This window comes from Peromyscus eremicus, chromosome 5 (assembly GCF_949786415.1).
Source record: "Peromyscus eremicus chromosome 5, PerEre_H2_v1, whole genome shotgun sequence".
NCBI lineage: Eukaryota > Metazoa > Chordata > Mammalia > Rodentia > Cricetidae > Peromyscus > Peromyscus eremicus.
In genome coordinates, this window is record NC_081420.1 from 123,812,888 (window position 1) to 123,884,059 (window position 71,172).

General features: G+C 45.5%; 2 protein-coding genes, 2 long non-coding RNA genes and 1 pseudogene across 5 annotated transcripts; 1 reads left to right on the forward strand and 4 right to left on the reverse strand.

Annotated features, from left to right (window-relative positions):
- Positions 1 to 1,998: 1,998 nt before the first annotated feature.
- LOC131911929 (transmembrane protein 184C-like) lies at positions 1,999 to 3,795 on the reverse strand. The gene is made up of 3 exons (XM_059264353.1): positions 3,630 to 3,795; positions 3,030 to 3,149; positions 1,999 to 2,644 (listed from the first exon to the last, which is right to left on the reverse strand). The coding sequence occupies exons 1-3, from the start codon at positions 3,778 to 3,780 to the stop codon at positions 2,334 to 2,336; spliced, it is 582 nt and encodes a 193-aa protein (XP_059120336.1). The 5' UTR covers positions 3,781 to 3,795; the 3' UTR covers positions 1,999 to 2,333.
- An 8,099-nt stretch (positions 3,796 to 11,894) lies between these two features.
- LOC131911928 (ral guanine nucleotide dissociation stimulator-like) lies at positions 11,895 to 14,570 on the reverse strand. The gene is made up of 5 exons (XM_059264352.1): positions 14,320 to 14,570; positions 14,023 to 14,171; positions 13,357 to 13,404; positions 12,629 to 12,837; positions 11,895 to 12,391 (listed from the first exon to the last, which is right to left on the reverse strand). The coding sequence occupies exons 1-5, from the start codon at positions 14,506 to 14,508 to the stop codon at positions 12,363 to 12,365; spliced, it is 624 nt and encodes a 207-aa protein (XP_059120335.1). The 5' UTR covers positions 14,509 to 14,570; the 3' UTR covers positions 11,895 to 12,362.
- Positions 13,355 to 15,514, forward strand: LOC131911937 (uncharacterized). Its single transcript, XR_009379485.1, has 2 exons — positions 13,355 to 13,968; positions 15,283 to 15,514. It is a non-coding gene; the product is annotated as an uncharacterized LOC131911937 (long non-coding RNA).
- A 12,011-nt stretch (positions 15,515 to 27,525) lies between these two features.
- On the reverse strand, positions 27,526 to 47,901 carry LOC131911931 (lysosomal alpha-mannosidase-like; annotated as a pseudogene).
- A 1,052-nt stretch (positions 47,902 to 48,953) lies between these two features.
- LOC131911935 (uncharacterized) lies at positions 48,954 to 52,909 on the reverse strand. 2 transcript variants are annotated; one of them, XR_009379483.1, is made up of 2 exons: positions 49,495 to 52,909; positions 48,954 to 49,327 (listed from the first exon to the last, which is right to left on the reverse strand). It is a non-coding gene; the product is annotated as an uncharacterized LOC131911935 (long non-coding RNA). The 2 variants fall into 2 exon arrangements; XR_009379482.1 differs by having other exon boundaries at positions 49,399 to 49,503.
- Positions 52,910 to 71,172: the final 18,263 nt, after the last annotated feature.

Sequence of the window (71,172 nt, forward strand, 5' to 3'; positions counted from 1 at the left end):
GCATGAAATTTGCAGGCAAATAGATGGAACTAGAAAATATCATCCTGAGTGAGGTAGCCCAAACCCAGAAGGACAAACATGGTATGTACTCACTCATAAGTGGATACTAGATATCAAGCAAAGAACAATCAGACTGCAACCCACAGACGCAGGGAGGCTATATAGCAGGGGGGACCCTAGGATGACTGTGGCTTATAATAAGTTTTGGCTTTACTCAATCACTGGGCAAGCCTCAGTGAAACATTTCACTATTAGTATAAGAATTTGTACTCTATCAAGCTGATAATAGAAAAAAATAAAATAAAAATGAAAAAAATCTGTATGTATTTTTAATTTAATTGTCACTCTATCCCTAAGAGGTATACATTATTTTGTTTCTTATCTTATAGATTTGAAAATCAAGGTTTGAAGACATTAAATAACTTGTTTAAGATTTCACAGGTTATTAAGTCAAGATTAGAATTTCCATGAGAAGACATGTTTGCTAATTTTCAAAAGACAGGTATATATATTTTACCCTTGGAGTAAAAGAAAGTAACTACTATGGTATGAGAGAAAACCAAAGGTTTATGTTTAGAGAAACTATTTGAGACTGAAAATAAGAAACTATCAGCAGGAAGTAATTCACAATTTGGCATATTGGAACAAAACAATAGAATTGAAAGCTAAATCACATGGTATGCCACCTTTCAATCTATTAAGGAAATAAAAATGAAATCAACCCAAGGTACTACTGTATACCTAAAACTAGCAAAGATTTTTAAAATTTAATTCTATGCTTTCACTACATGAGATCTGTCTAGACAATCAGATACTTTTATGCAATAACAGCACTGTAAGAAATGTCTGGCCAGCTGTGGAACCTGCATGGGACTGGACTCGGCCCTCTGCATACAGGAGACAGTTATGTAGCATGGTCTGTTTGAGGGGCCCCTGGCAGTGGGATCAAGATCTATCCCTGGTGCATGAGCTGGCTTTCTGGAGTCCATTCCCTATGGTGGGATGCCTTGCTCAGCCTTGATGCAGGGGGGAGGGGCCTGGTCCTGTCTTAACTGAATGTACCAGGCTTTGCTGACTCCCCTTGAGAGCCCTTACCCTTTTGGAGGAGGGAATGGGGGTGGGAGGGAAAAGCTAGGGGGCAGAGCGGGAGGAGGGAGAGAGGGCGATCTGTGGTTGGTATGTAAAATGAATAAAAAGTTTCTTAAAAAAAAAGACATGGGGTATGTGTGTGTATTGTGTTGCTCAGGATAATCTCAAACATCCTATGCTGGGATGACAGGGCCATGAACCATGACACCCAGTTTATATTTCAAATCAGGAAATGCCATGTGTCCAATTTTCCTCAGAAGTGGTCTGGCCTTTTAAAAAATATTTCTATATGAATTTTAGGACTGTTCTTTGCCTGAAATATGCCACTAGGATTCTGATGGCAGTTACATTGGATCTATATGTTCCTGTTGGTAGTGTGGACATTCTGATAAGCTTTATTCTGAGTCACAGGGTATCATTCCATTTAGCTTCATCTTCTGTTTCTTTGACCAGTGTTTTGTTTTTGTTTTTGGCCTAGACCAGACTGGCCGGGAACTCCCCAAGTCCCACCTGCCTCTGCTTCCTGAGTGCTGGGTTTATAGGTGCACACCACTAAGTCTAGCTCAAAAATTAAAAAAAAATATAGACTTCTAATCAAGCAATTTTTGTTAAAACATTAAGAATTTATGTTTAAAGAGTAAGACACAGCCAGGTTGGTGGTGGTGCATGCTTTTACTCTGATGGCACAGGCAGGCTGCTCTCTGTGAGTCAAGGCCAGCCTGGTCTACAGAGGTAATTCCAGGACAGCCAGGGGATATACAAAGAAACCCTATCTCAAAAATAAAACAAACAACAAAAAAGAGTAAAAGAGTAAGATACGTAAGAGTTTCAGAAAATGGTATGGCATTTATTGAAAGACATGTAGTTGAACTATAATCATGTAAACTTAAATGGCACATGATGATTAAATTAAATTAAATTTATCTTAATTTTGTATTTACATTTTCAGTCCAGATCATTACATTCATGCAGTGGCAAGAAGCAATGATTTTTTTTTCAAATGTCCATCCTCTTGAGAAATGCAAGAGAGTTCAGCTGAAGTTGTTATTTACTGTTTGAATATATGATAACCTAACAGTTTAAGAAAGCCAAATCCTAGGAAATTTAAATGTTATTTGTGATATACAAAACACACGAATATATATATTAACATGTGTGTATTGGCATTATATGTATGTTTATTATATATAGTAGTTATATCTGTTTTTTGCCTGTCTTTGAATTTTTCCAACATTTTGAACTGTTCAGATCTTGAGCCTACACACAAAGAGGATTATGGTAGCTTTAAGAGTCCATTGATGGGTTGGGGGTTCCTTCTGCTTTTCTGGGATATCAATAATGACATCTTCACATAGCTTGGCCTCAGAAAGCGTATCCTGTGAAGGAACTGTGTCTTCCAAGTCTTGATATTGGGCTGTATCAGAAGGTTCCTGCTCTTCTGGGACATCCATCACAATGTCTTCACATGACTTGGATGCAGCAGCTGCATTCTGTGAAGTATCGTGTGTCCAAAGCCCTGATACTGGTCCTGGGGCAAGTGAGGATGGCTTTGAACCTGCAGATACTGCATCTTGTGATGATCAGGAAAGCAAACTTGTGTGTTCAGAATGTTCCGAGTCTTCAGGAAAACTTTTTTTTTCTGGATAACATTTCATTGTTCTCCCTTTAAAATAATATATAAATTTATTAGTCAGGGGGCTCCTTCTGCTCTTCTGGGATATTAATCATTACATCTTCACATAGCTTGGCCTCAGAAAGTGCATCCTGTGAAGTATCTGTGTCTTATAAGTCTTGATGTTGGCCTTTATCAGGAGGTTCTTGTTCTTCTGGGATATCAATCACAATGTCTACACATGACTTGGATGCAGCGGCTGCATTCTGTGAAGTATTTGAGTGTGCAAAGGCCTGATATTGGCCCAGGTATGAGGATGGCTTTGAACCTGCAGAAACTGCATCTTGTGATGATGAGGGAACATCATCACTGAACAGACCTGTGTGTTCGGTATGCTCCGGGTCTTCAGGAAGACATTTTTTTTTCTGATGCCCTCTCATTGTTCTCCCTTTAAGACAATATAAATTTATTAGCCAAAAGTTATTTTTACCATTCTAAAAATAGTTCTGCTCTTTGTCCTCCCCAAATTTGAAGAGCCTGTATCATGGTACTGCTTTAGGTATGTTCTTATTTCTTAAATTACTAGAGTAAATCTTATGTCTTTGGGTTGGGGTGATACCTCAATCTGCAAAGTGCTTGCCACACAAAAATGAGGACCTGAGTTCAGTCCTCAGCAGAGGTCCAAAGCTGGGCATGCTTGCAGTCCTGTGCTAGTGAGACAGAGTTGGATCCCTGGGGCCCTCTGGACAGCGATCCTAGCTCAATCTGTGAGCCTCAGGACAGTGAGAGACCCTGTTCCAAAACCCAAACTGAACAGCTCCTGAGGGGCCACACCCGAGGTTCACCTCTGACCTTTCCTGCACATGCAGACGCTCCCCCTCCCCATATACACACTCACACTAACAGAAGTTAAACAGCTGTTACTTACCCAGGCGTCTTACTTGTTGTGAAATATCATCTCTGACATCGGATACATCCCACATGGCCAGGAAACAGCCAAAGCAAGAGCCTTCCTCTGCCTCTTGCACGTAGGGTTTGTAGGAGAATACATGGTAATGGGCAATGGCCACGAGAAGCATTTCCAGGCATATTATAAAATCCTACAACAGCCACAAAAATATTTATCATCTTTGGCTTTAAATCTAGTTTTTCAAAATGCTAACATTTTCAAAGTTATATAGGGTGTCAACTTTTAAAATATAATCCAGATTATATTCATATTTCAACATTTTTTCCACTTCAAAACATGACAAAACCAAGGTTTACATCTCTTTTGCCCTCCCTCAGTCAAGTATTTCTTAATCTGTTCCCCAAGGACTGAAAGGAAACATGCAGATATATGTAGACCAGGAATAAAACCATTACCAATCAGGACCTATGGGCCATTTCTCTAGGGCTCCCACTCCTCACCATAGAGCAAGCTAACAGTCTTGCTCACTGTTTGGATATTTGGGGCAACACTGTGTCAAACAGCTTAAACAGTAAAACCTCTTGAGTTCACTGACAGCACTACTTACTTGCAGGCCCGTGGTCACAGCTTCCGCACTCTGCCATTCCCAGGTACGCTTTTCAGAAATAACGCCAACCTTCACCAACAGTGCTATAAGGCCTGCTTGCCTGTATGTCAAGAAAAGGTAAATGTCAAATCTAGATCATGAAATGACCAACTGTTTATGGAATTAGGGGCTCGGGAGGGGGCTCGGTGTATAAAGCACTTGCTGCACAAGTGTGAGGACCTGAGTTAAAGTCACAGAAGCCAGGGAAGGCTGGCATGGTGGTGCACATCTGTAAACCCTGTGCTCCTGCAGTGAGCTGAGAGGTGGGTTAAGAGAACCCTGGGAAAACTGCAGGCTGGTGATCCTGATGTGTGCAGAGTAACAGTTAAGAGACCCCATCTCAAATGAAAGGCGAGGACCGATACCCAAAGCTGTCCTCATTTCCACATGCACACATGGCGTGGACATGTCGCTACTCACACAATAAACACATACATATCATATACACAAAGAGATTAAAATGTGCACCTAAAAACAGTGAAGTCCTCAATGTACCCCAGGGCTTCCCACTGTTCTGCCTTCAGGGCATATTTCAAAACAAGTTCTGCTTATATTAAATATACTCACCCAGCATTACAAATTTATTCTACTAGTTTCATAAGATGAATTTCATTATGTATTGTCAGAACTTCATCATTTGGCTCATATATCATTTTTGCTTTGAAACTATGTACAAACAATTAGATTCTAAGTTCTAACAGCTTGTAAGTAAAGGCTGATACTCAAGTGTATTTACATGTGTATTCATGACTAGAATTTGATTGTATTATTCATTCATTCATTTAGGTACAGGGTCTACCAATGGAACCCTCGTTGTCCTAGGACTTGTTATGCTGACCAACCTGTGCTTGAACTCAGAGATCTGGCAGCCTCTGCCTCCCAAATGCTGAGATTAAAGGTATGTGCCACCATGCCTGGATAATGACTAGGATAAAAAAATAATATTTATTGCTGGCTGTGTGTGTGTGCGCACACATGTAACATGTTGTGTGTGTGTGGAGGTCAGAGGACAACCTGCAGGAGTCATTTCTTTCCATCTACCTCGTGGGCTCTTTGATGGAACTCCAACTGTCAGGTTGGTGATGGCAAGCATCTTTTCCTGCTGATCCATTTCACTGGCCCTATTAATTTCAGTTTTGTTTTATCTTCCTTTTTAAGGCTTACTTCTTATGATTGGTGTGGCAGGGTGCCAGAGGACAGGTTTGTGGAGTTGGTTCTCTACTTCTACCTATACAGGGGTCCTGGGGAATAAACTAAGTTCATTAGGCATGCATAGCAAGTGCCTTTCCCCAGAAAGCTAGCCTGCCAGCCCACAGCATATCTTCATTATAATATCATCGAGTCCCAGAAGTCTCTATAGCATATGATGTATGCCGTCAACTGCTAATGATTGCTTCTGGCAGTGCAATTTCATGAATTCCTTCTCCTTTGCCCTACTGAATGGCTAAACTGGATCTGACTTTTTCTATAACTCTTAGTACCTATCCTGTCCTAACAACATGACTAGTTTGCTGTTTGCTTTGTGACATTGAGGACAGACAGTAGGGCAGTAGATACACCAGGCAGACACTCTGATGGATCTCCAGCCCTACCTTGTGTTTTAAAGGACACTCACTGATAAACATTTCCCTGTCATTAAATATTTTCTCCCCAGTTGATATTGTTTTATTTATGACAGATTTTAGGTAATTTATTCATTTTGAGACAGGGTCTCACTATGTAGCTGACTGGCCTCAAACTTGCTATGTAGACCCTGCTAGCCTTGAACTCATAGAGAGTCACCTGCTTCTGCCTCCCCGGGGAGTGCTGGGATTAAAGGTACACACCACCACACCCAGCATCAAGATATTTAGGCTATCTCAAATTATCTTCATCTTTTAAATGTCACAGTGGCCATCTGACTACTTCTTTGATTGTTCAGATACAAGATAACACAATGTGGCATAGGCTGCTCCACAACTTGCTTTATAGAGCAGGCTGTCCTCAAACTCACAATGTGAGATTCTCTTGCCTCGCCCTGAATACTGGGATTACAGGTATGTACCACCATACATGACTAAGATTATTTGTTTTTTTATCTTTTTAAAACTATTTAATATTTATTTTAATGTGCATGCGTTTTGCCTGCATGTATGTATATGATGCATGTGCAGTATCTGCAGATACTAGAAGAGGGCATTAGAACCACCTGGATCTGAAGTTACAGAAGGTTGTGAGCCACTAATCTTGTTAGCGTTGGGTCCTGAGCAAGAGCAGCAAAGCGCTCTTGTCTGCTGAGCCATCTCACCATCCCTGTTTTTGCAAATCTTACAAAAGCTGAAGGGATGGCTTTTTAAAAAGATGTCCTTGTGTGTGTCTGACTGCAAGTATGTGCATATGCTCACAGAGGCCAGAGGAGGACTTCAGACCCCTTGGAGCTAGAGTTACATGAGGTTGTGAGCCGCCAGACATGGGTGCTGGGGACCAAACTGCGGTCCTCTGGATATGCAGACACTCTCTTAACTGCTGAGCCTCTCTCCAGCCCCAAAGGCATCTTCCTAGTTCAGGTTGGCCTTGAATGGTAGTCCTGCCTCAGTCTTCCAAGAGCTGGGATTACAGACAGGCACCACTGAGCCTGGCATTGTATTCACATTATTTAAAAAACTTCCTTAACCAACAGTTTTATTGGCATTTATAAAATGAGAATATTTAAGAGCAAGCAGTACTTACCAAAACAAGACAAAGGCTACCAGTTTGACACAAAACCAACGGGTTTTATAGGGCTGAGCTCTTCCTTCAGTATGTTGTAAAGCAGCAGGAGGCAGCATATGGTAATCTAGAAACAAAAGCAACATTCAACATTCTGCATACATGCATTTTGCCTGCATGTATGTATATGATACATGTGCAATATCTGCAGATACTAAAAGAGGCCATTAGAACCACTTGGATCTGAAATTACAGAAGGTTGTGAGGAAGACAGTGACAGAACCTTTCCTTAAGGCCAAAATCAGAGTCTACTGATGTTTTAGTGCTTTTTTTTTTTTTTTTTTTTTGGTTTTTCGAGACAGGCTTTGTCTGTGTAGCTTTGCGCCTTTCCTGGAACTCACTTGGTAGGCCAGGCTGGCCTCGAACTCACAAAGATCCGCCTGGCTCTGCCTCCTGAGTGCTGGGATTAAAGGCGTGCACCACCACCGCCCGGCTAGTGCTTTTAATATGTTGCTGAAGATGCATATATGTGAGATTTCTCAAGAGAGGTATGTAACATTTTTCCTGAATATGTTTCTAAGTGTTCACATACTGGAACTCAAAGCAATAAACAAATGATATGAACGAAAGGTTTCCTTCAGTCAAAAAAAAGGCAACACAAATTACCACCACTTTTATAAAAACTTGATTATTATTATTAGCTAGTCTCTCGTGTAACATTTACACAACACACACAGTTTATAAGGCAACACGTTAAATAAGTACAGTTTCAGCAAAACTGTGATCATGAAATCTACATCACACAAACCAATTTCCTTGAGAGCAGTGTGTAAGTCCAGCTGGCCTTACTTCTTAAAATAAGTGCCCACATCTTTAGAGTCAGTTATAATAACCAACCAGCATTTCAACAGCAAGAAGCATTTCTGGAAGCTTACTTTCCCCAATAAAACCAGGAGATACTTTATGCTCATTTAAAATACTTCAGGATATGAGAGCAGTAAAGCAAGAACCAAGCTCAGACCCTTGCACTGGAGCAGGGCCACCCAGGGTGCATGTCACACACTCACGGGCCCTGAGTTCTAGCTGTAGTACCATTAAAAACAGACTCTTAACACTGAGCCGTTTCTCTGTACATAGGAACTGTGACCCTCATGCTGGGATCTGACCCAGGGCTGTGTGATAGGCAAACACTCCAGGCACATTCCACAGTCATAACCCAATTTTCTAACATCTGTCATGAACTAAAATGAAATTTTGTTCCTCAATATCTTTTTCAACTGAAAGTAGCTAACTTTTGTGTATGTTTCATAAGTTTTACTTTTAGTATCTGTCTAAATGCCAATGGGAAGACCAAACTATGTCCACCGGGTTTAGAGTGTTTCCAGTCCTTTCTTATAATGGGCATTACATCCCAGAAGGCAAGAACACTTCTACCATTTCTTTAGAGTACATTCCCAGAAAAAAGACTGCTGGTCATGGAGATGAGCATGAGAGAAAGCTCTGGAGATACACACCATTTATTTCTGTTATAGACTTCCTTCCTTCCTTCCTTCCTTCCTTCCTTCCTTCCTTCCTTCTTTCCTTTCTTCTTCTTCTTCTTCTTTTTTTTTTTTTTTTTTTTTGGTGTTTTGAGAAAGTGTTTCTCTGTGTAGCCCTGGCTGTCCTGAAACTCACTTTGTAGATCAGGCTGGCCTCAAACTCAGAGATCTGCCTGCCTCTGCCTCCCAAATTCTGGGATTAAAGGCATGCAATGCCATGCTCAGCTCCATCATAAACTTCTAATAATTTATGTATTAGAAGTGTTTGTTACTGTACTGTAAAAAGCACTATCCAAAGACTTTAGATGAAATACACTTCAGCTTAAGAGAGCCTTTCAGTTCCTAGAACAGCACTCATTTTTTTTCCTTTAATTTTAAATATAGATCAGAGATTTAAATTTTTGCTGTTTTGTTTGCTTATTTATTTGGTTTTTTGAGACAGGGGCTGGTTGGCTGCCAATGTGGTCTCCATCAGGTGGGTGATAGTGAAGGCCTGGAACAGGTTCTGCAGGGAATAGATGGGTCCAGGTGAGCCCCAAGAGCTGTCTCTCTCTCATCCTGTCTCCTTCTCAGCTCAACCCTCCTCACCTGCAAGTTCAAGGTTACAGGGGAGCTCAGGTTGCCTCGTGAATCTTCTTTCACAGCGAACTGGTGCTCCAAGCGTAACAGCACCATCTTTGGTCCCCAGCGGGCCAGTGTAAGCAGATGTACCTGGGGAGGTAGGTCCTGGCGAAGTCCCGAGAACTGCAGAAAGAAGGGCTAAGTCTAAGGGGATTGGTCGGAGCCTGGCTGGCATTCAGCACTGACTTGCAGGAAACGAAGCTGAATGGGAAGGGGCACTGACCTGCACATATTGACTGTGGGGGCTGGCTCAGGGGCCCAGGCTTGGTGTGTCCTAGCTCCCTGTCCCTGCAGGCAGGGGGCATCAGTGATTGTCTTCTTTTCATGGCCCTCTCAGAAACTACTTGTTCAGTCTCAGAAAGCTGAAATGGAGGCCTGATCTCTGAGAGAAGACTGAGCAGCCTGTTATGGTGTCTGCCTGGTCCTTTCAAAACCTCTACCCAGTGTGGGGTTCTCCATTTCAAGTATCAGGCCACACTAGAGGATACCTTTTCCAAACTTGGATCTGTGAGGATAGGGGAACTATGAGGCAAACCCTGATCAGATATAACAGGGACACTTTTTGGTTTGTTTGTAAGGATGATACAGCTTCACAGTGGGTAAGCACTGAACTACACCCTCACGTGCACTTTATTTATATAGGGTCTCATGCAGCCCAAGCTGGCCTTGAGCTAATTACAAGAGTTTGAAATCCTGATCCTTCTGCTTCAGTCTCCCAAGTTCTAGGATGAGAAGAGTCCACCACTGTGCCCAGCTTCAGGGTTACTTTTAAGGGTGTCCACAAACAATGAAGGTTAGGAATAACCTCCTAGCATTAAAGCAAGCCTCCATTGCTGGGAACGTGAGGTCCACTTGAAAACACTATGAACTGTTTTGGATGACACTAGATATTGTACCATCTGGAAGGTGGGCATATTTGCTTTCCCTTAGTTAGAAGCTGCTGTGGGAAGACACCAAGCAGAGCATCACCAGGACACCTTAAAAGCAAAAGTCTCACTGGGCAGTGGTAGCACATGCCTTTAATCCCAGCACTGAGGAGGCAGAGCCAGCAAGATCTCTGTGAATTTGAGCCTAGCCTGGTCTACAGAGCAAGATCCAGGACATGCACTAAAACTACACACGGAAACACTGCCCCAAAAAACCAAAAAAAAAAAAAAAAAAAGAAAGAAAAGAAAGAAAGAAAAAGTCCCCACATATCCCCTCTGCCTCCTAGTCAATCAAGAAAGGCAAATCTTCCAAGGTGTCTGGCAGGGAAGCAGGAGTGGCCACGTTGCACACATGCAAGTGACATCATACAGGAGCTTATGCATGAGCCACTGGGACTGGATCCCTTTCCCTGAGGGAGAGAAGGCAAAGCCTTGATGCCCCAACCCCTGCACTGGAGAGTGCAGCCAACTCCAGGAGAGGGGAGAGGGGAGGGCTGCTGGTCTTTTCAGCTCAGGGACCAGCCCAGCAGGAGTGGTCATTAGGCAGCATGGCTCTAGGCTCTGCATGTCCCTGACAGGATTTGCACACCCTAAGAGCTAAGCATGTGTGGCCTGTGCCTCAGCTCTCCTCAGGGACACTGGTGCCCTGCAGTTCTCTGAGGGTGTTGGAAACAACCCCAAATTAGAGAACTTTTCAATTTAGCTCTTTATAGGGCTAGAAGTAAATCTCTAAATTTCCACAAATATTTCACCATCTTCAGTTACCTGTACTATCTTGTCACAGCCAGTCCACTGCCCCTGCTCTGTTGGACTGGCGGCACACTCTGACTCCATGTTCACCAGGAAGTCTGATCTGGCCCAGGCAGGATGGGGATCTCTCAGCAGACTTTCTGCACAACCAGCCCCGCCCCCACCCACCCCCCCACATTCCATCTCACACTACATACACTTCGCTGAAGCTCAACTCCCAAGCTATGATGTGGAGTCTCTGATGTCTGGACACTTGCCTGTAGAGAACTGAGACTTGTGTGATCTTTGCCCATGAAAAATGTCATGGTGACTGATGGGTGGGTTACCTTCATCCCTCGGAAGCTCTCATGAGCAGGCCAGTGGCCACTCTAAGTCCTGCACATCCTGATTGGCTTCACTGGGGAGATGAGCACCTTAGCTGCCCCAGGTCACATATGTGGGACAACAGTTGGTGGGAGTCATCAATGGAATTGTCATGAGGAGAGCGACAGAAGCATGGTGAGTGGCACTTGGGTTGATTCCAGGCCATTCCATGAACACAGGAGGAAATGTACATAAAACCTTGACATTGTTACTCATAGACTGTCCCAACATTGAAGAAAAGCTAAGGATTACTTCAAGAAAATCAGCATGGTTTAAACATTGTCCATAGTATCAAACACCCCTGAAATCTATGGCCACTCCTCTCTTCACATTGTGTCTTTAATATGGGAAATGGTGAGTGTGTGCCTAGCCTTGTGCACATGGGAAGCAGGGACCTGGTGACATTGCAATTTGTCCTCATCAGACCCTGAAATAGTGCTGCTACCCAGCTACAGGAGCCTGAAACTAAAGCAGAAACCCTTTGAAGGACACCTGGTCAGCCAGACCTCTAAGCACATGACCTAGCTCTTAGGACCCCAGCAAATGGCAGCCAGCCACAACTATCTGTATTTCTAGCACCTCTCTCAGGCATTCACCTGGTCTCTGTCAAGGCAGTGGCTTTTGCCTCCCTTTCTCCAGGATGGTCTGTCTCTATGTAGCCTCTCACAAAACCAGTGTGGTCTGCTTAGGGAAACTGCTAGGCCCTGTACAAGCATGCTGAGGGGACATCACAACCACAACTTAGACAATGAAAAACAAATGAACAATTTATTAAAACCAATACTTAAACTAACACAATATCGAAAATAACCAGAATAATAAAAACAGTTACTCAGGGGATGGGGAGGCTGGCTGTGGGGCTGAGAATGCTGGGGGTTCAAATCCGGGAGGGATTCTGTGGGGAACAAGAGAACTGGTGCTGTCTGCAGAGCAGATACTGATGGTTCAGCAGAAGGGAAACGGGTGGCAGGGCCATTCCCTGGGGAGGGAGACCCACTGCAGCAAAGTCAGGTGTGCAAAAGCTGCAATATCTGCTGACATGAGGACACTCAGTATCCACAGCTGCTAACCCGTGTGGTGACCCACCGCTGCTGCCACATCTCACGGGTGTCACAGAAACTTCTGTTGCTTGTTGTGGTCTCCAGCTCCGGTGTAGCTGTCTTCGTTGTTGGTTAACAGACTTCAAGCTCCAGATCTGTGCATGTGCGGCTCCCCAGATCTAAGGATGTGCTGCTGATGCAGGCATCTCTAGAAGGGGAAGAGGCAGTGGAGTGAAGGAGGAGACAACATGCCCAGGACGAGACCTCCTTCTCAGCCTTTCCAAACACAGAGGAGATCATGTCTGCCTGGAATCCCAGACCGTATTCTACAAAAGGACATGTGCCCAGGCTAGAGTCCAGTAACAACTCCTTCAAAGAGGAGCCTCTCAAGGATCCCCCCAGCTCTCCAGGTACTGAATCCTCCTGACGGGTGTCAAGCACCTACCTGAGGCTTCCTCAGTGCTGGCCTCTGAGTCACTGGTCACTTCTGCCTGCAGCTGGGTCAGGAGTTCATTGACAAGAATGACAACATCTGAATGGGGAATGTTGACAATCAAGTAGTTCTTCACTTGTTTCAGAATGGACAGGTCTGATGCCTGGCAAAAATCCTCAGGGAACTTCTCAATCCGTATGTCCAGGAGGGTGGAGATGGCTCTGGGTTAGGAGACAGACAGCCCAGTCGGTGGCCTGGACTCTCCTTTGCCACCCCTCTCAAGGCTCCGTGCATGTGAGACTGCAAGGAAGAAGATCTCCAGCCCTTATGCAAATGAGCACAGTGAGCAGGGCTGTGAGGTCCATGTGAGCAGGGAGCTCCGCACACTCCTTTCTCAGGCTGTAACGGAGCGCAGCTGACCAGGCCTGGATGACATGGGCTGAGATCAGGGTAGAGTCTCACGGGGGCACCGGAGGCCACAGGCTTCCTCCGTATTCCCACTAGCAAGGACCCTGCCCATGCAATTCTTCTCACCCTCCAGGAAATACTCCGACATCAGTATGATAGAAAGCAGGAGTGTGAAATAACAAAAAAAAAAGAAAAAAGAAAAAGAAAAAAGAAAAAAAGAAAAAAAAAGGAAAGCAGGAGTGTGAGACCCAAGCATCATCCCTGACCCTTAGAACCCAAATGACCCGACTCTGGAGAGCCAAGGCCTTTCTCTTGTTGCAAAGCCCACTTACCCCATAACTTCTTCATCCTCTTCACAATCAGGGTAGAAGTATGCATACCTAGAGGAGACCAGGAAGGATGTCATCTGTAGAGTCTCAGGTCCCCATCCAAAAGATCTCTAGGGGGACACTGATACCTGGAGAGGAATCTAAGTCCAGCACCTAGAAATCCTGTCTGCTCTCAGTATTATGAATTCACCCTGATACAGTAGGTGCTTCAAATATGTTTGTGCAGTGGGTGATCACAAACATCTCTATCCAGACATCCAAGTGCACACCAGGTCCCTTGGATTACCCTCCACGGGTCTCCACTCTGGACACATCTCTATTCGGTACTCCAATAGGAATTCTAGAACCTCCTTTACAATAGGAGAAGTGCTTTGGTCAAGGCTCAGAAAAACTGGGCCAAGGATAGAGAGCTTCTTGAAGGTGCAGAGAACATCCACACTCAATAGAGTCTCAGCTCTGGACACACCAGTCCCTAAGGCCGAGCCTGGAGGAAGCACTTTCTGACTTCATGCTGTTGGGTGAATAGTCAACAACACTCTAGAAAATAAGGAGGATCAGAGGAAGGCAGAGAGCTTCCCATAACCAGGAGAGGATCTGAGGCCTCTGAGCTTGGAGGTGGGCACTCACTGCTTGAACAGCAGGCCTGGCACCTGCTGCATGGTGACAAACCTTTGATATATGTAAATGAACGTGAGAACAACAGAGGGATCCCCAGTCTGCAGGGAAATCACCAGGCGAATCACCACCTCTTCCAAAGCACTGAAGTGAGACTTTCTATAGGACTCCTTCAGGTCCTTTGAGGCAGACTCCTTCTCAACCTGAGGAGAGATCAAGGTGGATGGTTCCAACAGGCACAGGACAACAACATTCTGATTGGCTATTATTATTCCAAGTTTTCCTGAATCTTTACACTGCCAAACTCCCAAAGTGAAATTTGGGGAAACTCTGAGATTTCAGAGTGATTACCTGGTCTGTGTGATCCTGGCCCTGGCTGCCCTGGGTCGAGTTTGTTCCTCTCCGGCCAAATGGCCAGAGGCGTTGGAGCCAGGAGTGAACCCGGGATCTCCGGGTACCACCATGGCCTCCACCATGGCCTCCTCTTTTCTCTTTCTTATGGTCTGAGCCTCGAGTAATCCCAAGACAACAAGAAAACATCCTGCTCTGACTAGAGTATCAGGACAAATGAGCCTGCTAGGCTGTCTCTAAGCAGCTGGCTGCCTGGTTGCAGGGTTCTGCATTGTTGGGTCATTGTTAAGGAAGTGAGGTCACTCTTGGGGACCCCTGCCTGAGTCCCCTCCTCACACAGGGCCATCCCAAAAGTCTCCTAGGTCCCCTCCCACCTCCCAGGTGCCCTACTTGACACAGTCAAACAGGCACTTCCCACCCCACTGCTCCCAGGGATGTCTGGGTACAGGAAGCACCTCAGCTTTGCAATCTGAGTCCCTACTGTTGATCTGCATCTGCTATGCTAATCCTAAACAACCCTAATTGCCCTGGACCACCATAAACCTTAGACATGTCTCTCTTCTAGACTACTTTGTGTGTGTTCTGTGTGAAATATGAGCACCAATCATCTGGGTGTGCCAGGACTTCACAAGAAACTACAGAGTGGGGCTTTTCCCCCCCATTTTTTCATACTTGGGCTTTTTTGTTTGTTTGTTTGTTTCTTTGTTTCTTTGAGACAGGGTTGCTCTGTACAGCCCTGGCTATCCTGGATCTCACTCTCTAGATCAGGCTGGCCTTGAACTCACAGAGATTCACCTGCTTCTGCCTCCGGAGTACTGGGATTAAAGGCATGCACCACCACTGGGGCTCAGAGTGGAGCTTTTTCATAGTAATTAAAATCATGTGCTTTGTTGAAAAAAAGTGCAACTGTGTTAATTCTTCCTTTACTCCTCTTTGCTGATTTCTTGATTTTTTTTCCTACAGACTCCTTCAGCTCTATGCACCTAGGCATTGCTGATGTCACCTCCTTTATTCTGAAAGTTTGCCAGTAAGAGAAGCAATGCAGGGAAAGACACTGGAGAGTGATCCAGACCCTAGGCTGGAGCCTACAGCAGCTCCTCCCACTTCCCATCTTTCCCACTGGCTGCTGAGCCTCACCACTGCCCCCATGTGGAGGAAAAGGACACAGCAGATGAGAATCCCAGTAGAAAAGTCACCTTGGGTGCAGTGTCATCATTTACTGTAAACTTTCCTTTTAAGGCTGTCTCGGCTGTGTCTCAGAGATCTGATAGGTTCTGTTTTTATTATTATTTGTTTCTGGAAATCTTAAAATGTCCTGTCTGATTTCTTGAATGGTCCCCAACTGTTCATTCAACAACGCATCCTTCAGCCTCCAAGTATTTTTGTGGTTTGGGTCATTTCTCTCATTGTTGATTTCTAGTTTTATTTCATTGTGGTCTGATAAGATGTAAGGAATTATCTTAGTTTTGTTGTTTGTTCTCTGCTTTGTTGAGGCTTGCTTACTTTGGGAGAAGGTTATGTGTGCTGCTGAGAAATATGTGTATTTCTTATCTGTTGGGGGGAATATTCTGAATGTCTCCTAAGTTCAGCTCATTAATTTTGCTACAAAGTTTACTTTTCCTTATAGAAAGATAGTAACATATGCTTGTTTATATTTTTAATTTGCTTGGTATATTGGTCAGGGTTCTCTAAAGGAACAGACTGATAGAATGAACGTGTGTGTGTGTGTGTGTGTGTGTGTGTGTGTCCGCGTGCGTGCGTGCGTGCGTGCGTGTGTGTGTGTGTGTGTGTGTGTGTGTGTGTGTGTAAATTATTAGAGTGGCTTCCATGCTGTGGATCAAGTAGTTCCAAAACAATCAATCCACAGACTGGACGTCTCAGCAGTCCCAGTTGCGGATGGAATCCCCAGGAAGTCCTAGAGAGCTGCTAGTCTTCAGTCTATGTTGGAATTCTGAAGAAATAATACCAGCAAAGGAAAGCCTCAACAACAGGATAGATGAGCTTGCCAGCAAGAATGAGGGCAAGCAGGCAAAAAGCAAAAACTTCCAACTTCCATTTCCTATTCTATGGGCCTATTCAGAAGATATGGCCAAGATTTAGGGTAGTTCTTCTGACCTCTAAAGATCCAGATTTAGGGCAGGTGTTCCCACCTCAAATAATCTATTCAGAGAAACGCCTTGCGTGTGTGCCCAGATTCTTGGGTTTTAGTTGATTCCAGATGTAGTTAAGTTGACAACCAAGATTAGCCATCACACTTGGTAGTTTGTTATCCATCCTTTGACATTGTGGATTTGGTTTCTTTGCTGGGTAAGTGTGTTTCTTGGAGAGAATGTATAGTTGGTTCTTGCTTTTTAATCCAGTCCATCAGTCTGTATCTTTTTAGTGGTAAAATGGGGTCATTTATTGCTGTGGAATAATCCTCTACACTGTGAAAATGTATTGCTCTCATTGTTAATGAAAAGCTCCTTGGCAGATAGCTAGGCAGAAAGAGATTGGGTGAGACAGCCTGAGACAGGGAGAATGCTGGGCAGGGGGGGGAGGGGGGAGTGGGAAGAAGGGCAAAGTCAGGGAGTCACGGGCAGATACACAGAAGCAAGACAGACATGCTGGAGTGAGAAAAGGTACCAGGCCATGTGGCAAAGCATAATTAAGAAAGATGGGTTAATTTAAGTGTAAGAGTTATCTAGTTACAAGCCTGAGATATCAGCTGGTCATTTGTAATTCATATCCAATCTCTAAGTCTGTTATTTAGAAGCTGACAGGCAGGAAAGAAATGACCACGTACAATTTACATTTAAGATTATTATAGGAAGGGGCTTGCTATTTTCTCTAAATTTGTGAAGTGATGTTCTTCTGTTTTACTGAATTATTGGTATTTCTTTTTCTTCTCCTATATTGGTTTTGAGGGTTTGCTGAGTTGCTGTGTTGAAGGGGGTTGTTTCTTTCTCAAGTCTAGCTTATCTATTGTTTTCATAAAGTGTATGCTCATGCTTCACATGAAGACAGCTGTCCTCCATTCTCCCTATGAGGTATTCCAATATAAACCTTCTGCAGTGTCTGGCTTGGTTGTCGTGAATGGCCTTAATTTGTGTTTGTCTTGAAATACCTTTATTTCTCCATCAATGTTGAAATGCAGAATACAGAATTCTTGGGTCGTAGTTTGCTTTCAGAGCTTGAAGTAACTCATTGTATGTACTTCTGGCCTTTGTGAAGGCAGATGAAAAACCTGGGGCGATTCTGATCTTTCTGTCTTTGCCTGTGAGTTGTCATCTTTTTCAAGCTGCTTTTACAATTATTTTTTAACTTATATTTTTGACATCCTGACTGCTGTATGTTGTGGAGAGTTTCTTCTCTGTTTGTCTATATGGAGTTCTGTACACCAATTTCTTTCTCTAATTTGAGGCCTTTCTCTTTTTTTCTCTCTCTCTGTCTCTCTCTGTCTCTCTCTCTCTCTCTCTCTCTCTCTCTCTCTCTCTCTCTCTCTCTCTCTCTTTCTCTTTGTAATTTACTTAGTTTTTCTTTTTTTGGAATAAATCTTTTTTCATTTAACTTCTTTGTTGACTCTTTAGCAGTTTCACATCATGCACCCCAATTCTGCTCACCTCCCAGTCCTCCCATATCCACCCCTCATCCCTGCCATATCCCACCACGAAAGAAAACAAAACACAGTAATCAAGAACACTAAAAAAAAAACAAAACATAAAATTCTCTTTGCTTCTCCTTCTTTCCTCCCTCTCTATCACTCTTCACTCGTCCTGGTGGCACTGGAGGCCTTGGTGTGCCATAGAGTATGCCACTTTGTCCCATCAGCTTGACTGGCAAATGTTCATTGCAGTGAGTCACTGGTCTGGTTCAAGGCCTTTGGTTTCTGGTACACCATCCTCACTGGATCTTCACCTGAACTCCTTAATAGCACAGACCCCAGCTGATGTAGGACCATGGACCCAACATGGTTCTCAACAACAGCTGAGTCTGGATGTCACCACTGCCCTAGCAGCAGTATGGCTCTGAGACACCAACATGGCCCTCGATCTCAAGTGTCTGCATGGCCTTCGACGGTAAGAGGAGCATCGGACATCAGCACAGACCCTTGCAGCAGTAGGGCCGCAGACCCTGACATGACCCTCAGCTACATCTCTGGCCTGGATGTCACCATGATGGTGACCTTTGGACACCATCCTAAACTGAGGTGGCTAATCTGACCCTGTGCAACCTCATGGCACTCAGTGGCAACAGGAGCCACATACATCAACCCAAACCCCGGTCACTATAGGGCCACCGACCCAGACATGGTCCTCAGCAGCAGCCTGGACCCAGATAACACCATGGCCCTGGATGGCAGCACAGGCCACCCTGATCTGTGTGACCCAAGCTGTGGTGTGGCCCCCAGACTCCAACCAAGCCACAGCCTCAGGCCCAGATCTTGGGACTCTGTATGGGCCCTAGTGGCAACCTGGGCCACAGACTTCAACACAGACCCCAGTTGCTGCTGGGCCCCAGGCAGCAGCTTGGCCTGGTTGACATCCAAGCTCCAAGTGGTAGCCCCAGCCACTCAGATCAGGATGTCTCTGGCAGCAGCATAGCCCCTGGACACCAATAAGGCCACAGGTTTCAGTTCAGACCCCAGCCTTCATGTGGCCTTTGTGGAACCATGGGACATGGGCATCAACATAGACATCAGCAGCCACAGTAGGTTCATGGACCCAGACATGGTCTTTGGCAGCAGCCTAAGCCTGGTTGTCTCCATGGCCCCAGTTGGCGACAAAGCCTGCCCAGATAGGTACGGCCCCAGTGGCAGTGTGACTCATGGAGCCAAACATGGCCCCAGGAGGTGGTCCAACCCACTGGAATCAGCATGGCACTCATTGGCAACAGGAGCGGTGGACATCAACATAGACCCTGGCTACTGTAGGACCAGGGGCCCAGACATGGCCCTTGGCAGCCACCCAGCCGGGATATCAACATGGCCCCTCAGTCTACCCCTCACTGCCTTCATCATGGCTGGAGGGGAGGGGGGTGGGCACAAGCAGGCCTCCAACATCTGCCCATTCCTCACATCTTCATTTCTTCCTTACTGCATCTTTCCATAGCTCGTGATCCATTCTGCTTCTCTCTCTCCCATTTCTCCACCACATATTTCCTTATCATAGTAAGGTCCACATGCTCATGGCTCTCTTCCCACCAACTGGGGCCTTGAGGACCCTGGCTGGATAGCCCCCATTTGAGCAGAACTGCATGGGGGGGGAGTGGCTTTCTTCCCACCCTCATTAGTTTTCTGTGCCATTTAATTTTATGTCTGTTCCCTCTTCTACACCATTACTTTCAACTTTATCCTCTTGAATATCCCAGATCATTTGAAAATATCATTTAGGTGCCTTAGGGTTCCCCCCCCCCATTATATAATGTCCCTTGGTATTATCTCAACTTTGTCCTCCACTCCTGAAATTGTTTCTTTTGCATGGTCTTGTCCGTTAATGATGATGTCTGCTGTAGATTTTATTTAGTTGACAGTTTCCTTCATTTCAGGTGTTTCTGTTTGATTGCTGTCTTAGTTGGGGTATCTATTGCTATAATAAACACCATGACCAAAAGCAATTGGGAGGAAAAGCTTATTTGGCTTATACTTCCACATCACTGTTCAACATTAAAGGCAGTCACAGCAGGAACTCAAACAGGGCAGGAATCTGCAGGCTGAAGCTGATGCAGAGGACATGGAGGAGTGCTACTTACTGGCTTGCTCAGCCTGCTTCTTCTTTTTTCCAAGACAGGATTTCTTGGTGTAGTTCTGGCTGTTCCAGAACTCGCTCTATAGACCAGGATGGCCTCAAACTCAGAAGTGTGCCTGCCTGTGCTTCCCAAGAGTTGGGATTGAAGGTGTATGTCACCATACCCAGCTTCAACCTACTTTTTATAGACGCCAGGACCACCAGCCCAGGGGTGACCCACCACAATGGGCTGAGCCTCCCCACATCAATCACTAATTAAGAAAATGCCCACAGCCTGATCCTATGGAGGCATTTTCTCATTAGAGGTTCCCTTCTCTCAGGTGACTATAGCTTGTATGAAGTGGACCTGAAATTTAGTGTACACATAACAAATTCTCTACAGGTGCCTGTTCAGAGGAGATTTCTACCAGTGTCCATAACAGATGCTACAAGCAGCTAGAATACTAAACTGTGGGATATCAAATGAATCTAAGCACATGGAGCTCTTTAGTCCATTCACTTTATTCTTCTAAATCAATTCTCTCTACACAGCCTCTTTGCAGTTCTCATACCTAGCTCCTTTCTGTCTCTTCTTCTGCTGTTTTCTCATTGTTCTATCTTGATTCTTTTTCCTTTGTTCTCCCCAAGCATTCATATATATATATATATATATATATATATATATATATATATATATGAATTGAATATATTAACTACTTGTTAGTACAAACTACAATGCAAACTCTCAGGGACAAGGATTCCGTAAGAGTCACACTTGGCAAAGACTTGGTCAGCTTAATCGGTGAATGACAACACCTGTAGATTGTAAAAAAGTTCTGGCTATCTTTTTTTTTTTTTTTTAATTTTTATTTTGCAATACAATTCAGTTCTACATATCAGCCACAGATTCCCTTGTTCTCCCCCCTCCCGCCCCCCTCACCTTCCCCCCAGCCCGCCCCCCATTCCAATCTCCTCCAGGGCAAAGCCTTCCCCACAGACTGAGATCAACCTGTTGGACTCAGTCCAGGTAGGTCCAGTCCCCTCCTCCCAGGCCGAGCCAAGGGACCCTGCATAGGCCCCAGGTTTCAAACAGCCGACTCATGCAATGAGCACAGGACCCAGTGCCACTGCCTGGATGCCTCCCAAACAGATCAGGCCAATCAACTGTCTCACCCACTCAGAGGGCCTGATCCAGTTGGTGACCCCTCAGCCATTGGTTCATATTTCATGTGTTTCCGTTCGTTTGGCTATTTGTCTCTGTGCTTTATCCAACCTTGGTCTCAACAATTCTCGCTCATATAAACCCTCCTCATTCTCGCTAATTGGACTCCCAGAGATCCACCCGGGGCCTAGTCGTGGTTCTCTACATCCAGATCCCTCAGTAGTTGGATGAGGTTTCTAGCACGACAATTAGGGTGTTTGGCCATCCCATCACCAGAGTAGGTCAGTTTGGACTGTCTCTTGACCATTGCCAGCAGTCTGTTGTGGGGGTATCTTTGTGGATTTCTGTGGGCCTCTCTAGCACTTTGCTTCTTCCTATTCTCATGTGGTCTTCATTTACCATGGACTTCTATTCCTTGTTCTCCCTCTCTGTTGTTGATCCAGCTGGGATCTCCCACTCACCCAAGCTCTTTTTCCCTCGACCCTCGCCCTTCACTGGCCCCACTCATGTCCAGGCTGTTCATGTAGATCTCATTCCATTTCTCTGTCATTGGGCGATCCCTGTGTCTTTCTTGGGGTCCTGTTTTCCAGGTAGCCTCCCTGGTGATGTGAGTAGCAGTCCAGTCATCCTTGTTCCACATCTAGTATCCTGCTATGAGTGAGTACATACCATGTTTGTCTTTCTGAGTCTGGGATACCTCACTCAGGATGATTTTTTCTAGATCCATCTATTTGTCTGCAAACCTCATGATGTCATTGTTTTTCTCTGCTGAGTAGTATTCCATTGTGTATATGTACCACATTTTGTTTATCCATTCTTCAGTTGAAGGGCATCTAGGTTGTTTCCATGTTCTGGCTATTACAAACAATGCTGATATGAACATAGCTGAACAAGTGCTCTTGTGGTGTAGTTGAGCATTCCTTGGGTATATGCCCAAGAGTGGTATAGCTGGATCTTGGGGGAGATGGATTCCCAATTTTCTAAGAAAGCGCCATATTGATTTCCAAAGTGGTTGTACAAGCTTGCATTCCCACCAGCAGTGGAGGAGAGTTCCCCTAGCTCCACATCCTCTCCAGCATAAGGTGTCTTCAGTGTTTTTGATCTTAGCCATTCTGACAGGTGTAAGGTGGTATCTCAGAGTTGTTTTGATTTGCATTTCCCTGATGATTAGGGATGTTGAGCAATTCCTTAAATGTCTTTCAGCCATTTGAGTTTCCTCTGTTGAGAATTCTCTGTTTAGCTCTATAGCCCATTTCTTAATTGGACTGTTGGGCATTTTGATGTCTAATTTCTTGAGTTCCTTATATATTCTGGATATCAGTCCTCTGTCAGATGTGGGGTTGGTGAAGATCTTTTCCCATTCTGTAGGCTGTCTCTTTGTCTGGCTATCTTTTAAAGGGATAGCTACAAGGGTTACAAGGGAAGAAATTAAACCAACAAGAGATTTAAGGAAAAGGCAAAGAATATGTGTACTATTTTATGTGATTAGTAATATCTGGACATGATTAGTCAGTTAACAGCTTTTTTCTGTGAATCACCTGAATCTCAGGACCTATACATAATTAGTTCACTGAACCTAAAATCTTGCATTAAAAACTGGTGTAGAAATAAACACAAAGTGTTCATTGCTTTTTGAATCAGAGCGGGGAGGTGCCGGTGGAGGAAGCTTAGGGCAACATCGGTGCTATTGATCTCTTGAAGGACTAAGATATACCCAGGCCAGACACCTGCTCTATCACTTCTGGTTCACTACAATTCTTCTGAAGGGTTTTGATCTAACAAGGCCAGGTACCTGCAATTCCACTCTGTGAAAGTTCTAAAAGGACACTTTGTCTGACCAACTTTCTCTTGTCAATGGCTAAGGATGGAGAACAAGACCTCTAAGTGTCTACAGTCCACATGGAACAGTAGACCTAGTTATGAAGCATATTTAGTATGTTTCTAATCATAAAAATTGTACAGTTAAATAAGAAACCATCTTCTAGATTATCCACAGTTATGTGTGCCCATAAGATTGAGATGCAATCATGAGATTACATGTATACATTACATGGAGATGCACGGTAAATGGGGAGAATCAGAGCTGTTATTGCACAAGAAGTTTACAACAAGAGACAGCCAGTTCATTCAAAAGGCAGTAATTCCATAACACCTTGTGTGATGGTTTCCTCCAACAGAACCCTTGGTTGTGATGGGTTGACCTTCTGAACACTAGTTGTCACCTGCTCTATACTCCCATGGTCTTTTGCTACCAGCAGCTCTCAATAGACTCAATTGTCTTTCAATTGTGTTTTATTTCCTTGCTAAGTTTTTCCTCTGTAGTTTGCACTTTCACCCTCAATTTACAGTAATATGAATTCACTTTGGAGACTGTCTTCTCAAGATCTTGGGTACATTTCCTTAATTCTTACATTTGTTTGCCTTTTCTAAATAATCATTGGTTCTTTTCAAAAGCAAAACTCTGAGTTCTTCCTTAGACATTCAGCTAACTCTGTAGTTTTAGATTCTCTTTTATGGCAGCTGCTTATGGGTGATGGTTGTGTCATATTCTTTCTGGTCCCTTGCTGTGTTTCGTGAATCTGTTGGAGTAGGTTTGTTCTAACTTCCCTTTCCCCCAAGCCTATTGGGATATTTTGTTTTCTTTGTCTCTTTCTAGAGGAATACCTGCATGAAGCTCAACTAGGGGGACTGGTGAAACCAACCCACCCTTCCCCAGTGTGGACATTTGTATTCACTGTAGTCATCAACACTGCAGTTGTCTAACTTCTGTCCTGCTAACCAGTATGAAGCGTGATCTGCTTGTCTTTTATTTGATAATTTTCCCCACCATCACAGAAAGGAAAGGGAGATGAAAGGCTCTGGGAAAACGACCCTTAGCTGATTGGGAATCGCTTCCTTCTGCAGCCATAGGAAGGGAATCCTTTGTTCTTTTGGAGGAAAGCATTGCTAAACTTTATATTTCATATTGATGAATATATTCACCATCAAACTACTGTGGCCATCAATAAGATAATACACAAAATGGTACTTTTAACATAACTAAAGTATAGCTGGATGCAGGTTGCACTGTTTGGGTCTGCCAAAACACATTGTTTCCATGTTTTATCCAAATGCATGTTTAAATATGTGTTGTTTGGAAGTAGCTCAGAAGTACAGTGATTCTGTGAAGATCTAAGCTTCCCTGCCTTAAGTTCCCAGAAACTTTCCATACCTGTGCAACACACAGAAATGAAGGAAATAATGTAATGCACAAACAAGTCTAAATTAATGCTTCTCGAAGACACAGTGTTGTGGGGTATCCACCAGAGAAGACTGCTTGGACATAGGTTTAAGCCAATCAAAAACCTATATTGTCAGCCTGGGTGTTTGGGATCCCTTTGTAGCTCTGAGACTTTCTGGGGTGACCTTTTAAAACCACATCCTGGGTGGACACACTTCAGCTAGCAAGAACAGTTAGCCAGAAGCAGAAGTACAGGAGCCAAAAAGCAAGGTTAGTCCATTTAGAACTTTCCCAGAACTATGGACTGCAATGGATTAGATGGTGCTGGCTACATTCTGAGTTTTACAGCCTGAATGGTACTTCCATCACAGAGTCAAGTGTGCTGAGGTCTCAGAGCCTGTTACAATTCCTCAGGATGAACTTTGGTGGGATGGAACTTTGGTTTGTCATAGAAACCCTATGAAGGAGGAGTGGACATTGTTTATCCCATGTCTCCCCTAGGGATGTCAGGCCTGATCTGATGGTTAAGTACAGGGAGCCCTACTTGGGCCTCCTAGCAGATCTGGCCTATTCCTTCACGAAAGAGACTTAGAAAAATGGAGGCATGTTTTGTGTCACGGTCCACAGCAGAATCCACGGTGTTTCCTTCTACCTAACTCTAGTATTAAACTGCCCATTTCAGTGTTGGAAACATTACAAGGCCAACATGGATTTACCAACCCCTGGCCTTCCTGTCCACTCAGGTCCAGTCCTTGTCATCAGAAAGATAAGGAACAGCCCCTGTGTAGGCCTGTGTCCTGGTGGCCTTCCTAGATTTTGGAATTCTGTCCAAAAGGCACACCCAGAAACAGCACCCCACAAGCTCCTCCTCCCTAACCCATTAGATCCCTGTCAAGCCCACTTTTGGTGGGTGACTGCAAATTGCCAGGCTACAAAGGGGCTTGGATGTTCCACCCTCCACCAGCCTTTGAGGCAGTGGTTGTCAACCTGTGGGTCATGATCCCTTTGGGGGATTGAACAACCTTTTCACAGGGGTCACATAAGATATCCTGCATATCAGATATTTATATTACAATTTGTTGGAGAACCCTGCATTTAGGGTTGCAGTTTACCATGTCCGGATAGCTCTCTGAGCTCGGCGCAATATGGAGGACTCCCTTTGCAGCAGGACTCCCTCTCTACATCATTTGGATAGTGTCTCTAGGCATGGGTGCCTGACTTATTTGGAAGCTGTCCCTGAGCTTGGATGCCTGACTTAAGTGTGACCTTTGACACAGTTCCCTGCAAATGCTCTCCCCCTGCCCCCCATATGAAAACTAGGTGTTGTGCTCCAGCTGTATGATAGGACCCTGCTGCCAAACACAAATTAGGTGATGCCCCAGCTGCTGTCCCCATCCTACACATTCCCCTCACCCTGAAATAAAGTTGAGCTGAAGCTGAGTCCCGGGAGCTGACTCCGTCACACTCACAGGCCACACGAAGCCCTGCAGGACACCTCTGCTCCCTCTGTCCTCGCAGACTGGTGGCCAATGGACCATGAGAAAAATGGAGACCCCACAATGATTCATAACAGTAGCAAAATTACAGTTATGAAATAGCAATGAAAATAATTTTATGGTTGGGATCACAACATGAGGAACTGCATTAAAGGGTTGCAACATTAAAAAAGTTGAAAATCACTGCTTTTTTCCACTGATTTTGTTTTTCAAGACAAGGTTTTTCTATGTAGCCCTGGCTGACCTAGAACTTGAGATATATATATATATATATATATATATATATATATATATATATATTCATTCATATTCATTCATTCTGTAAGTTCTGTAAGTTCTGTTCCTCCAGAGAATCCTAATACACTGATCTTACTCAACCTCCCTCGTGCTAGAATTACAGGCTTGAGCCATAACACCAAGTCTTTATTTTTATTTATATGTTTGTTTGTTTGTTTGTTTGTTTGTTTGAGAGAGGGTCTCACTAACCGTGACCTAGAACTAGAACCTACTGCTTAAGTCTCCTAGGTACGGATTACACACCAGCTACAACATCTCTGTGCTAGTCCTCTGCATATATGTTACCGTGTTAGCTTGGTGTTTTGTGGGACCCCCCTAACAGTGGGAGTGGGGCTGTCTCTCACTCTTTCACCTGCCCTTGGGACCCTTTTCTTCCTACTGGGTTGCCTCACCCAGCCTTGATATGAAGGTTTGTGACTAGTCTTCTTGTAACTTGTTATGCCATGTGGATATGCCTGGGAGGCCTGCTCTTTTCTGAAGGAAAATGGAGGAATGGATCTACAGGAGAAGGGATGGGGATGGCATTAATAGCAGGAGTAGAAGGAGGGGAAACTGTGGTTGGGATATATGGAAAATTTTTAACTAAAAAAGAAAATGCCTTTAAAAACTTTTTTCCCGTTTCACGTGTGGGTGTGTGTACATGAGTAGGAGTGGAGATGAGCATGGACAGCAAAGGCCAGCAGCACTGGATCCCTCTGGCTGGTGTTACAGCTGGTGAGCCACCTGATGTGGGTGCTGGAAGCTGACCTCAAATCCTCTGGAAGAACAGTCTGTGCTTTCAATCAGGGCCATTTCTCCAGCCCCAACATCTACTTAACAGACAGCAGAACACACTAAAATCCCAGAGAGCACTAGGCTCTGCCTCAGAAGGATTAGCTAGGGGCCCCACAAGTTGAGAAGAGGAAGAATGTCACGGGGGAGGAATGATGTCTCCCCCTACCAGTGAGGAGTCTAAGACTGGCACCTGCTTCTGTCCCACCTCCTTCTCCAGAACCTCCCAGATTGCTTGCCTAGATCTGACCCAAAGGCCAGATTAGAAAGACCCAGGGTAGAGCTGGTTTTCTGATGCTGTGTCCTGCACAGGCCTATCCTAAGTGTTTGTTGAGACAGCTGTGTGGGGGCCTGTGTGGACAAAGGATCGAAGTGGGAGGAGAGGGAAAAAATGATGAGTGAGATGGGGAGAGAACATGCTGGTGTGCGATTCCATTGGAGAGGTAACCTCCAGACGGCTTGGGGTCAGGCCTGAGTGAGAGTCAGCTGATCTCCCTAGATCTGACACTCTAAGTCCCTCCTCAAAAATAATGCACAGTTACTGGGTGACCTGAGTCTTAGTAGAAGCCTTTTAATGATGTCTGTGAGTGGTTACAGCAAGAGAAGGGGAGAGATCAGCCCCTCCTCCTGGCAGGCCTGAGTTCTTGCCATTGAACCCTGGCCACGAAGGTACGTATTTCCATAGGCTGCAGTGTGACTGAGGTAGGATCCAACTTGGAAGGAGCAGGGTAGTGGATAGGACCTGGTGATCAGCAGAAGAGAACTCAGGCCTGGACACAGCCATACACACCCACCTCTCAACTCTGCCCCAGGGCCTCACATCCAGACCTTTAAACCACTTCCCTATACGTGAACACCACCTCAAGATTCCCCAAATCCTCCAACTCCATAGTGTTCATATCCCAAAGGTGACAGACACCATCCTAGAATTAGACACTGATGGAGATCAACACATCCTTGGGTTAAAATTCCATACTCCAAACTCCAGGTGCATTGCTGGTTGCTGAACTGCTCACTCTTAAGGCCCTGTCCTCAAGTTCCGCATTGGCTCCTAGCCAACAACCCTCACACTCCACCCTCAGCTGCCAGCCCCAGGCAGGAATCCTGCCAGGTCTTCACCAGTATTTGTTATCCACTTCAGCCTGGAAGCCCTGGACAGGGGCTGGTTGGCTGCCAATGTGGTCTCCATCAGGTGGGTGATAGTGAAGGCCTGGAACAGGTTCTGCAGGGAATAGATGGGTCCAGGTCAGCCCCAAAGCCCAGTTTTTGCCTGTCTCTCTCTCATCCTGTCTCCTTCTCAGCTCAACCCTCCTCACCTGCAAGTTTAAGGTTACAGGGGAGCTCAGGTTGCCTCGTGAATCTTCTTTCACAGCGAACTGGTGCTCCAAGCGTAACAGCACCATCTTTGGTCCCCAGCGGGCCAGTGTAAGCAGATGTACCTGCGGAGGTAGGTCCTGGCGAAGTCCCGAGAACTGCAGAAAGAAGGGCTAAGTCTAAGGGGATTGGTCGGAGCCTGGCTGGCAATCAGCACTGACTTGCAGGAAACGAAGCTGAATGGGAAGGGGCACTGATGAGTTTGAACTCAATACTGAAGCATATTGCTTACAACAGGGAGGAGCTCACTCCTAAGGGGTCAGACTTAAACTGAGGGTGAACTCAGTCCTCAAAAGAGGGGCTTAGAAGGCGTCAATCGGGATCTGCCTTTCTGCTCTTCTCGCTGTCCCTCACCTGCATCCTTGGTGCTGCCCTGGAGTAATAGGGACTGCCATCACCCTGAGCCAGCACCACCTGAGGGGACAGGACCTCCTTCTCCACCAGCAGGCGGTGCCTTTCAGCTGCATCAGTAACAGAACTCAAAAGCACAAGGTGGCGCCCTCTCACAATTTTCCCGGTCCCTGAGTCCATGAGGGGCTCCAGGAGTCCGAGCTCATCATCTACCAACAGCCTTCTGTGCACCTGCGAGGAGTGGCCAGGAAAGAGTGAGGAAATAGCAAGTGATCCCAGTTCAGAAACTGGGTACAGCCTTGCAGGAATTCCAACAGAAACTAAAGACCAAGATGGGAGTCTGCTGGTAGGGACCCCAGCAGAAGTGAGGCCCAACTAACAAGAGTCCAGGACAAAGAAAGTAAGTGCTTAACAAGAGGATCATCACAGGACAAGTCAAGGCCTGAGCAGGGACTGGATAAGAGGAGGGAAAGTGGAACTTAGAAATACAATTCCAAAGCCAGGCACAGTGACGCAGGCCTGTCATCCCAGCACAAGAAAGGGAGAAGTGGGAAGAGGATGGAACCAGGGCCACAGGCAGGACATGGGTACCAACAACAGCCTCCACGCTTGGCTGGGTCTGGGTGGGCCTCATGGGAGAGACCCAGATTGGATGGGGCTCCCCTCTCACCATGAGCTCCAGTGAGCCATCCTTCAGACTGCTGCCCCCCTGGGAGCAGTCGGTCACCACGGTCAGCTGCATGTGCCCATCCTAGGTGTAAGGGTGACTGAACATGTGGGTCCCTGGTGAGAGCCCACCCTGCCCCAGGTATCTGGGAGGTGCTTCCATGTCTGAGGCAGTGGCAGGACAGGTACCGAGATGTAGATTCGAGTGTTGACAGGATAGTAATTTCCAGCTACCGGTTCAGTCTGATTTAATCTCCAAGTGGGTCGATGATCACGTCTGGGAAGAGGTGTGATATGATCAGATTTGGAGTCCTGCTTCCTCTTCATCGTCCCACCCTCATATCATCACCAAATCCCCATGGCCCTGAAATCCAAAACACCACAGACTCTCCCATGATACCCTTCCCCACCTCTTCAGGATTTCCCTGCCGTTGCTGTCCGTGTAGAACTGTTCATTCGTTTTCATTGGGGTGTTAAAGCGGCTGATGACCTCCTTCCCCAAGTTATCTCTGTGCTCAATGGAAAAGGACCCTTGTGAGTCTCCTACACACCACTGTGTCTGCTCCCCACTCCAGAAAATATGCCACTTACCTCACTGGGATTGGTCCCACTGTCCACTCCAGCTCCAAGTGGCGCTGTCCTGGGTACAGGCGAACCACTTGAGAACACCAGGCTGAAAAATTCTGGTGTACCTCCTGCACCAAGGCTGTCTACAGGCACATTGGAGGGCTGGTGTGAGCCACGTTCATATCGCTAAGAATCCCAAAAAGGGATATCCCACTAACATCCACCTCACAGACTAACTCAGTATGATGTTCTCACTGCTTCTTTGGTTTTATTGTGTGGAAGATACATGTGGAGATCAAAGCATAACTTACAGGAACAGGTTCTCCCTTTCCACCATGTGGGTTTCAGGGACTGAACACAGGTAGGCTTGGTGGAAAGCACCTGTACCCTCTGAACCTTCTCACCAGCTCCACCCTCCCACCCCCACTCCCCACCTCTACCCCTTGCTGATAGAATCCAGAGACTGGCCATGGCCAGCTCACCTCTTTTTTTTTCATTCTGACGCAGAGTCTCAAGTACTTCAGGCTAACCTCAAACTCTGCAGGAGTCAAAACTGAAAACTGGCCCTGAACTCCCGATCCTGCTGCCTCTGTCTCCCCAGTGCTGGCATTACAGGTGTGTGTTACCACGCCCAACAGGCCACACAGCCCTTGACGGAATCCACATATACTTGCTATCCACTATTGCCCCATCTTCCCTCCTTAGAACAGGATTCCAGCTTTGCATGTCTAGTCATCTGTGTGCTATCAGGACCTGTGTGGCCACAATCTGCCCCATGGAAAATGATCAAGGTAGTACGAACAGTGAATGACCCTTTCCCTCTCTCTGGCTCAAATACAGACGTGGTAGCCGGAGCCTGAGTGTCTGTTTGGACCATGAGGGGAAGTTGAACATTAAAGAAGTTTGAGGGACAAGAACTAGACAGAAGAAATGTTGGCAAATGTGAGACCTCCACCTCCCTGGATGTCCAGCCAGACATTCTGTTAGAAGAATGTTTCTATTGTTGTTGTTGTTGTTTTGAGATAGGGCCTCACTATGCAGACCAGGCTGACCTCAAACTCACAGAGATCCACCTACCTCTCTGCCTCTCAGTGCTGGGATCAAAGGCATGCACCACCATGCATGGCCCAGAAGGAAAGAATCTTTTTGTTTGTTTGTTTTTTGAGACAGGGTTTCCCTGTGTATCCCTTGCTATCCTTGGGCTCACTCTAGAGACCAGGCTGTCCTTGAATTTGGAGACCTGCCTGCCTCTGCCTCCCAAGTGCTGAGATTCAAGTCATGCACCATCACTGCCTGGCCTCTAAACCATATTTTAATATAGGTATGTAGAAATTTGCTTAAGGGGGAATCACATCAAATATGAGCCTAAGAAGCCTGTATCTACTCCTTTCCCACCCCAGAAGGAAACATCAGAAAATCATTAGGGGCCACTTGAGACTCTCAAGAAAAATTAAGAGTGAATTATCAAATATATACCCAGATATGTTTTTGTTGCAGTATGCGTGCGCGCGTGCGTGCGTGCGTGCGTGTGTGTGTGTGTGTGTGTGTGTGTGTGTGTGTGTGTGTTTGTCTGTGTGTATGGAGAGAGAGAGAGAGGGAGAGTGAGTATCATTACATAGCCTAGGCTGGCCTTGAACCTGCGACTCTCCTGCCTCAGCCACCCCTGTGCTCTTATCACAGCCCCTCCCTGTCATGGTGGTATGGAGCTAGAACTCAGGCCTTTACTCATATGCAAGTGATCTAAACTACATTCCAAGACATAAACTCACTTTATAGACCTTGGTGAACTCTAAGCAATTATATGCTGCCACCCCCTTCACCTCCAATTTCCAAAGCGAGGAATGGACGTGAACAAGTTGACAGAGATCTTTATAGAAGCAGGTTTTCTCCATCAGCAGTGAAGCCTGGGTCTTTACTCCATATGTAAAGGAGAAGTAAAGCCAGGCATCGTAACTCACTTCCACAATCCTAGCACGCCAGAGGCTGAGACAAGATCAAGAGCTTTGAGGCCAGGCTGGGCTACACAGGAAAACCTTTCTTGAGGAGCAGAGAGATGGTTCAGCAGGTACAGATGCTTGCTGCCAAGCCGATGAACCACATTCTATCCTAGGGACCCATGTGGTAGACTCCCACAAATTGTCCTCTAACACATGTGCACACAGAAACACACACACACACACACACACACACACACACACACACACACAATAATAATATTTAAAATAATAATAAAATAAAGAAGATGAAATAGTTCCCACCAACACCCTACATGTGGCACATCCTGTTCCCACATTCCACATTCCCACCCCTACCCCTCAAACCCACTCATAGTTTCTGGCTACAGACCTTCACCTGATGGATCCGAGCCCAGCGGCTTACAGGCAGTGGTTTAGGATGGCTGGGTCTGAAGATGTAGGCACCAGAGGCCTGAGTGCTCTCCTCATCACCAGTGCTGGCTTTGTACCTGGGACCAGAGTAAATGAGCATCAGGAAGGGGCCTCAGCTCTCACCCGCCCCAGCTCTGTGCACCAACCAGCCCTGACATAGCAGCCCTTCCTCACCAAAAGAAGCCTTGGCTCACAGGGAGTGAGAGGTTCTGTTCCATGTTTTCAATCTTCATCAATAACCCTGTTTCAGAGTCAAATGTAGCCCGGATGTACTGGGTGAGGAAATGGAGCACACATGTGAACAAGGTTCTCCTCGGCAGCGAAAGCTCCAGCCCTCCCTGGAATCACTTCCTTCATCTCGCCCACTGTTGTGCCTGATCCAATAAGAAAACACTATTGTAACCACTGTGCCCGTCAACTTTAACCTCTGGCCACTTCTCTACACACCATGGTCCTCTAGGACTAACTCAGCCCTTTGCAGAGACCCTCAATTCTATACTGATCCAGTCTGTACACCCCACAGCAGCAGAGCCAACTATGGTAGCCTAAAGTGACCCCAGTCCTCACCTGCTCCAGACCTTGACCAGTGTATCATCCAACCCATGAGCTGAATGCCAGAACCCATAAGGCTTTCAGTGACTCACAGAAATATTTTTATATTGTAATAGTGATCATAGCTCAGTTGGCAGAGTGCTTGCCCTCGGCACCATATAAATATGACATGTGGTACATGCCTATAATCCAGGACTCAGGAGGTGGAGGCGGAAGATTAGGAGTTCAATGTCATTTTGAGCTATGTATCAAGTTCAAGGCCCGTCTGGGATCTATGAAACCCTGTCCTCAAAAATTGAAGAACATTTCCATTTCCTTTAAAATCTAAAGAAATGTTGAATAGTAACAATGAACATATCATAATGAGACTTGCATGGACATTACTTATCTTCACAGAAGTATCATCCTATAACTTTTTGTGTGGCATGTCTGCCTGTGTACATGTTTGTGTGTGTACATTCATGTGATGCATAGGAAGGCAAGGAGCTAAAGCTGGCTGGGTGTCAATGGTTCTCTACCATAATTTTTATTTTTTAATCTTTTTCAATGATCTATTTATTTTTATTTTATGTGCACTGGTGTGAGGGTGTCAGATCCCCGGAACTGGAATTACAGACAGTTGTGAGCTGCCAGGTGAGTGCTGGGAACTGAACCCAGGTCCTCTGAAAGAGCAGCTGGTGCTCTTGACCACTGAGCCATCTCTCCAGCCCCTTTTATTTTTATTGTTTGAACGAGGTTTTCACTATGTGCCTCTGGCTAGCCTCAACTCACTACGTAGACTAGGCTGTTCACCTTGTTTTTTGAGACAGAGTTTCTCACTAAACCTAGAGTTCACCAACTCAACAACACTGGCTGGCCAGCAAGCCCCACCAATCCTAACTGTGCCCACAAAGTGTCAGGACTACAGACACACCGCACCACACCATGGTCCACACCATCCTGATACAACTTTTAGTATGTTTTATGAAAGACGGAGCCCAAGAAGCAAATATGCCAGGTCAGGGGACAATCTGCTTTTCTTTATTCCACTAACCTGTGTTTTAGGTTTTTGGGTTTTTTGGGGGGTTGGGTTGGAGTTTTTTTGTTGTTGTTTGGTTAGTTGGTTTTGGTTTTGGTTTTGGTTTTGAGACAGGGTTGCACGATGTGGCTCTGGCTGTCCTGGAACTGTAGACCAGATTGACCTTGAACTCACAGAGATCCACCTGCCTCTGCCCCTCAAGTGCTAAGATTAAAGGCATTAACCACTACACCTGCCCAGGACATTTTTTTTAAAGATTAATTATTATTTTAATTATGTATATAGGTGGGTATATGGACATGATTGCAGGTGCCTATGAGGCCAGAGGAATTGTGTCCCCCTAGACCTGAAGTTACAGTAATTATTATTATGATTATTTTTTTCAATAATGTGTATAGGTGGGTGTGTGGACATGGTTGCAGATGCCTACAAGGCCAGAGGCATTGTGTCCCCCTAGACCTGGACTTACAGGCAGTTGGTTATGAGCTGCTAGACTTGGGTACTGGGAACCAAACTTGGATTCTCTGCAAGAACAGTGCATGCTCTTAACCTGCTGAGCCATTTCTCCAGCTGTGCTGGGTGCTTTTATGTCAACCTGACACAAACCTTGGGTCATCTGAGAAGAGGGAACCTCAATTGAGAAAATACCTCTATAAGATATAACAGCAAGCCTGTAGAACATTTTCTAAATTAGTGAATGATGGGACAAGGCCCAGCCCATGGTAGGTGGAGAAACTTCTGGGCTTGCGGTCCTGGATGCTATAAGAAAGCAGGCTGAGCAAGCCATGAAGAGTAAGCCAGTAGGCAGCACCCTCCATGGCCTCTGCATCAGCTCCTGCCTCCAGGTTCCTGCCCTGCTTGAGTTCCTGTCCTGACTTCCTTCAGTGATGGACTGTTACCTGGAAGTGTAAGCAAAATAAACCCTTTCCTCCCAACTGGATTTGGTCATGGTATTTCATCACAGCAGTAAAAACTCTAAGATACTAGCTCTTCATTTATAACTATTTCTGAGGTGCTGGGGATGGAGCCCAGGGCTTCACAGATGCTAGGCAAGTGTCTGTCACTGAGGTAGAGTCTGAGCCTTCAGCTGTCTCCTTATCAAAGAAGCCTTCCTGAAGCATGATCCTAATTATAACAAAAACCTGGAGTCAGATATTGAGGGTGAAAGCTAAAATATCAGAGAAGCAGAGCAGCTAGCCACCACAAACTTCTTACCTCTGCAAATCCTCAGACTGAATGGGGGCAAGATGCTGTCTCCACCCACCTTATATTCCTGTCTCCACCCCTCTAGTGCTGGGATTAAAAACTTGCACCACCGATGCCTGGCTCTGTTTCTCTTTAGACTGATTCAACCTTGTGTAGCTCAGGGTGGCCTTGAACTCCTGGTCTTCTTGCTTCCTCCTCCAGAGTGCTGGGATAAGTGTGTGCCATTACCACCTGGTCTCTATGGTTAAACAATGGCTAGCTCCACCCTCTGATCTCCAGGCAAGCTTATTTGTCAGAACACAAAATCTCACACATCACCTTCCATGTCCCCTGAACACCTACCTGCCATGGGCCCTGACACAGCTATAGCAATCTCATGGTTACACTAGGTTTACACAACTGCTCCAGAAAGGAAAGTGAGGCTCAAAGGGCACTTTCCTCACTAAAGAACACACAATCAGGAGAGATGAGTGTAAACCAAAGACTGACCCAGAACCCAAGGACCCAGAATCCAAGCAGTTTTTATAACTCTTTAAATTTGTCACAGAGGCAAGGAAGGACATTCAAATAGAGTCTCACCTCATTTTCAATGGCCAAGACATAGGACCTGGGTCTCCTGGGGCTGGCCTGAAGGCTCTGGGCCTGGGAGTTATGGACAGTCACCTTGACCACAGAGTAGATGCTGAAGCCCAGGGCAGGCACTGAGGCTGAGAACACCAGCTCCCATCGGTACTTCTTACTGTAGGAGCTGGGAAGCATCACCACCTTGAGTGAGAGAGGAAGCTAGTCAAGAGTCAAGAAGACACTTCTAAAGCCAGTCATGGGTGCAAGCATCAACCTCAGAGGGTAAGGAATAGACAGAAGAAGAAACCTAGGTGTGACTGGGAGAGGAAGAAGAGCATTTGCCTAGCACATTCTATACCTAGTTCACTGCAGAAGAAATAGGAAGGAAAGGGAGAAGAGGAAGGAGGGAAGAGAGAAGGGGAGGAGGGTGGAGGTATATACAGAGAGAGACTAGGAGTCTGGGAGGAAATAGGAAGCAGAGAGAGACAGGAGGGGGCTGAGAGGTTCAGGAAAGGAGACCTCCTGGAGTGAAGAGGCTGTCCATAAACAGAAAATCTGCTGAGGAAACAGTGAGGTGACCAAAACCCTCAGTCCTAACATCTAAGAGCTTAAGGCAGGAAGATCACAAGTTGGAGGCTAGCCTGGGCTACACAGTGAACGCCTGTTGGAAGGAAGAAAGAGGAGTTCAGAAAGGGAGGGCAAATTCCAAGGGGGACATTTAGAAGGGCTGTCACTTGTGGGAGGGAGTTGTTCATGATGTAGAGACACACAGAAGAAGAAGAAACTCACGGAGATATTACAAGATCTGGGGGAAATGCATTGGGAAAGCAGGGGGTGGGGGGTGTTAGGGTTGGGGGGCTCTCATTGTACAGGCTCACATTACTGGGCACAGTCTTTCCATTAGGGTCCTCCACAAAGAAGATGCCTTCACTGACTGGCAGTCGGACCATCTGATGCACCTTCCGGCCCAGGGGGTTGTAAACAGTTACCTGGAACTATGGCAGGAAGGGCAGAGTCACAACAGGCCTCCAAACCCATCTAGTGGAGCATCTTCCCACACAGTCCTGGCCTTCCAGGACAAGCCATGCCCCTTGTGATGAACTATGCTGTCCCAGTTTCCCTGTACCCAAAATGGCCCTCCAAACATAACTTATGTAAGCGCTCCATCCTCTTCACTGCAGGCTTCACCTTCTGGAGCTCTCTCTGTCCCACCTGCCTCCCAGCCCTACTCACTTGGTCAGAGTTCTGGCTGACTGGGCAGATGCTGATGTTGAGCTCGCGGCAGAATGAGAAGTTCTGTTTGTAGAAGCTGAGCCGCGCCAGAGCGTTGCTCACCAAAACCTGGTGAGGATCACCAAAAGACCTGCATCCAAGGTCTGCACCCCAGGAAGCCTGGTCGTGCCCTTACCAAGACCCAGTCTCTCCTACCTAGACCCAGCCCCATTTCCTATAAGCTCCACCCCTTCTCTCCCAAGCAGGGCCCCCTCCTCCTCCCAAAACCCCACCCCTAAGAGTACTCTGGGGCCCGCCCATCACCCAGGATCATGCCCTTCTTAGTTCCTTCAAGGTCCTGCCCCTCACACCTCACAGGGTCTCCAGCCTGCTGCCAGCTGCCAGCTGCCGTGCATAGTCATTTACAATGTTCTGCCTTGCAGTACCAGTGACCGCATCGTGGTGCTGGAGCACAGCCATTGCCTCCTCTGCCAATAGAACATCAGTTGGATGCCATCTCCCACAGAACTCTGAGCCCCACCACTAAGTAAGCACACACACAAAAGGTCGGGTGCAGGTTAACAGGGTTCTTAGGAGATTTAAGAATGGTCTGGAAGGCTGGAGCCATCGATGGCCCACTGGCTAAGAGCACTGACTGACCTTTCAAAGGACCAGGGTTTGGCTCCCAATATCATATGTGTCTATATGTCTATAACTTCAGCTCTAGGGAATGTGACACTCCTTTCGGCCTACAAAGTCACCAGATATGCATGTGGTACACTAATACACATGCAGGAAAAACACATAAAAATAAATTTAAAAGAAACAATCTCCAAGTCTCGGAATGTAGCTCAGCGCTCGGTGAAACAGTGCTGTCTGGCATTCAAGAGGTCCAGGGTTCGATCCCCAGCACCACCAAAAGTAAAGTGCCCTAGGGATGGTTTTGGTTTCTAGCTTCAACCCTTCTCTGTCACCCCACTCAATTCCACGGTCCACAGATGACACTCACTAAGGGGTGCACTGTCTCCTGTGCCATAGGGTCCCACGTTGGCTGCGGGACCGGCCAGTGCCTCCAGCTGGTTGCACACCTGAGGAGAAAGGGCTATATTAGGCAGCAGCTTCTCTGGGCCTCCTGGATCCCCACATGCTCACTCACCTGAAGGAAGTTGTAGCTGAGGCGCTCATAGCGTTTGAGGGCCGGTCTGCTAGAAAAATAGCCGGTCCAGAACATGTGGGGGCCGTCAGCATAAGGAAAGAAGTCATCTTCCTTCACAGACCTGCACAAGGGCATTGAGAGCAATCACAGCCCACAGAGCACGCCAACCCCGCCCCAAGCTCCCCAGTCCCCTGCCCCAAATACCAGGTTAGATTGGCCTTGTTCAGCTCCCAGAGGTAACACGTAGGGGTGGAGTAGAGAACATGGACCTTGCTCCCCTCTGCCTGCTGCTGGGGAAAGGCATGTGTGAGCCTCAGGATCTGTACCTTCCCGGGCCCCACAGGCATCCAATAGGTTGAGTTCTCCACATTTTTTTGTTGTTTGCGGGGCGTTTACCCACAAACCCCACAGCTCCCCAGAGTTTTCTTGAGTGCGAGCAGCAGGAAATATTAGATAGAAGGATTTAGATTGTGGAGATAAACAGATAGAAAATAAAGGATAGCCTTGAGAGGGTCTGGAACCTATTCCAAGGGGCCCTGATTGTCTCTGCCCCAGGGTATTTATAGAGACACCAAGGGGCGGAGCAAATAGACCTCCAACAGCACAGCCAAGTGCAGACCATCTCAGACACCTGCACTCAGGCCCGTGGTCCTAACCATCTTTCTCTATGCGGACCTGCTGGGTAAAGCCACGAGGAACCTGAAAATGGGCTCCCACAGTTGTTGTTCTTTTTATTTCTCTATTTAATGTTTATATTTAATGTTTTGCCTGCATGAGTGTCCATGCACCACCTGCCTGCCTGGTGCCCTTGAAAGTCTGAAATTCCCTGGGGCTGGAATTGCAGATGACTGTGAGCCACTATATGGGTCCTCTGGAAGGGCAGCCAATGCTCTTAGCCTCTGAGCCATCTCTCCAGCCCCTAAACACCCTTTCTGAGTACAAAACGGTAGTCAAATGTGGGCATATGTCTTGGCCAAGACCAAACACTGTCCGTCACTCTTAAAAGATTTCAGGGATAATCCTATAATTTTACACAATTTTTCTTTTCTTTTTTATTTGTTTTGTTTGAGGCAATCTCCCCATGTTATCCAGCTGCCCTGGCTGACCTAGAATTTTTGAGTTCAAGTGATCCTCCTGCCTCAGCCTCCCTGGTAGCTGGGACAACAAGCATGGGCAGCTGCACCTAGCTGGTTTACAAAACTTTTTAAATAATTCCAACAGGGAATTATTTAAAACAGGGAGAGGTTGGGCGTGTGCAGCTCAGTTGGTATGGTGCTTGCCTAGCTCCTACAAAGCCAAGTTTAACCCCCAGGACACCTGTAACCCTAACCCTCCAGAGGGACAGGCCTAGCAAAAGTTCAAAGTCATTCTTAGCTACACAAGCAAGCAGAGGCCAGCTTGGGCTGCAGGAGATCCTGTCTCAAAAACAACTAATTAATTAACTAATTAATTATGGAAAAATTAAGTATGCCATGATAGAGTAAAAATGATCTTTTTTTTAGCACTGTCAGACTGCCAAAAGACAGATCTACTTGTCTCTGCTCGCAAGTGCTAAGAAGAAAAGCATACACCACTATGCCTGACTATAAAATGATATATTTTTTTTAATTTTAAGGAAATTGGAATTTCTATCAGCTGACCTTAAACTAGAGATTACCTGGGACACCCAGAATAATCACAAGGGTCTTTAAAATTGGAAGAGGGAGCTGGAGTGTGAAGCCCTTGCCAAGCATATATGAAACTCATACATGAATCCCAACAGGAACAAGAAGAGGAGGAGGAGGAGGAGGAAGAGGAGGAGGAGGAGGAGGAGAAGGAACAGGAGGAGGAGCAGGAGGAGGAGCAGGAGGAGGAGGAGGTGGGACTTTAACTCCAGCACTCAAGGGTACAGGCAGGTGGATCTCTGACTTCAAGACCAACCAGGGATATATAGTGAGATTCTTTCTGTCTCTTTACAAACAGAGAAGGAGAAGTGGTTCAGTGGTTAAGGCCACCAGCTGCTGTTCCAGAGAACCCAAATTCAATTCCCAACAGCACACGACAGGTTACAATTATCTGGAACTCCAGTTCAGGGAATCCAATGGCCTCTTCTGGCCTCTGTACCAGACATGTACAAGGTACACAGATACATATGCACACAAAATACTCATACACATAAAATAACTAAACTTTCTTAAAAGAAGAAACAGGAGGAACAGGAAAAGGACCATGTAGAAGAGAAGCAGGCAGGGTGGACAGGAAGAGGAGAAAAGAAAAACTAGGAACAGAGAAGCAGAAATAACGAGGCTGATCATGGTGGCATGCACCTTTAATCCCAGCACTTTGGAGGTAGAGGCAGGAAGATTAGTTCAAGGTTATCCTCAGGTGTACAATGAGTTTGAGGCCCAACCTAATCCACAGAAAAGTTTGTCTCAAAAAACCTAAAGTGGCTGGGAAATGACTCAGCAGGTAAGAACGCCTGCATATAAGTGTGATGGCCTGAGTTCAATCTGCAGAACTCACAGACAAAACTAGGAACAGCCACCTATGAGCCTGTACTCCAGCACTAGAGGCGGCCCAGATACAGGATGGCTGACTGCCAGCCTAGCTCCAGGTTCAATTCCCAGGGGATGAGACAGACACCATTAAAGCAGGACACTAAACATCTTCCTCTGGCTTCCAAGAACAAACATGGTCATGTGCACCTGCACACACACAATTTTACAAAACTAAAACTAGGGGGCTGGAGAGATGGTCCAGTGGTTAAGAGCACTGACTGCTCTTCCAGAGGACCTGGGTTCAATTCCCAGCACCCACATGGCAGCTCACAACTATCTGTAACTCAAGTTCCAGTGGATCAGATTCCCTCACAAAGACATGCAGGTCAAAAATCAATGCATGTACAAATTTTATAAATTTTTTTTTAAAAAAGAAGAAAACTAAAGCTATGTTGGTCATGGTAGTGCACGCCTTTAGTCCCAGCACTCAAAAGCCAGAGGCAGGCAGATAACTGTGAGTTTGAGGTCAGCGTGGTCTACAGAGTGAGTTCCAGTACAGCTTGGGCTACACTGGAAAACTTGTCTCAAAGAAAAAGGAAAACTAAAGCTAAAGTAACTTTCTCTATTTTAGTTTTGTGTATGATTTTGTTTTTGAAACAGGGTCTTTGTGTGTGTGTGTGTGTGTGTGTGTGTATGTGTCTGTGTGTGTGTCCCAAGCTGGCCTCCAACTCAAAGCACTCCTCAGTGGCCCTAGTACTGGGGTGTACCACTATGCCTGGCTCTTTTTCCTTTATCACCTAACTATCTTGGGCATTTGATTGCAGTGAAAGAGCTGGATAACACACTCACACAGAGGCACACTGACCTGCTCGTTGACCAGGCGGATAAGCTTGTCCATGTTCTTGAACCACATGTTGGCATTCTCATAATGGAAGTCTGAACCCATGGTCATCACAGTGTGGTTGGTTCGGTAATACTGTTGCTATAGGTGAGAAAGCAATCCTCAGGCCAGGGTGTCCTGGACTGTCCCTATACCTAAGTGTCCAAAAGAACACCTGGGGGCTTAGGGGTGTAGTTGAGTGTGAAAGTACTAGCCTAGCATGCTCAAGACCCCAGGTTGGATCCCCAGTACCAAAACAAAACAAAACCCACACTCAAGAATACATGGGGACTATGGCATGTAGAAGCAGAGGGAAACACAAAAACAACCAGTGAGTGGCTGGGGATGTGGCTCAGGCTGTAGAGTGTTGAATCTCCAGCACTGCAGAAATCAGACATGGTGGTGCACATCTATGTTCTCAGCACCCAGGAAATGGTGGCAGGAGGATCAGAAGCTCAAAGCCAGCCTCACCTACATAGCAAGTTCAAGGCCAGCTTGGGCTACAGGAGACCGTATCTGAAAATAACAACAAAAACAGCCAGTAGTTGTGAGGGACTCTAGGGTCCACTACTCAGATGAGGCAACAGGGCACTGAGCCATACTCTCTCATGCATCCTCCTCCTTCTCCTTCTTCATATATTGAGAGCTGCTGGTAACAAAAGATCATGGGATTAAACAGCAGGTGCCAACTTGTGTTCAGAAGGTCAACCTATCACAACCAATGGTTCTGTTGGAGGAAACCATCACATAAGGCATTATGGAATTACTGCCTTTTGAGTGAACTGGCTGTCTCTTGTTGTAAACTTCTTGTGCAATAACAGCTCTGATTCTCCCCATTTACCGTGCATCTCCATGTAATGTGTACATGTAATCTCATGATTGCATCTCAATCTTATGGGCACACATAACTGTGGATAGTCTAGATAGTCTAGAAGATGGTTTCTTATTTAACTGTACAATTTTTATGATTAGAAACATACTAAATATGCTTCATAACTAGGTCTATTGTTCCATGTGGACTGTAGACACTTAGAGGTCTTGTTCTCCATCCTTAGCCATTGACAAGGCAAAGTTGGCCAAAGTGTCCTTTTAGAACTTTCACAGAGTGGAATTGCAAGTTCCTGGCCTTGTTAGATCAAAACCCTTCAGAAGAACTGTAGTGAACCAGAAGTGATAGTGCAGGTGTCTGGCCTTGGTGTATCTTAGTCCTTCAAGAGATCAATAGCACCGATGTTGCCCTAAGCTTCCTCCACTGGCACCTCCCCGCTCTGATTCAAAAAGCAATGAACACTTTGTATTTATTTCTACACCAGTTTTTAATGCAAGATTTTAGGTTCAGTGAACTAATTATGTATAGGTCCTGAGATTCAGGTGACTAACAGAAAAAAGCTGTTAACTGACTAATCATGTCCAGATATTACTAATCACATAAAATAGTACACATATTCTTTGCCTTTTCCTTAAATCTCTTGTTGGTTTAATTTCTTCCCTTGTAACCCTTGTAGCTATCCCTTTAAGAGATAGCCAGAACTTTACAACCTACAGCTGTTGTCAGTCACCTATTAAGCTCACCAAGTCTTTGCCAAGTGTGACTCTTATAGAATCCTTGTCCCTGAGAGTTTGCATTGTACTTTTTAATAACAAGCTGTTAATGAATGAGTATGTATGTATGTATGTATGTATGTATGCATGCTTGGGGAAGAACAAAGGAAGAAGAACTAAGATAGAACAATGAGAGAACAGCAGAAGAAGGGACAGAGAGGCGCTAAGAATGAGAACTGCAAAGAGGCTGTGTAGAGAGAATTGATTTACAGGAATAAAGTGAATGGACTAAAGAGCTCTGTGTGCTTAGATTCACTTGAGATCCCACAGATTAGCATCCTAGCTGCTTGTAGCATCTGTTATGGACCTAGTAGAAGTCTCCACAAGGCAAGCACCCGTGGAGAATTCGTTATTCATGTTTATTTAAGGAGGAAGGGGACACATGCTATGGTGTGCACTTTACAGCACCATTTTGGAGACTGAAGGACAATGTACCAGAGTCACTTCCCTCCTTCCACCAAGTGGGTTCTGGAAATGAACTCAGGGTGTCAAGCTTGGCAGCAAGCAACTTTATCCACTGAGCCATCTCACTGGTCCACTTCTTTGGTTCATTTACTTGTTTTGTTTGGAGACAGGGTCTCCCCTGTATTCCTAAGCTGGCTTTGAGCTCACAGAGATCTGACTACCTTTGCCTACCCCCAGTACTGGGATTAAGGTGTGCACCACCACAGCTGGCCCACATCTGGTTTTCTTTTTTAAATAAGGGGTGCGTGTGTGTGTGTGTGTGTGTGTGTGTGTGTGTGTGTGTTTACACATGTTTGTGAGGGATGCATTTGCCTCCAAACACCTGCACAAATCAGAAGAGTCAGATGTCCCCCTACCCTTCTCCACCTACTCCTTTGAGGCAGAGTCTCTCCCTGAACCTGGAACTTGCATTTTCTTCGCTAGGGTGGAATTCAGAAGCCCCAGTGAGCCTTCTGTCTCTACACCCCTTGGAGCTAGGGCTCCAAATAACTCCCATACAGGAATTTGCAGTCAGGATGACTAGCTTATAATGTGGGTGCTGGGATCTGAACCTCTGGTCCTCATAATTGAGCAGCAAGTGCTCTTAAGTGCAGAGCTATCTCTCCAGCTTCTTGTGTATCCTTCTAAGGAAGAATAAATCCCAAAGGGAAATCCCTTGAAGGCATTCCCCTGGACTTTGGGAAAGGTTAGGTGCCTGTGCCTGCATGCTATGGCCCATGGTCTAGATACCTGTGTTACCTGTAAAGAGGCCAGCTGCAGGAAGTCACTGACCAAAGCAACTGCACTGTACTCAGGACTTTCAGGATCCTCCATTATAGGACGGTCTTCACATAGCACATCCCAGCACAGGTTCTTCGGAGGGTCGTAATTATTGGGGAGCACACCTGTAAACCAAACTGGACTCAGCACTCAGACCTGCCCTGGGGTCAGAGCCTGCCATGTCCTACCCAGAATAGAGTTCTGAATTAGAAAGGGCTAGTACCAAAAGAACACACAGAGCCCAGCTCAAAAAATCATTAAAAATTCTAGGATAATTACAGCTTATCACAAAATCACACCTGGACCCTTCTAGCTTGACATCTTGTGTGACTCCCCTACCCTCCCACATCCTCACCAGTAAAGAGGTCAGCAATTGGGGGCTTCAAGCTGGCACTGGCCCTCCACACCTCCTCCATCTTCAGTTTCTCCTTCCGAAGAAATTTATCTTGATAGTCAATGCGCCCAAGGAAGAAGCCATCAAAACCCATCTGGAGTGCAGAACAGGGGATGGAGTGAATGAGTGCAGTCCTTCTTGCCCAGTTGGGAAAGAGCACAGAGGAAGTGCTCAACTAAAACTAGGTTTTGCCGGGGCTGGAAAGATGACTTAGTGGTTAAGAGTTCTATCTGCTCTTCCAGAAGACCAGGGTTCAATACCACAGCATCTATATGGCAGCTCACAACCATCCATTACTCCAGTTCCAGGAGATCCTACAACCCTACAACCCTCCTCTTTAGGCACTGCACACACATGGTGCACAGACATGCATGCAGGCAAAACACTCATATATATGTATATGTATATATATATATATATATATATATATATTATATGTATTAAATTATACATGGCACATCAAAACACCCATATATATATATGTGTGTGTGTGTGTGTGTGTGTGTGTGTGTATAAAATTATACATGGCATGTCAAAACACCCATATATTAAATAATAAAACTAATAAATAAATTAATAAAGCTAGATTTTCTTTGAGACAGGGTCTCAGTCTGAGGCCATGCTGACCTCAGGCTCACAGTCCTCCTGTACCAGCCCCCCAAGTGCTGACATTGCAGGCATGGGTCCCACAAAGCCTGGATGTGTTCTTCTAAGCTTGAGAAGGGTCAGCAAAGAAGAGGCAGCTTTAAAACCAAACCCTCTTCCACCTCCCTGGTTATGTCAAAGCAAAAAGGAGGCTTTTCCACTCTGCAGTCTGAGGTGAGAATAGGTCAGCACAGACATGAAGCTGGTTTTAAAGCAGGGTGGCGACACTGGTCACTGTTCAGTGGTGGCCTCAACCCTAGCAGGCTCAAGGGAAGGGACCAAACCAGCTGGAGAGAGGCAAAGCAGGACACAGACCACTCAACTCACAGGAGTCAAATTCACCCACGAGGTGGGGTCTCAGCAAGCCAGGTGGGGTCTAGTCCCCGAAATTGCTAGAGAAGGGCAGGGCTTGAGCAGCTAATTGAACAGTTGAACTAAGGGGCAGGTCCAAAAGAAAATAGGGTGGCTGGCACCTGGGCAAACAGAGAGGCCTGTTCTCGAGAGTGGCCGAAAGGGTCAATATGCCAGGCTACACGTGGACGGCCATTGCTACCAAACGTGTCTTGCAGGAAGCGTAGCCCAAGTGCCATCTGGTCCACAATAGCACCATAGTGGGTGGCTCCCTCATCATTCATCACCCAGCCACCATTGACAAACTCCAGACGCCCTGTGCAAGGAATGCAAGGGGGGAAGGGTATCTGTTAGGAACAGGGCCATCATGGGCAAGTCTAGGAAAACAGACCATACTGTTACTGAAGCTGGAGAGGAGGGGAGTTTCCAAGCCAGTCTGCTTAGATCTGCATGACTGGCTTCCTGGGAAGCCACTGTAGATGGGGCCTTGTAAGACACAGGTCTCCACATGAAGAGAGATTCTAAGCAGATAGCACTATAGGTACAGTGTGAACACACTATGATATGACAAAAATCCCAGAGATGCTTGGTTGCCCAGGCCTTCCATTCCAGCATTAGGGAAGCAGGAGAATTTCCACAAGTTCAAGGCCAGCCTGATGTACACATCAAGTTCCAGGCCAGAAAGGGCTATGTAATAAGACACTGTCCCAATAAATAATAGTAGTAAATAAATAAATAATCTCAGAGATCAAGATGGACTGAGCTTCCTCCTTTCACTTCTTGAGGTATGCTCACCCTGGCGCACCAGTTTCCATACGATATCCTGTGTTGCATTTGTCTGCTGCTTCCACCAACGGGAAAAGAAAGCCATCTCCACGTAGATGAAGCGTCGGGTGGGATCCTCCAGTAGAGAGGGGATTACCGAGTCTAGGATGTTCTGAACAGATGCATGCTGAATATCATTTAGGACTGTGGACATGAAGGTCAGGCAGTGAGGGACCACTAGGAGACATACCTTGATACAAGAGTCCAGAACTCATTGTTCTCACCCCAATGTCCAGGTCCCTGAAAAACTGAGAAGGGGCCCCCGACTCTGTACTCACTGCCATAATAGTACTGGTCCACTGTCTTCAGCCAGCCTACATCATCATGTGTATGAGGCAACAGGTACACGTTGAGCATGCCTGGCTTCACTGTGGGACATGTCTGCACAGAGACCCCAGAACATACACATTCCCTGTCAGTAACCGAGAGTTGAGAAGCCAGCAGGTTGGGGGCTCTAAGGTAGAATCTTTGCCTAGCATGTTCAAGACCGTAGTCTTGACGGCCACCATTACAAAACAGGCAGGGAGGTGGTAAAAGCACAGATCTTGAGTCTGGAGTGACAGAGAGAGAGGTCAAAGAGCATAATCTGTCCCAGGCTGCCTCAGGTAGGACACACAGAATATTGTGCTCATAGACACAATTCCCACTTTGCACAAACCCCATAGAGCAGATTTCATAAAGTAACAACTTTAGTAGTAGCTGAGGTGAGCTAAGCATTCCAGACATCAGGCAACCAGCCTGAGATGTGGGGCAATATTAGCTCTAGTTGACAGACTGGCACACCACACCGAGGCATGGTGTAGAGAGGTGACTTGAACCCGGAGCCAGGAAGCTGAGAGGCCAAACTGGGACTCCAGGCAACCTGAAGGGAGATGAAGCTGGGGATGAGCGGCCCCGCTCACATAACTCTAGAAAGGGAAGAGGGGAAGCGCTTCCAGGTGATATAGTAGGATTTGCAAGGCAGGCTTTCCAGCAGAGCTGCCCCAAGCCGGCTTTGGGGAATGTACTGTCACCAAAAAGCGAGTCCATGCAAGTGGAACCATAGCAAGCACAACCTGTGCACAGCTTAGAGCCCTGTCTCAAGTGACTGCTCATCCGTCGCCAGATTAACCACATTTAAGTGCATGCAAAGTCCTAGCACGCCAGCTGGAGTCACAGGAAGTGGATACAATCACATGCAGCCCTGTTCTCAGACGCAGGCCAAACCTTTCCAGAGACCCAATGCACGCACTTAGACCATCAGATCAGCAGCAGTCACCATAGATCTGTGCTACCCACACCTCTGCTTCAACTCTAGCCCAAGTACATTTCCGCCCTCAGGCCCCACTTCACCTTGTAGCCTGCGGCCCAAGAGCCAGGTGTGGCCAATAACAACCAAAAGAGAAAGGAAACAGGCAGGCCAGGCGAACCGAGGGTGCAGGAGCCACCCAGCACTCCCGCCACCAGCACAGACACTAGAGGCCAGCCTTGGTATGCCCATAGTTCCGGCGGCCTCTTCTGCGGGCTTCCCTAGCCTAGCTAAGTACCTGCGAACGCTCCGCCCCCAGAACCCGAGCCAGCCAATCAGCGCGGAAGGGGCAGGGCCTCGGCCATCTACAAACAGAGGCTGTGGAGTTTTGTACTGAGGAATTGGAGCACAGGGAAGGACTGGGTCTGAATCCCACCCCCATTCCACTTAGGGCTCTTTTGGCTGAAGACTTTAGCTGTAAGGCTTTGATAATGAGTGTGAACAAAGGATTCAACTTTTCCAGTAGACAGCAGTGTTTCCTAAGGAATGGAAAGCGTAGATGGGATTCTAGGATATCACACTCTCTTTAGGGCTGGGTCCTGTAAGGGCCTAGCTTGGCTGGAAGCTGGAGTAGAAAACAGTTCTGGTTTGCCTTGTGGGGATTGGGACTTTAACAAACTGCCAGAGATGAGGCACGTAGCCGGGTCTGGACAGAAGCTGATCCTCTTATGAGCTGAAAGGGCCTTGTAGGGGAGGAAGAACCCTGAATCTTCCATACCCTTCCCAACCCCAACCAGTCTATTCACTAATCTGTTGCTCTAATAAGAAAACCCAGGACCAGAGTTTGGTGTGTGGGTGTATAGGTGTAATCTCAGCGTGCTGAAGGCTGGGGCACGAATATCGCCATCCTAGGATATATGATTGATTACCAGGCCTGCTAGAGCTTTATAGGAATACACAAATAAATAAAACCTAGAAATATAGCTCTACAGTATTGCACCTGTGTAAAATGTATAAAGCCCTGCATTTCATACCCAGCACCTCAAAATAAACAAGTAGGTTAATAAATAAACAAACAAACAAACAAAAAAGAAAACCAAAGCCAAGATTAGTTAGGTTGGCAGGGACAACAGTCACCCTAATGTGGAAAAAACTGTCTTGCCCCTGATGCCTAACATAAGACATGAGTTTTGTGAAATATGAACATTAACTCGTTAAAAAAAGCTCAAGGTGGGAGGGGCACACAGGCCGGTCTTCACTGGGCAAAGCACCCCATGAACAAAAGAGAAGTAATCCATGCCATCCATAGTGGAAAATTTTTTTACCAACTGATTTCAACAAGAAAACAAGCGAATACTTAGAAACATGAACAGTGTTTCTCATAACAGTAGCCAGGGGAGGGAGATAAAAGGGAAGTCTGCGGGTTTACCCCTTTGTCAAAGCAGAAGCAGGACCCCAAGGAAAGGGCCATCCTCCCTCATTCAGCTGGGAGACCAGAGACAACACTCAGGTGAGTTTACAGACAGCAGCCAAGGGCAGGTTGGAGGCAGTCAAAGGCTAGGCCAGAGAGAAGGTGGACAGGAGTCCAGGATCCAAGCCTTCTAGTAGACATCACCACGGGGGCGTCATGGGCTGAGGATTCTGCAGATAGGACATCACCACGGCAGAGATTGAGAGCCTGAGACAGAAAAGAGGTGTCAGTCCTAGAGAGCAGGCATGGGACCCCATCCCCTTACGCAGGATCCTCACATGAAGCTACTCATCATCTGCCTTGTGTCCTCCTGCCAGAGAGGGCATATGTGTCCCGAGGGCAGACTTTGTGGCATATGTGTGTCATGTTCTCACCCATCCAACTGTTGCTGGTTCTTGTAATCCCCCTACTCTATTTCCTCTTTATGATTTTCTTTCTCTCTCCTGCAGTGGTTTCCATGAAATTAGAAATGATCCTGAGATTGTGACAGTGGCAGGAGTTAAAGCTGTTATGCAGGTCATGGGAAAAACCCTGAAGGCTGGCAACAAAAGCTGTAGATGGAGTGACATATAGATAGGATAGAAGACAAGAGTTGCCCAGAACTAGTTAGAAGACAGCTTGATGAATTACAGAGTGATGAAGAAGAACTTAAGCTGAGAGGAAGCTGGCAGTCTGGCACCTTAAACCATTGCTTGTACTTCTGTGCTTTCTGAGAAACCGCAGTAGATGGCCTCTGGGGTGCTAACATCAGATGTTCTGATAATTATTAACCTGCAAAAGAATAAGCGGGTATGCTTTGGCTTTCTGCCTGGGAACTTCTATGTGCAATCAAGGGGCACGGGGTACACTTTGCTGCTTTCCAAAAAGAACTTTTGAAACTATTGTGAAAAAACCCAGTTACCTGTTGGATTTTTTCATGCCCTATTTCCTTGTATTATTACAATAAAAGACTGGGGTTGAGTCAGATCGGGAGGAGGTGGAGAAGACGCACATCTCCAGATCTGACAAGATTCGTCAGCTTGTACCAACTCCTGTGTCCGAGTCTTTTCTTGTGCCTGCCAGACATCCCTGCCCTTTGAGCCCCTCGAAACTGCTGAGGCTGGTCCCCAGCATCCTCCAAGCTCCGGGATTTGGCAAAGCTGATAAAGGAACAGTAGACGGCAACCCAAGCACACCACTTCAGCTGAAGAAAGGTGGGTGGGAAGATTGGATCAGTGAGAAGTATGCCAGGAAGCCCCCACAACCCAGATCCTCAGATATCAGGTTCCACCTGCAGCTTGGACCTTGGCCCAGGAAGTACCAACCCTTCAGTACCAAGCCTACTCCAAGCTTCTGATCCCGATGTGTGTGTATCTTGTATCTCTGACCCCACCACATTCCCAAACGCTAAGGACCCTGCCCTTTTTCCAAGAGTCCTCTATAAATTGCTTCAAAGTCAGGCCCCACCCTCAGACCCGCTCAGTTATGTGCTCATCAACTGCAATCCCAACTTCCCCTAAGTTGGAAACCTCACCATAGCTCTGCTCCCCACTGACCTCAGCCCTCTTCCCCACCTTCAGCACAGCCAGAGGACTCACCTCTTTCTGAACCCGCCCCCAGGCCTCATTCTCAGGAGGAGCGACAGAAGCCTAGGGAAATTCAACCCCGCCCACCTTAAGCATGAGGCTGCACATGCTGAAGATCATGCTGAGATCCACCTGCCTTTGCCTCCTGAGTGCTAAGATTAAAGGCCTGTGCCACCACCACCCTGCTGACCATGGCAAATCTTATAAAGGAAAATATTTAATTGCAGCTGGCTTACAGTTTCAGAGGTTTAGTCCATTATCATCATGGTGGGATGCAGGCAGGCATGGTTCTGGAGAAGGAGCTGAGAATTCTACATCTTGATCTGCAGGCTGCAGAAGCAACTGTGTACTAGGCCTAGCTTGAGCACATATGAGACCAGAAAGCTCACCTCCACAGTGACTCACTTTCTCCAACAAGGCCACACTTCCTAGTAGTGTCACTCCCTATACGACAAGCATTCAAACTCAGGAGTCTATGGCAGCCATACCTATTCCACCACCACAGGGAGGAAAGGATTTATTTCACCTTACAATTCCTGATAATAGTCCAAAACTGAGGGAAGTCAAAGCAGGAACTGAGGCAAGGACTGGAGGAGAAGCCATGAGGAATGTTGCTTAGAGGCAGGCTTTCCATGTCTGTTCAGCCTGCTTTATTATACATCTGAGAACCACCACTCACAGTGGACAGGCCCTCCTACATCAATTTTGTCTACAGGCTAATCAGATGGAGGCATTTTCTCAATTGAAGTTTCTCTTTATCAAGACTCACTAGTGACTAGAGCCAAGGAAGTGAAGAGGAACTTGAGATTTGACAGAATCAGGTGATTACTGCTCCATAGACCTTTACTGAGATTCTCTGAAGCTTTTATTCCAAGATAGCTCAAGGTTCAAAGCAGGGACAGAGAAGCACTGATAAACATACAGAGTAGTTCTCATTACTATCACCAGATGTGCTCACAAGTGCACAGCTGACCTGTGGAGTCCACGAGCCATTGAAAAGTGCAGTTTAAACTAAAATCAACATTTTTCTTAACAGTTATCCATGGTCCCAGAAATTGAAGAAGCCAAGGGTACCTATGAAGCCAGCTCCACCAACAGACAATCATTATTTTATTGCTCTCTTCATAATTGATCCAACTGATTTGAGACAAGAGGAGAGTTTCCTATAATATTAAAGAACACATACTAGGAAACTATTCACAACCCAAACAATGTTTTAGCATTAAATAATTAATTAGTGGCAGCTCAGAATTTGTTTGAGGTTCCTTCATTTTCATTTTCAATTCTCCTGACACAGTAGCCATGTTTGAAAGTAGGAATTCTTTCCATTAATGTTTTTTATTCTGGCATCTCTCTCTCCCTCTGTCTCTTTCTGTCTCTCTCTGTGTGTCTCTGTCTCTGTCTCTGTCTCTCTTTCCCCCTCCCTCCCTTCCCCCTTCCCTGCCTGTCACAGAGTCAGAGGAATAGCCTTAGTTTCAGAGTTTGAAAGAAACTTTGAGACAAACATGCTTGGGTCTGAAGTAGGGGGGTCAAATCCCATCTCAAAGCCAGCTTTTCAGTGAGCTGAAACATCACATGACAACATATGTTTTAATATTATCCATACCCAAAGCACTTTTGAACCAGACATCTAAGGAACTCAGAGAGCAGTGGCATCTGTGTCTTTACAACCTAAAAGTAGAAACAAAAGCAAGAGTATCCAGGCTTGGTAAGGCAGAAACAAAAGCAGACCACAGGCATAAGGCAAGGAGTCCCAAGAGCACAAAGACTCTCCTGTCTAGGAGGAAGCAGCTTGGAGACCCAGAGTCACTGCAGGCTCCATGTTATCTTCCCAGGTGCCTTCTGCTGTTTGAACTGAGTGTAGAGCCCGTTGACATTCTCCGCTAGCGTTGTCAAAGGACAGCATTTCCACTAACATCTCTCCGAGGCCAGATGGAGACATAGTCTCTTCATGCCACCAAGTCCTGAAATGAAAGGATTCATCAGCAGGTTCTAACAAGTCCTGGAACAGTCCTGGTGATCAGATGCTCTGTTTTAGCTATCCCTCTCAACAATCCCATCATACATGAAGATGTAGGTCTGTGAGAGGAGATGGCTTGTCTAAAATCCCTAAGTATCTTGTAGGGAATAGGATCATATTCTGCTATAAGGAAAATTATCATCAACTCTGGGTCTAGAGGGTTAGAAATATATTAATACTTCAAAGAGGCAGAGATAGGTATGCCTCAAGATCCTCTTACTTTTGAGCTAACAGAATCCGCAGGGGCAGTGCAGAAGCACCAACTGTAGGGATGCAGAGGAATGATTGGTTAGCAGAGAACTTTTCATCTTCTGAATCATCAATGGAGTCAGAAGACTGCGATCAAGGGAGCCAAAGGTGGAAGGCAGAGCTCCTTACATCGTCTCATTTCCTTCTGAAAGAGCTGTCTGTCCTGTGCTGTCTCCTGTGCCAATAGGGCACAAGTCATTTGCAATGGTGAAAAAACTACAAAGAGACCAGACATTTATGTGATCACCTCAACCTGCTGAGGAGCCTGTCTGAAAGAACATAAACATCTTCCCATTGCTTCCTGGGCAATACTCTCAGCCAGTAACAGTGTTTGTCTATATATACTGACAGCTCAGAGAAATCTCGTTTTTGCCTTTCTCCCAGGATGCTTTTGGCATTGTTTACAATCTGCACATGTGGCCTGCCCTTTGCCCTGGCATCCAGGAGTGGGTCCCTTGCATGATTTATAATTTTGTTTTTACTTCCTTGTTGCATTATGAAAAAAGTTCTTTAAAAAGTTCCTCTTTTATAGTTTCATCCCTTTATACAAAAAACTCAAACTCTTATACTATTACATCTACTATTTGCTAGTTGCTTTGCTATAAATTTTCCATTATAAAACTACTAAGAATTTGAGTAAATAATCAGATCTAAACCTATAAGAATAATACAATATACTTATGGGAGGCTACAGTTTCAAAACTTCAATTCAAATTATATGCAAATGAGTTAAAATTCTGGAGCTTGGGTATGTCATAAACAACGCCCATGAGTCAAAATAATTGCTTCTCATAAAACATCACTGGATGCTTATCTCATATTTGAAGTCATTGTGTGTATTAAAGAATTTAGAGCTGAGAGATTTGCTGAGTTCACAGAGACTGATCTAGCATGCAAGAAGTCTTGAGTCTCATTCCTATGGCTACACATACCCAGCAGGGGTGAGGTTGGGGCATACCTTTAACCAGTAGTTCAGAAGCTGAAGCAGGAGGACACAGAGATGTTGTTCTAAACCCTCCCCTCAGCCTTCCTGGAAACTTCAGCTCCAAACACAAAAGTAAAGTTTCGTGTTTGCTCTTCTGGTGTGTTTGCTTGTTTAGCTTTTGTTTTATTTGAGGTATTGTCTCTCTGCCTAGCTCCTGGAATTCACTCTGTGGACCAGGCTGGCCTCAAACTCACAGAGATCAGCCTGCCTCTGCCTCCCCAGGGTTGGGAACAATGATGTTGGCCCCTATGCCTGGAACTTAGAGTTTTCCGAGTGTGACCTTCAATTTCTTTTTAAATTTAGCTTTTTATTTTTTTATGTGTATGAGTTTTTGTCTGCATGTACTTCCATGCACTGTGTGCCTTCCTGGTACCTTCAACAGCAAAAAGAATGTGATGATGAACATTATGTTTAGAATAATTTACTATGCTAGACTTGTAAAAACAAAATTGCTTTTAGCTTCTATAAGCCATAAGGAAGTTGTGCCTACCTTGAATATACCCATCCTGCTAGCCTGAGATGGACAACTTCATGATGTAGTTGGGCTATTCTTAACAACTGCTGATTGTTACAAAATATTTCATTGCCACAGCTATTCTTATAAGGTTGATTCACAAGATTAAACAGTCTAGATGCTAAGTTCCATTTTTGTATTAAACGCTCACTTGCTTGGATGCTGGACGTCTGTTACAAAATCAAGCCTTCCCGCACCCAGACAGAATGAGATGATTTGGGTCCCCAAAATTACAGCTATGTGGGGTTTGCCTTTATAATCATGGACTAACAATAGCCAAAGCCTTACCTAGTGAACTTTCTCTGGTTCTGTCCTGGTCAGTCTTTTGTAATAAAAAGTCTCTAATTTACTAAAATCAAAACATGAATCAGACTAGAGAACCTCAGAATGACCCTCACCACAATAAGAAGAAGTTGGACTCCCTGGGACTGGAGTTACAGACCATTGTGAGTTGCCATGCAGGTGCTGAGAATTAAATCCAAGTCATCTAGAAGAACAGGATATACTCCTAACCACTGAGCCATCTCTACAGCCCTTGTCCTTAAATTTCATCACAAAAGGATGTAGGATTTGTCATATTTGTGTTCTGCATCCCCCGAACTGTATGGCACAGCTCACAAATCCAGTTTCTGAAAGTTGATAATATTGTCCTGGAAGGGAGGTAGTCAGAGTCCATCAGAAAATCCGTTAATCGTTACTATCTCCAATACACCATCCCTGTCTGTGACCAGAGAGATTCAGTTTAAGATTCCTGAGCTTTTGATCCCACGTCTCTCTAAAGCCCAAAGCCTGGTATTCACATATCCACATGTACCCACATGTGTTGGAGATAGTAACGATTAATGGGTTTTCTGATTAAAGGGTTGTCCGAGGATGCAAGCCTGACAACTTGAGTTCAGTCGCCAGAACCCAAATAAAGGTAAAAGAAAAAATCAGTTCCACAGAGTTACCTTCAACCTCCACACAGACCATGACACGAATACCTACACACACGTCATTTACAATAATAATAGATATGAAAATGTGACAGATCTAGTGGTCACACAAAGTTAGAACATTAGTAATCACCTCCAATTATTAAAACACATTCTATGATGAGAGTTAATGTGTCCCTTTTTATTTAATTTATTTATTCATTATTTAGCTGCTCATTTCAGAGAAGCTTCTTCTTGCAGTAGATGATAATTAACACAGAGACCCACAAATGGACTACTTGCAGAGAATGAGCAACTTGGAGCACTCAGCCCTAAATAGGATGTTTTTTATCAAAGCCCTCCCTGCAAGGCTCAGGTTCTATGTGGAAGAGGAATGAGAAAGTTATAAAAGCCTGAAGTAATGGATGACTGAAGGAAAAAGAATCTTCCAGACACCACAGGGCTGATGCACATATAAACTGACAGAGACCATGACAGCATGCACAAGACATGTACAGTTTCAAACCAGACAAAATCCCAGCACAGAGAAGGGGGAGTGGGCACAAATCCCAAACCTAACCAAAAAGCTCTCTGCAACTGATAGCTACTTAATCCCCCACCTCTCTCTCTCTCTCTCTCTCTCTCTCTCTCTCTCTCTCTCTCTCTCTCTCTCTCTCTCTCTCTCTCTCTCTCTCTCCACACACACACACACACACACACACACACACACACACACAATCCCTCCCTCCCTTTCTCCCTCTGTCCTCTACACCTGCAGTTCCAGACCCCAAGCCCTTCTGTTCCTTTCTACATGCTAACCAACTACAAGCTTTTGCACTACCCTGCCGAAAGCATGGAGCACACATACAGCCCATTGTATATTTCTCCAAACAGCTAGACACGGTCATCAGAGACTGGCCATCCTGCCTCCAGACCCTAGGTGTGGTCGTACTGCTTGTCCAGGAGACAAAATCTTGCTTCACAGCCCCCTACACATCCTCAGAACACACACACACTCAAGGACCTTATTAGCTACCTCGTTTTTCTAATACTCCCCCATCCAGGGCACAGCTTCTCTATGCTGGCTTGTTAGAACACAACCTCGTATTTGAGCCACGTGTACTCCTCAGCCACACAACTCTGCTTCCCAATAACCCTTTAGTTTTCTTGTTTTAGAAATATGTATTTGACATCCTCAAACATGGAAAGTTGAAGGGAGGAAAAGGTGACAGAAAAACTTTTGGGTTCTCTCTCTCTCTCCCCCCCCCGGCCCCCCCCCCCGTGTGTGTGTGTGTGTGTGTGTGTGTGTGTGTGTCTCACGTTCTATGTAAATCCCAGCAATTCCAGCATAACTAGTAAGTACCACTAACCTTATTCTCACCTAGAGTTTTCTATTTTTATTTTAATGATCCACAAAGTCCCTTATGTCCATGATATTAGTCACTTTCCCTTTCCATTTGATATACTTAGTAAATAGCAAGTAAATTATTATTTTTCTTCAATATTTCAGTAACCTACACTGTGTATTACTATAAAGGTGATGAGATTTCCTACTGATTAGCACTGCATTTAACTATCCCCATCCTAATCATTCTTCCTATCTTGACAGTAAATTTGAAGCCAAACCAGTTTGCCTGCATAAGTCAGGGTTCTCTAGAGCAACAGAACTTATAGGATGAATCTCTCCGTGTATATATATATATAGAGAGAGAGAGAAAGGGATTTTCTTAGAGTGGCTTACATGCTGTGGTTCAGCTAATTGAATAGTGCTACCTATGTATGGAAGGTCCAGGAACTCAGTGTTGTTCATCCATGAGGGTGGATGTCTCAGCTGGTCTTCAGTATTTGCCAGAATCCTGAGGAAGTAGGCAGAGAGAGCAAGTGTCCTTCCATGTCCTTTATATAAGCTGCCAGCAAAAGGTGTAGTCTAGATCAGAGGTGGTTCTTCCATCCTCAGAGATCTAGATTAGAAGTAGGTTTGCCCACTTTAAACGATTTTTATTAAGAAAAAAAATCCCTCACAGGTGTACCAAGCCATTTTGGTTTTAGTTAATTCCAGGTGTAATCAAGTTAATAACTAAGAATAACAATCACATTGCCCATGCCTGTAATCTCAGCAATCAGGAGGCTGAAGCAGGACAATTGCCATAAGGTCAATGCCAGCCAGAACTAGATAGGAGTTCCAAGCCAAGCCAACCTGAGCTACAGTGTGAGATTCTGTCTGAAATATATGAGAGAGAAAAAAGCCTTAACCCTTAAAGGCATAGAGTCTAGGCATAATTCAAGTAGCTCATATTAATAGTGGGTTCTCTCAGTTTTTGAAGGTTAAGTGCATTCTCTCATAGTGTCAAAACTTTCTCTGTTGTTTCAAATGGAGAAAAAAAACTCCACCCAGCCTAGGGTTGTCGATTTAAAATGCCAGGCCACAGTAGGGGATGCCTTTTCCAAACCTGGATCTGTGATGATGGGGGAACTTTGAGGCAAACTCTGACCATAAATGACATGGATGGTTGTTTTCTTGTTTGTTTGTGGGGATAATGTGGCTTCACAATGGGTAAGCACTGAACTACACCCTCACATTTACTTTATTGGTATAGAGAGTCTCATGCAGCCCAGGCTGGCCTTGAACTAATTTCAAGGACTTGAACTCCTTATTCTCCTCCTTCAGCCTCCCAAGTTCTAGGATGACAGAGTCCACCACTATGCCCAGCTTCAGGATTACTTTTAAGAGTGTCCACAAACAATGAAGATTAGGAATAATCTCCTAGCATTAAACCAAGCCTCCATCCCTGGAGGACGTGAGGTCCTCTTGCAAACACTATGAACTCTTCTGGATGACACTAGATGTTGCACCATCTGGAAGGTGGAAATATTTGCTTTCCCTTAGTTAGAAGCTGCTGTGAGAAGACACCAAGCAGAGCATTACCAGGACACCTTAATAGCAGAAGTCCCCACATATCCCCTTTGCCTCCTAATCAAGAAAGGCAAATCTTCCAAGGTGTCTGGCAGGGAAGCAGGAGTGGCCACGTTGCACACATGCAAGTGACATCATACAGGAGCTTATGCATGAGCCACTGGGACTGGATCCCTTTCCCTGAGGGAGAGAAGGCAAAGCCTTGATGCCCCAACCCCTGCACTGGAGAGTGCAGCCAACTCCAGGAGAGGGGAGAGGGGAGGGCTGCTAGTCTTTTCAGCTCAGGGACCAGCCCAGCAGGAGTGGTCATTAGGCAGCATGGCTCTAGGCTTTGCATGTCCCTGACAGGATTTGCACACCCGAAGAGCTAAGCATGTGTGGCCTGTGCCTCAGCTCTCCTCAGGGACACTGGTGCCCTGCAGTTCTCTGAGGGTGTTGGAAACAACCCCAAATTAGAGACCTTGGCCTCTAATCTAGCTCTTTATAGGGCTAGAAGTAAATCTCTAAATTTCCACAAATATTTCACCATCTTCTATTACCTGTACTATTTTGTCACAGCCAGTCCACTGCTCCTACTCTGTTGGACTGGCGGCACACTCTGACTCCATGTTCACCAGGAAGTCTGATCTGGCCCAGGCGGGATGGGGATCTCTCAGCAGACTTTCTGCACAACCAGCCCCCCACACACACACACATATATTCCATCTCACACTACATACACCTCACTGAAGCTCAACTCCCAAGCTATGATGTGGAGTCTCTGATGTCTGGACACTTGCCTGTAGAGAACTGAGACTTGTGTGATCTTTTCCCATGACAAATGTCATGGTGACTGATGGGTGGGTTACCTTCATCCCTCGGAAGCTCTCATGAGCAGGCCAGTGACCACTCTAAGTCCTGCACATCCTGATTGGCTTCACTGGGGAGATAAGCACCTTAGCTGCCCCAGGTCACATATGTGGGACAAGAGTTGGTGGGAGTCATCAATGGAATTGTCATGAGGAGAGCGACAGAAGCATGGTGAGTGGCACTGGTCATAGGAATTCCAACCACGCCCCCACGGTCTCATGCCCGGTGGGACATTTAGTCATTTCTGCCTAGTCATTCCCGGATCATATGTCCTACGTAACCCATGCCCTGTGGCTGCGTGGTCATGTAATCACACGGCATGACCACGTGACCTATGCGAATGCGTGGAATAGCCATGTAGGCCTGTGTGCGCCGGTGTGAGTTGGCCCTTAAAAAGACAGGCCCCATATTCCCCCGACACCTTCTCACACCTGCCCTTCCACCAGCCTGATCACATCTATCCCTTTCTCTTTTTCTTAATAAAACTCCTGTTAGTGGATTCTGTCATGTTTCATGACTTTTCCTAGCAGGGTAAGAATGCCTGCTAAAAACCATCATTGCTGCCATGCACAACAGACCCTTCTGGGCACTTTGCTCCTGGGAACCTGTACCGGGGGAGTCTGCTCCATCCACGGCAACCCACTGTCCATTTTTCTGACCTCGCGATCCTTCACACACCACTGGATACTTCAATTGGTGAGTCCCCCACATTTCAACCAGGGTAAAGTGTCCTCTGGATCCCTGGGGATGACCATATATCATCTAGCACCCCACCGGTGTCCTTGAGACTGGGGATACCCCCCACCACGGTCTTCACTGGCTATGATCGATCCCTATTGCAGGCTAAAATTTCTAGCCATCTCCCACGTCTGCAGTTTGAGATATAATTCTTGAGGTCAGACCCCCACCCTCGGGTGCGTCTTCAGACTGTGTAAGGCCAACACATTTTTCTGGCTTGTTGAAGCAGTAAATGCTGTCGGACTTCCAGGGAGTCCTTGCCTTCACATGCCTTAGGCCCCTGCCTAACATCTGACGAGACATCTGGTGGTTTGTGCCTGGTACAGGTCCATCCTTGGCCTTAGGGACACCTGGGGCCTTGGCTTGGGATCACATTTGTTTTTTTTATTTTTTTCTCTCTGCTGCAGACATGGGAAATAAAGCTTCCAATCCCATCAGTCCCACCTCTTCCCTAGGATGCCTTCTGGAAGCTTTAAAACCTCTCAATCTAAAGCCTTCCTTAAAGATTCCTAAGCTTTTCTGTCTCTGTACTGAGAGATGGCCCAAATATGATGGCCAGCAAGCAGTTCCTTAGACCCCGATATTTTACGGGAATTATCTAACTTCTACCAGGGAACAGGCAAATGGAAAGAGTTGCCCTATATTATAGCTTTTTTCTATTTAAGTTCTAAACCTTCTCTTCTGGATTCCTTCTCTCCTGCCCATATGCTCTTAGGACGAATCTCTGACTCCAGAACCTCTAACTCTAGATCCTGCAAACAAACCTCTGCCTATCCAGCTTTCCGCTCCCATTCCTGCTCCCAGGGCACCTGTCCCTTCAGCTCCTCCTCTGGCTTCCTCCTCCTCTTCAATGGCAGCTGTTTCCAAATGCCCAGCTCTGGCTCCAAACTTTACTCCTCCTGCTACCCGCTCTCGGACTGCTAAGAGATCTGACGTCAGCCATTCAGACCCACCAACCAGTCTCCCTTTGTGAGAGGTGGCCAGAGTGGATGGACTGGTTAAGGTCACTGTCCCATTCTCTCTTGCAGAACTCTCTCAGATAGAAAAGAAACTGGGTTCTTATACCTCTAATTCTGCTTCCTTTATTAAACAATTTCAATATATTACTCAATCTTATAGTCTCACCTTTCATTATATATATATATATATATATATATATATATATATATGATATTTGCTAATAATGTACTTCCTGAGGAGCACAGGTGGGTTTGGAAGCAGGTTAGGACACATGCAGATGAGGTTCACCAAACTAACCCTGTACACCCTTCAGGGGCTGAGGTGGTTCCTGATCAGGACCCACATTGAGATTATAACACCCAGGGTGGGTCTCTAGCCAGGGATCGGTTTATTACCTGCCTCCTGGCAGGCCTCCATAAAGCTGCCCTAAAACCAGTAAACTATGAAAAGCTAAAAATGATAATTCAAGATAAGGATAAAAATCCATCTCACTTCTTAGAACAGCTCACTAGGGCCCTCCTTCAATATACTAGCCCAGATCCTGAAAGCCCAGAGGGAAGGCAGCTCCTTATGACCCACTTTGTCTCACAGAGCTTCCCTGACATAGGGTGAAACTTAAACTCTTGGAGAGAGGCCCTTTGACCCCATAGGCAGAAGTGTTAGCAGAGGCATTTAAGGTGTACCATGGAAGAGATGAAAAAGCCCCAAAAAGGAACTGCCAGATGCTGGCACATGCTGTCCAACCAGGCCTGCGAAAGCCACTGGGTCCCTGTTTCAAGTGCAGGACAGACAGCCATTGGGCCCAGGCTTGTGCCACCACCCCACGGGCAGGGGACTGATAGGGCCTTGTCCAAAATGCTGCCAAAAGGGCCACTGGTCAGCTGACTGTCCTAATGCACCTAGTGGCATGGGAATGCCAGATGAAGATCACCCTCTGGCTGACTTCCTAGGCTTGGCCTCAAAGCCACCTCTGATCTAGACTACACCTTTTGCTGGCAGCTTATATAAAGGACATGGAAGGACACTTGCTCTCTCTGCCTACTTCCTCAGGATTCTGGCAAATACTGAAGACCAGCTGAGACATCCACCCTCATGGATGAACAACACTGAGTTCCTGGACCTTCCATACATAGGTAGCACTATTCAATTAGCAACGACTGAGGCTGCCCAGGTCCTGCCCCACCACTCCCATCTCACACAGGGAACCCAGGGTAGTGATAATAATATCTGGGTGCCCCATCTTCTTCCTTCTGGACACCGGAGCTACCTATTCTGTCCTGAGAGAGTATTGGGGACCCACTTCTCCTTCTCATCTCCCTATTGTCGGGGTTGGGGGACAGTCTTACCTGCCTCACCAGACCCCACCACTTAATTGTATTTTCAGAGGCATCCCTGTCACACACACATTCTTAGTGGTGCTGACCTGCCCCATGCCTCTAATGGGAAGGGATTTTCTAGCATCCATTTCATTTGCTCTCCATATTTGCCTCACCCCAGACTCGCCAGCAGCTCCTCTCCTTCTTCTCCTAGCCACCCACCCTACTGACTCTCACAGTTCCTTTCCCTTGCCAGCCTCTCAGGTAGACCCAAAAGTCTGGGACACCCAAAACCCTTCGATTGCTAGGCACCATCCACCTATTACAATCCAGTTACAGGACCCTACCAGATATATCCCCCAAGCTCAGTACCCTCTCTCACTCCAGACCCTAAGAGGACTTAAGCCTATCATTTCTGACCTTCTCAGGAAAAAGCTTCTCCACCCAACCTCTTTGCCTTTTAACACTCCCATACTTGCAGTTAAGAAGTCTAATGGAACCTACCACCAGGTTCAAGACCTCTGGTCATTAATTCTGCAGCGGTCCTTCTCCATCTGGTAGTGCCTAACCCTTATACTCTCCTGTCCACTGTCCCTTCAGGAACCTCTGACTTCTCAATTCTAGACCTCAAGGATGCCTTCTTTTCTATTCCTCTCAGCACTCAGTCTCAAAATATCTTTGCTTTCACCTAGACTGACCCTGACACTCAGCTGTCCACACAGCTGACGTGGACTGTTCTGCCACAAGGATTCAGGGACAGTCCACACCTATTTGGTCAGCCTCTGGCCTCTGACCTGCTTTCTCTGTCTTTTCCTGGCTTCATAAGTACCACCTTCCCAAGGCTATAGAAATTGTCCACTGCTGGTCTCATCAGACCAATAGTTCCACAATCTCTAAGGGAAATAACTGGGCTGACCAGGCAGCCAGGACAGCGGCCCTCCAGGGCCAAGTCTCACCCCACCCACCACAGGGAACTCATACAGTGCAGTTCACACCCTCATAGGGAACCCTGACTCTAGGCAAATTATGTCCTATCTACACCAGCTCTTTCACCCTAATAATCTTGCTCTGTCTCAATTCGTAAAAGCTCACCTGCAGCACACCTCTGAGGACTTACAGTTCTTAAGAATTATTACTGCCTCTTGTGAGATTTGCCAAAAAACAGATTCCAATACCAAGTACAGAAGTCAGCCTTTTCCCATCCAACAGGCTAGAGGTTCCCTTCCAAGGACTGACTGGCAGCTCGATTTTACCCATATGCCCACCGTCAGGAAAGTTAAATATCTCTTCGTGATGGTAGACTCATTTTCAAATTAGGTGGAGGCATACCCTGCTTCTAATAAGCGGGCTCAGACCGTTGCAGATCTCCTTCTCTGAGAAATTATTCCTTGGTTTGTGATTCCTTCCTCCTTTCAGTTTGACAATGGCCCAGAGTTCACCTCTCAGATTTCTCAGACACTAGCTAAGGCTCTTAACATTCCTTGGCATTTTCATGTCCCATACCGTCCTCAATCCTCAGGAAAGGTGGAGTGCACCAACTGGTCTTTAAAATCTATTCTTACTAAGATGTCATAGGAACTTCACCTCAACTGGGTAAGATTATTGCCTCTAGCTCTTTTCAGGCTCAGAGCTCTTCCTAAAAAGGCTCTTTCAATTTCTCCATTTGAACTAATGTATGGAAGGCCAGTTCTAACACCAGGTCTTCTACCCAACCCTTCAACCATTCCAGATAGCCTGTTAACTCCCCTGCTATGTCACCTAAGGTCTATCCTGTGGAACTTCCGCAGACCATTCCTTACCTCAGCCATGTAACAGTCCTTGCCCACCCCCAATCCACATTGGGGATCAGGTTTTTCTTTCCCCTCCAGGCCAGTGCCCTTCGCCCCTTTCCCCTAAGTGGCAGGGACCCTTCAAGGTAATTCTTGTGACCCCCACAGCTGCTAAACTCGAGGGCTTTCCTCACTGGGTCCACCTGTCTCATCTGAAACCTTTTACCTCACCTCCATCCCAGAAAAATCTCTCTTCATATACAGTGACACAGACAGAGCCCTGTTCTCTCAAGCTCCAGAGGACATCTGGATCCACTGCCTCATCACCAATTCCAGAGGAACAAGGTATCACCCCATAAGCTCTTTCTTTCCTAATTAGGGCTACCACAGAGCTGGAGGCAAAAAGGACCATCAGATATATCCAGGCAGTAAGGAAAAAAAAAAACAGTAGTAATCAAAAGGTATTTCCACTCCCAGACCCAAAAGTGTCTGGGCTCTGCAAAAATAGACTCTAATGTAACAGTCTATCACTTTTGAATGCTCTCAGCAATTGATCACCTGTGTCTCCTAAATGCTAAACTAATAAAGGAAACAGGTGCCTTAAATAATCTACCTATAATAAAGCTTATCTCAGGTAAAAACTAAGAGTACTAAACACTACAATGGTCACTAATTTTCTCATGGCTGCTTCTTAACATGTTCAAAAATTTTCCCAAGCTCCAGAAACCAGCTTAAATCCTCTGGACAGGCTGGATCTACTTCAGATAAGTGCCAACTCCCCTGGTCTGGAAACACTCCAAATAAAATCAAAATAATAATGGTTCTTTTTTCCTAAGCCTTTTCTGTCTCACCAGTATCCTGTCAGCCAAAGAGTTCTGAGGCAGAAAGGATGGACAACTCCAGGGTAGTAGACGACAGACAGCCCACCATCCCAGGACTTCAGAAGTTCCCTTCCCTATCCCCCCCACAAGAGCCAACAGATGCCTACCAAGTCAGTTGGAATAAGTTTTTGGGAGAAACAACGCCACATACCCACTCATCCACCATCTTTTATAAAAACAAAGAGTCTGGGATGATAGGAATTCCAACCATGCCCCCATGGTCTCACATGCCAGGTGGGATACTTAGTCATTTCTACCTAGTCATTTCTGGGTCATACACCCTATGTAACCCATGCACTGTGGCTGCGTGGTCACATAATCACATGTCATGACCACATGATCTATGTGCATACGTGGAGGAGCCACATAGGTCTGTGTGCACAGGTGCAAGCTGGCCCTTAAAAAGACAGGCCCCATGTTCCCCCGCCCCCTTCTCACACATGTCCTTCCACAGGCCTGATCACATCGATCCCTTTCCCCTTATCTTAATAAAACTCTTGTTAGTGGATTCTGTCAAGATTCATGACTTTTCCTATCAGGGTAAGAGTGCCACTGAAAACCATCAAATTGGATTGTTTCCTGGCTGCCCTGGACCGAGTTTGTTTCTTTCCGGAAAATGGCCAGAGACATTGAAGCCAGGAGTGAACCCGGGATCTCGGGGTACCATCATGGCCTCCTCTTTTCTCTTTCTTAGGGACATATATCCTGTTCCTGCTTTGCTTCCTTTGTCTTTCAGACCTTATTCTCTCCTGGTCAAAACCTGGACATAGGGGGTGGTACAGGTATAGCTTCTCAGATTGGATGTGGGGCTTGGCTCCACCTGATGCTTGAGATATATAGAGGTTTGTAGTATATTCCTGCTGAGCTCATGGCCTGGTTTCCTTCTTTTGTTTAACCACATCTTTTCTTTTCTCTTGCCTTCCGTTTCTCTTATCACCGTATGTGAATCTTGTCTGAGAGTCAAGGATCAGAGAGTCTCCCAAGGATCAAAGGCCTATGCAAAACTTGGTTCAGGAAACCTGGAAAATGGTGGTACCTGAGAAATCAAGTAATTTGCACTTGGTATTTTATCTCTGGGAGCTCCATTTAAGTTGCTTTGAAAGTATGGAAATTAACTGGCTAAACTGTGATTGGAGAGAAATAAAAATGCCCTAGGTGAAGGGATAGTGCTTTAGTCCTTCGAGGCTAGACTCCCCCCCCCCCGCCCCCGCAGGCATGAAAGACTACATTCATTCTTAAGATGCTTCTGAGTCTTTTTTCCATGGGACCCTCGTGAACCCACACACCCATGTTGTGACACACAGAGACACAGGTAGGAGAGAGATAAGGGATCAAACTCACCAGGTAAGGCCAGAACACAGGATGTGTGGTCTAGGATGGACCTGGAGGATAGATAGGCTGAGATAGACTCCTCAGTCACGACTCAACAAAACAAGTACACATGCCCAGTTCTCTTTGCAAAAACACAAATAAGATGAAAAGTCACAGAATAGCATGCTCCCCCTCCCCTATTCACCAGTCCTATAGAAGTGTTCACCAATGACAATTACCTAGTTGAAACCTGGGACACATAATTTAAAAGAACAATCATAAGCTTCATCAAAGAATTAAAGGAGTTTAAAGCAGACAAAAGCAACAGCCCAATGAGCTTAAAATGCCGCAGTGATGTCCATGAAAACACAAACATAAAGATGAATGAACTGATGAAGACAACTCAGGATTTGAAAATCAAATTCAATAAAGAAAACTTAAGCCGAAATGAAGACAATATTGAAAACTCGATAACCCAAAGAGAAAACTCAAGGGAAAGTCTTATAAGTAGAATGAACCAAGCTGAAGCTAGACTATTAGGATTTGAAGATAGAGGATAGAAGAAATAAGAAAAATAATATGAAAAAAAAACTCTCAGGAAAGACACGTGTAGAAAACATGGAACACCATGAAAATACCAAACTTTGGATTTATAGGAATGGATGAGGGAGAAGAATCCTAGGTCAATGACAGACATACCCTTACAAGATCAGAAGAGAAACCTCCTTCAGCATACCTTTAAGACACTAAATAAACAGAACACAAAAAGAGTATGGAAAGCTGCACTAGAAAAAACACAAGTCACACATAAAGAAAAACCTACCAGGATAAATTGACTTCTCAGTGGAAACTTTGAAAGCCAGAATTGCCTAGAGCAACGCACTCCAGGTCCCAAAAGACCACAACAGCCAACCTAGACTAATGTACCCAGACAAACTGTCATTGTTAAAGGAGAAAGAAACTTTACATGATGTAAACAGCTTAAACATTTATAACCCACAGACTAGCCCTAAAGATAACACAGGAAGCAGTGTTTGGAGCTGGAGAGAGGAATGAGCAGAGACAAGAAACTGTAGAAAGTAAAAGCTATCATTGCTGAACACCAAGTAACTCTGAGAATACAACCCCCAAAATAAACAATGCAATGACTGCAATCCACACAAACCTCAATCCTCTAATCAAAAGGCACAGGAGAGCTGAATGAATTAAGACACAAAATCCATCATTCTGTTGTCTATAAGAAGCACATCTTACAGGGAAAGGATGGAAAAACTACTGTAGTCAAAGGGGACCAAGAAGCAAGCATTGTTTATTCTTATCCTAATACCTGGCAAAACTGATTCAAATGAAACTAATTAGAAGAGATAAAGAGAGACACCTCATTCTAATAAAAAAAGAAAAAAAAAAAACCAATTCAACCAGAAGACATTACTCGCTAAACATATCTACACCAAACTCTAGAGCACCCTGTAAGGGAGGGCACCACTGAATTAGGACACTCCATGGGTGAAAGAGAAAAGTTTACTCAAATTGTCAAGGCTTTCTCTTGGGGGTCAGAGAGGATGGCAAAAATGGCGGAAGAATCTTGCCAGTTATAAGGGGTTGTGTTGTGGCAGCAGGTAGTCAGGTTAGGTGGAACAGTCTGGGAACTAATGTGGGGCTTTGATCTGTTGGTGAGTTGTTTGAGTTAATAGAGAAGTAGATGACCTTTATGGGGGTAGGAGGCTTCATGAGGCAAATAAAGGAATGGCTTTTCCTCATAAACAGAAACCCACTTTATAAGGTTTCTGAGGAATTCTGATTTTAATATCAGTCCTGTTTACCTGTCAAAATCCAGCCTGAGCTGAGCCCAGACTGCAACTGATGACATTGCCACCAGCACTGTCATTTGGGGGGTTTGGAGTGGGCCCACTTTGGACCTAACACATTCAATTTCATAAAAATTGCACTACTGGAATTGAAGACACAGATTAGCACCAAACCATTAGTGATTTCAATACCCTACTTTCTCTGATAGACAGGTCTTAGTTAGAGTTTATATTATTGTGAAGAGACACTATGACCATGACAACTCTTTTTCTTCTTTTTTTTATTAAAATTTTTTCATTTATTTTACATGCCAACCACAGTTTCCCCTCTCTCCTCTCTTCTTGTTCCCTCCATCACCTCCTGTCAACACCCCCAATCCATTCCTCCTCTGTTCAGAAAGTGGCAGGCCTCCCATGGGAGTCAACAAAGTATGGCACATCAAGTTGAGGCAGGATCAAGCTCCTGGCCCTGCACCAGGATTGGACAAGGCATCTCAGCATAGGGAATAGGTTCCAAAAGCCATCTCATTTGCCAGGGACAGGACCTGATCCTACTGCTTGGGTCTCATTGAGAATGTCTTGAGCATATATGAGACCTCAATGCCTGCCTCCACAGTGACACACTTCCACCAAAAAGGTCACACCTACTCCAACAAGGCCACACATCCTAATAGTATTCCCTTTGGGGGCCATTTTCTGTCAAACCACTATAACAGGTCATCTGAACAAAAAAATTAAGCAGAGAGACACAGAATAAATGATATCATACATCAAATGGACCTAACATATATACAAAGTATTCCACCCAAACACCAAATAATACACATTCTACTGAGCAGTACATAGAAGGTTCTCTAAAATAGACCACATCCTCGAACATGAAAGAGATTAACAAATTCAGAAAGATTAAAACAACTCTGTGTAGCCTATCTGACTACAATTCAGTAAAACTTAACCCTGACAGCATACAAATCTTTAGTAAGTACAGAAACTCATGGAGATTAAGCAATTCAACTGAACAATGGATGGGTTAAAGAAGAAACCAAAAAAGAGCATGAAAGATAGTGGTGTTGAGGGTGATTTAAACTGTGGTGGCCTAGGTCAAGAGGTTTCTGAGGAGAAGAGTCTTAGTATGTGGCCTAGAGACCATTCCTATAATATTTTGGTGAAGAAAGTGGCTGCCTTTTGCCCTTGCCTGAAAAGTTTGCCTAAGACTGAAATGAAGAGTTTGGATTGATTCTACTGGCAGAGGAAATCTCAAAATATCCTAGTATAGACTCTGTGATGTGGTTATTAGTGGTTACTATTATACAGATCTATAATGAAAAGGAACAAACCAAGCAAGGAAAACTACCAAATGCACAATTTGAGGAGAAATGTACCAAGAAGTAGGATGGAGCTAAGTCCTATGTTCAAGGAGATAAACAGATTAATGTAAAGCTTGATATTAAATGAAATAAAGGGAATAGTTACCTCAAGGAAAGACCCCACACAGCTAAGCTTCTAACTTGTGAAAAGGAATTAAAGAAAAACTTAGTCAGGTGTGGTGGTACACATCTTTAACCCAGCACTCTGGAGGCAGAGGCAGGTGGATCTCTAAGTTCAAGGTTGGCCTGATCTACAGAGCAAGTTCCAGGACAGCCAAGCTTACATAGTGAAGGAAACTGTGAAAAAAAGCTAGTGAAAATGTAGTTGAATGAGGAGGCCATGTTCCAGCTCCAGCAAGCAGCAGAACTTGGTAACTTTGGCCCCATGGTTCTGGCTCTAGAGTCAAGGATACAAGAATGGTGTTATGGAATCTCTCACTGTGACTAAAGAAAGTGCTGAGGCAGGCATGTGGCAGGGTTTTCCCTGCATAGAGGCCCAGAGATGCCATTGTGTGAAGCTATGAAGGTAAAGGCTAGACTTCCTTGGAGACTCCAAAAATTTTGGAGATGCAAGAGTCATAAGGCTCCTGCTGAGGAAAGTTTCTAACAGGTAGTAGATTCAGCCTAAGAGAAAGAAGTGTGTTGTAGTCAACAAAGCTGAAAGAAATTGGAGATCCAAAGAGCACTTTGATATCAGATATGGAGATGCAGTATTTGGAGTTTACCCAGCTGATTTTTGGTCTTGCTTTGGTCCAGTATTTCCTCACTATCCTCCCTTTACTCCATTTTGGAATGGCAATGCATATCCTGTGCCATTCTATTCTGGAAGCAAGTGATCTCTTTTTTATTTTGATTTTATAAAGGATTACAGTTAAGAGATTGCATGAATCTCAGAAGAGACTTTGAACTTTGGACTTTTAAACATGTTGAGACTGTGATAGATTATGGGGACTTTTGAAGTTGGACTAAATGAATATCCTCATTATTTTACGACTACAAGCCTATGGGAGCCAGGGAATGGAATGTTGAGGTTTAAGTAGGTATGGCCTCTAGAGGCTCATGTGTTTTAACACTTGGCCCATAGGGAGTGGTAATATTAGGAGATGTGGTCTCATTGAAGTTAGTATGGCCTTATTGGAGGAAGTGAGTCATTGTGGAAGTGGGCTTTGAGGTCTCATATATGCTCAAGCCATACTCAGTGTGTCAGTTCTCTTCCTGTAGCTTATAGATCAAGATGTAGAACTCTCAGCTCCTTCTCCAGCAACATGTCTGCCTGCACACTGCCGTGTCCCACCATAATAATGATGGGCTAAACCTCTGAAATTGTAAGCCAGCCCTAATTTGTTTTTCTTTATAAGAGTTGGCGTGGTCATGGTGTCTCTTCATGCCAATAAAACTGTAACTAAGACAGACATCAAGGTTCTATGGGGATAAAGACTTTGTTTTTTGTTTAGTTTCTCAGTTTTTGGCCTTTTCTTACCATTTCTTAGATACAACAAGCTATCCTCTTCCATCTTACACATATTGAAATCCGAGGGAAGTAGTCACATCAATGAGACTCTCATCAACTTCTTGACCCATGTGCCTAACTATAGTGTAGATTCCAGCAGCATACTTCTCCTGGTCCATACCTTTGTTGATCTATTCTTGGTTTAACTTTAGGGTTTAGATGAATCTAGAATTTCATTTATTGTTTTTAGATTTTCTGACTTAATGGAGTATAGATTTTTAAAGTTTTCTCTTATACTATTCTGAATTTCTCTAGTGTCTATTTTAATGTTTCCTATTTTATCTCTGATTCTGTTAATTTGGGTCCCTTCTTTGTTCCTCTTGGTTAATTGGGCCAAGTGTTCATCAATCTTATCTTCTCAAAGAACCAGTTCTTAGATTCA

What these genes read in the sequence shown, in the direction of transcription:
- LOC131911929 (XM_059264353.1), bottom strand. Translation starts at nt 3,780, where the DNA reads ATGCTTCTCGTGGCCATTGCCCATTACCATGTATTCTCCTACAAACCC. An exon ending in ACAACAAGTAAGACGCCTGG is followed by an intron (nt 3,150 to 3,629) that starts GTAAGTAACAGC and finishes ATTGTCTTAAAG; the next exon opens with GGAGAACAATGAGAGGGCAT. An exon ending in ACAAGATGCAGTTTCTGCAG is followed by an intron (nt 2,645 to 3,029) that starts GTTCAAAGCCAT and finishes CAGTATCTGCAG; the next exon opens with GTTCAAAGCCATCCTCACTT.
- LOC131911928 (XM_059264352.1), bottom strand. Translation starts at nt 14,508, where the DNA reads ATGTTTTCTTGTTGTCTTGGGATTACTCGAGGCTCAGACCATAAGAAA. An exon ending in GCCAGGATCACACAGACCAG is followed by an intron (nt 14,172 to 14,319) that starts GTAATCACTCTG and finishes ATCTCTCCTCAG; the next exon opens with GTTGAGAAGGAGTCTGCCTC. An exon ending in CAGCACTGAGGAAGCCTCAG is followed by an intron (nt 12,392 to 12,628) that starts GTAGGTGCTTGA and finishes TTCCCCTTCTAG; the next exon opens with AGATGCCTGCATCAGCAGCA.